The sequence below is a fragment of the Phocoena sinus genome, chromosome 2, assembly GCF_008692025.1.
Source record: "Phocoena sinus isolate mPhoSin1 chromosome 2, mPhoSin1.pri, whole genome shotgun sequence".
In the NCBI taxonomy this organism is placed as follows: Eukaryota; Metazoa; Chordata; class Mammalia; order Artiodactyla; family Phocoenidae; genus Phocoena; species Phocoena sinus.
This window is the reverse complement of record NC_045764.1, coordinates 1,896,067-1,968,155: the sequence shown is the minus strand read 5'-3', so window position 1 is coordinate 1,968,155 and position 72,089 is coordinate 1,896,067. Positions and strand designations below refer to the sequence as shown.

Below are 72,089 nucleotides of genomic sequence, written 5' to 3'. Positions count from 1 at the left end.
ATTTTACATCTCTGTTCATAAAAGATGTTGGTCTGTAACTTTCTTTACTTATAATGACTTTGATTTTGGTATCAGGGTAATGCTGGTTGTATAAAATGAATGCGAAGTGTTCTCTTTTCTGGAATAGGATGCATAGAAATGGTATTATTTCTTAAATGTTTGAAAGAATTCATCAGTTAAGCAATTTTGACCTGGAATTTTCTTTGTTGGGAGGTTTTAAACTATGAATTCAACTTCTTTGATAGGACATTCAGGTTATCTATTTCTTCTCCAGTAAGTTTTATTAGATTGTGTCTTTCAAGGAATCGGTCCATTTCATCTAAATTGTCAAAATTGTGGGCATAAAGTTGTCAGTAGAATTCCCTTATTAGGATGCAAATGTCTCTTCTTTCATTCATGATATTGGTGATTTGTGTCTTCTATCCTTCTTTCCTGGTACCAAGTTTAATGATCTTTTTAAGGAATCGCATTTTTTAAAAAGTGTTTTATGAGGTATATGGCTTTGAGTTAGCAGGCTTTTTCTTCTTTCAGCACTTTAAAAATACCACGCAATTGTCTTCTAGCTTAGGTGATGATAAGTCCTGTGATTCATAGCACTGGTTCTCTGTACTGTTGCATGTTTTTTTCTCTAGCTGCCTTCAAGATTTTATCTTTGTCTCTGGTTTTCAGCAGTTTGAATAGGAAATCAGTTGGGGGCTGGGTGTGCTTTGGTTTTATCCTGCGTGATGTTCTCCAAGCTTCTCTATCTGGTATTTGTGTCTAACATTAATTTTAGAAAATTCTCAACCAAGTATTTCTTCTGCCCTATTCTTTCTCTTCTCTTTCTTGGGTTCCAATTACACATATGTTACACTATTTGTTATTGTCCCACAGCTCTTGAATGCTTTATTTCCCACTCTTTTTGCTTCAGTTTGAGTACTTTCTATTTTTTATTGAAGTATAGTTGATTTACAATATTATTAGTTTCAGGTGTATGGCATAGTGACTTAGAATTTTGCAGATTATACTCCATTATAGGTTATTACAAAATAATGGCTATAGTTTGGATAATTTCTATCAACCTGTCTTCAAGTTCACTAACTCCTTCCCTAGCTACATAAGTCTATGGATGAGCCCACTGAAGAATATCTTCTTCATCTCTGTTACTGTGGTTATTTTACCTTTAGCATTTTCACTTGATTCTTTTTTATTGTACCCATCTGTGCTGAAATTGTCCATCTGGTCTTGCATGGTGCTAATCTTTTCCTATGAACCATTAGCATATTAATTATGGTTATTTTAAATTATCTGTCTGCTGATGCCAACATCTGTGTCATATCTGAATCTGGTCTATTGTTTGCTTTTTTTTTTTTATTGACAGTGTGTTGTTTTTCTTATTTTTTCATATGCCTTGTAGTTTTTTCTAGCATTAGTCAGTAGTGACTCAGGTAAATTGTTTTCATGCCTGGAGGTGGACATCCTTTTCCTTCTACTAGAATTTTAGTATGGGGCTTTGAGTCAATCAATAGGGTTGAGCTGGGTTTAGGATTTGTTGTACACCCGTCTTCAAATTCTTCTATAAATACTTGTGTTTAGGGTGGGGCTCATTTACCAGAGGATTTTTCTCAGTGTCTGCTCCTCCTTCAACTTTAGGCTATCCTTTTCTGCTATACCTCTTGATTCACGTTCCTACAATTCTTGCAAGCAATGTTCCACTGTTACTTGTTACCTGACACAGTCATGTGGCAGAGGTCTAAGGGGAAGCACCCACTGTCGTTCTGATTAAGCGTCAGTCTAAATCAGGCCTTGTGTCCCTGAGTCTAAGGATGTGGTCCTCTTAGTGCTTCTGTTCCCACAGTTCTGGGCCCTCCATGTATTGCTATCCTTCCTCAGGGAAGAGGGTTTTTTTTCCTTTTCCCTTTCTTCAGCTGCAGTGGTGTTTTATCAGTGCCCTCAGAATAAGCATTTGTTACCCTTTCCTCTGCAGCTTAAGGTTTTTAAGGGGGAAAGGATCTGGGTAGGGTTTCATACCTTTCCCTCCAGGCTGGCACAATGAGAGACCATTTCTCAGAATTTTCATGTATCATTTCTGTGGACACCTGGTGAGGTTTGTGAAGAAAAGTATACACCTGGATGTAATTTTCCCTTGTATCTGCAGTCCCCACAGGCTCCAAATTCTGTCACCAATCCAACTTGGCTTTTACCTATTTTCTAAGAATCCTAGCTAAATTCTTCTTCCTGATGTTCAGCTGCATCTTTCCCAGGTAAGCGTGCATCTTGTCTCTCCCTGCATGTGCTTGCCTCTCCTTAGATTTGGGGCTAGCTTGTAGCACTTCAACCTCTGCTCTCTGATGAGGTCAAGAAAGTTGTGAACTTGAGGTTTGCTCAAGTTTCTTCTTCTTGTGGTTGTAATGGTGAGAGTGATGATCATCCCAGCTCACTGCGTCCTCAGTGGAAGCTGGTCCTAGATTAAGCATGTTTAGCCTTAGTAAATACTGCTAACTAGATTCCCAAAATGGCTACAGTGTATCGTTTTACATTCAAACCAACAAAGTATGAGAATTTTAGTTGCTCTACCTCCTTGTAAACACATGGTAATATCAGTCATTTTTAGGCAGCATCTGATAACCTCTTTCTGCTTTCTGTCTCTATAAATTTGCCTATTTTAGATACCTCATATAGGTGGAATCATACAATATTTGATTTTCCGTGTCTGGTTTATATCACTTAGCATGTTTTTTAAGACTCATCCACATTGTAGCATGGATCAGAATTTCCTTCCTTTTTAAGGCTGAGTAATACTTCATTTTATTTATAAACCATATTTGGTTTATTCATTTAGCTCTTCACCTGGATCATTTCCACCTTTGTACTATTGTGAATAATGCTTCTATGAACATTGGTATACAAGTATCTGTTTGAGTCTCTGCTTTCAATTCTTTTGTGTATTTCCCAAAGAATGGAATTGCTGATCATATGGTTTGATCATTCTATGTTTACTTTTTGAGGGACCACTAAATGTTTTCCACAGTGTGCTGCTCCTTTTTACATTCCCACCAACACTGTACCAGGGTTCCCATTTCTCCACATTTTTGCCAATGTGTGTTATTTTCCATTGTTTTAATATAATAGCCATCTTAATTAGGGTTTGAGGTGGTATCTTACTGTGGTTTTGATTTGCACTTCTCTAATGACTAATGATGTTGAGCATCTTTTTAGGTACCTATTGGCCATTTGTATAGCTTCTTTGGAGAAATGTCTATTCAACTCTTTTGTCTATTATATTAACTGCGTTGTCTTTTTGTTGTTGAGCTGTAGGAGTTCTTTACACATTCTGCATATTAATTCTTTATGGGCTATATGGTTGGCAAATATTTTCTCCCATTTTGTGAGTTGCCTTTTTATTCTGATACTGTCCTATGATGCATAAAAGTTTTTTTAAAATTTTTATAAAGTCCAATTTATCTATTGTTTCTTTTTTTGCCTATTCTTTTGGTGTCTTCCCTGAGATCATTAGTAAATCTAGAGTTATGAAGCTTTTCACCTATGTTTTCTTCTCAGAGTTTTATAATTGTGGTCTTACATTTAGGTCTTTATTCATTTTGAGTTAATGTTTATTGTAAGGGTTCAACTTCATTCTTTTGCATGAAAAGACTGTCCTTTTATTGTTGACTAGTCTTGGCACTCTTGTCAAAAAGAGACAATATTTATGTGAGGATTTATTTTCAGATTCTTTATTTTATTCCATTGCTGTGTATGTCTGTCTTTATGCCACTGTTTTAAGTATTGTAGCTTTGTAATAAGTTTTTGAAATCAGGAGGTGTGAATTCCCCAATTTTGTTCTTATTTTTTAAGACGTTTTGTCTACTCAGGGTCACTTGAGATTTCCTATGATACTGAAGACCTAACCCTCAGGGTGACAGTATTTGGATATAGGGTCTTTAGGCAGGTAACTAAGGTTAAATGATGTCATAAGGGTGGGACCCTAATCTGAAATGATTGTTTTGGTTTTTCGTTTGTTTGCTTGTTTTTTTGGCCATGCTGCACAGCTTGCAGAATCTTACTTTCCCGACCAGAGATTGAACCTGGGCCCCCTGCAGTAGAAGTGCCGAGTCCTAACCATTGGACCACCAGGGAATTCCCAATACTGTTGTTCTTAAAAGAAGAGGAAGAAACACCAGTGATCTCTCTCTTCACAATGTGAGGACCCAGTGAGAAAGCAGCCTTCTACAAGCTAGGAAGTGAACTCTCACCAGAGACCAGCCCTGGTGGCAACTTGATCTTGGACTTCAGAACTGTGAGAAAATAGATTTCTGTTGTCTAAGCCACCTGGTATGTGGTATTTTGTTATGGCAGCCCTCGCACACCACTACCCAAGTAGTGTGTGTAAATGGAGAGGGGAAAATCAATACTGGAAGTGAGAACAGTTAGGAGTGACAGCAGCTTGAGCTAGGGCGTTTATAGTGGAGATGGTGGAAAGCAGACACAGCTGGGCTATGCTCTGGAGAGTAGCCCACAGGACATGCCAATGGACTGGAACCTGAGGATGTGGGAAACAAAGGTATCAAATTCCAGATATATAGGGAGGTAAATAAATCAGGCCAACTTTCCATTTTTTGTTTGGACTTTAAGAAGAACCATTTGGCTAAAAATGAGAAATAAGCTTGAAGATGAATCAGAAGATATTTTCAGACAGAAAGAACAGTGAAGTTGTATAGGTCCTAATTATCATTTTATAGTATGGTGCAATTTATGTTTTTTTCATATAACAGGCTCCTGCAATCTGAGTAGATGGAGGCAACACCATCTGAGAGACACATAAACCACTTCCCCCAACTCATCTACACTTCTCCCACACAGTAACGAATGACTTCTTCCCTCAGTGGAGGAAGAATATACATTATGACAAAGGTCTATATTGCTCCCAAATTATCTGGGCACATATGAGAATAAATATCATCTTAATTCTGGAAATCTCTGGGAAGCCACTACTTTGGAGCCAAGTTGCAGCCTTCATTTTGCTTTCACATTTCCAGAGAGCACCAGCCCTTTTAAGAATAGGGTTTCCAGTCCACAACAGCAGCACGCTGCTTTAGTAGCAGAGAAAACTGGAAGTAATTCGTTTTTAATACACAAATATTTTCTTGTTACCAAAAGTTTGCTTTTGTTTTTTTGGTCCTCTTCAATAGCTTTTGTAATGTGACGCCACACCACTAACCCTCCAGAGTAGCTGACCCGCCTTCTCTACCCAGAATGTGTTCTTCTGAGTATAGTTCCTCCTGGATACGAGGAATAAAGAAGAGACAGGAGAGTACTGGGGGCAGAGACGTGCGAGGATCCTCTTAAATGAAGCAAACTGCCATTCTTTGTTACATGTCTGATTTGCCCCGTTCTAAAGCCACCCAATCAGAATTGGAATAATAGCTTTAATTTATCCAGCGCTGACATTGTGATTCTGGTCTACTGACCAGTATCCAGCCTTACTGCCAGCCACGATGGTAAGCTGTCACAAGCACAAAATACCACTTCTCTGCTGCATGGAAACGCTACGTGGCGACTCTTATTAGCAAAATTACTATTAAATTCATTTCTAAAGTTTTTCCTATCCAAGACTAACTATGGAATTTTCTCTTAGTCACAGCTATAAACTCCTTGAAGATTAATATTTATGTTAAGAAACACGCATCATAATGAATATTATATCCAAAAAGGTATTATGGCTTATTGATGCATTTCAGGACCAAGTATTATTACTGTATGTTTGAAGGATTATTTTTTCTGGCGTTACATCTAGAGTATATATAATCTTGGTATTCATCACTTGTTAACTACAACTTGTACTGGCAAAATTAAAACAATATCCATCACTATTCTTGTATTCTTTTTTCATATCAATGTGAGTCATGAAACTTCTACTTTTTCATCACTTAAGGCTAAATTCCCCTTTCATTTAAATGAGCAGGGCGTTCTAATCTAAAGCAGCTTTCAGAGGAAGAGACCAAACACAGACACAGACTCACAAAATTATTTTCATTAAACCTAAAAAAAAGATACAAATATACAAATTTAGGAGTTTCTTGCTATCTAAATTAATGTTTTTAGATCAAAAGGCATTATTTCTTAAAGAAAACTTAGAACCACATTTCCAGTTGTTCTGTTTCCAGATCAGTAATTAGAATGCCTACTCAAACTTTCTTTCTTTACCCCTGTAACTGCTGTAATTAATATAAGTCCACAATGACCTAGTGCATAAAATAACTATTTTCCTGAGACTTGAAAAATAGCTTACTGGCAATGGATACTTGTCAACACATTCAAAATTTATGTTTTTTCCTCTTACTCTAAGGGGGGAAGAAAAGCCAAAAGATTAAGATCAGTATAAAGCACTTTTATAGTATGCTTAAAAGAAACTAGGATGCTTTTTTGAATTAACATATTTATCATCATTAAAATGATTTTTAAAAGGCCAAAGAAATACCTTTTTAATGGATAATTGTAAGGTTATCAATGTAAATCTAGTTTACAGAGTAATTGGTAAAACCAAAGTTTACTAATAAAATCCAAGTTTAAAGGGCTAAAAAATTATAACCCCCAAAACTTTTATAGATTAAAAAAATTAATCAATACTGTCTTCTGCTTCCGGCCAAGATGGAGTAACTAGATTTACTATCCCACTTAAAACAACTAAAATGTTAAACTACGAAAAAACAGCTTTCATGACTTTGGACATAAAGGAAAAAGAAGTGAGCCCTGAGAGAGGGTTTTCCCAGCTCACTGTCTTGAGTTTCCCAGACGCAGCCCTGGGAAGGGGACACAGGAAGAGGCAAGAGGACTTCCTGAATCAAGAGGATGGAGACCAAGGCACTACAGTTTGCAATGCAGAACATTGGAGAGGAGAGAGGGGCACAAACAGTGTACAGTTGGATCTTGTTTTTTAATCCTTTCTGCCATCTCTGCCTTTTAGTTGGAGAGTTTAATCTATTTTCATTTAAAGCAATTGCTGGTAAATGTCTTACTTCTGCCTTTTTGCTATTTGCTTTTTTATATATCATAGTTTTGGGTTCCTCAATTCCTCCATTACTGTCTTGTTTAGCGTTTATTTGTTCTAGGATACTATTATGATTCTCTAATTTACATTTCTGTATTTTTTTTATTTATAGGGATTAACATTAACATCTTAAATCTATAACAATCTAGTTTGAATACCAATTTAGCTTCAATAGTGTAAAAAATCTCTGCTTTTACACAGCTCTGTCCCCCCTTTATGTTGTAATTGTCACAAAGTACATCTTTATACATTGTGTGTCCATTACATAGATTTATAATCACTGTTTTATGCATTTGTCCCTTAAATCATATACAAAGTAAAAATTACCAGAAAAATACAGTAATGCTGGCTTTTCTATTTACCTACATAGTTGACCTCATTCTTGTACTTCATTCTTTCGTATGGTTTTGAGTTATGTCTAATGCCCTTCATTTAAGCCTGAAGGTTCCCTTTAGCATTTCCTGTAGGGCATGTCTCCAGCTGACTGGCTGCCTCAGCTTTTGTTCATCCAGCAAAATCCTATTCTCCTTCAGTTTTGAAGGATAATTTTGCCAGATACAGTATTCTTGTTTGACAGGTTTTTTCCTTCCAGACTTTCAATATATTATCCACTCTCTGGCATCCATGATTTCTGGTAAGAAATTGGCTGTTAATCTTATTCAGGATTTCCTGTACATGATGGGTCACTTTCAAGCCTCTCTCTGGCTTTGACGGTTTAATTATAATGTGTCTTGGTGTGAATCTCTTTGAATTTATCCTGAGGTTCTTGCATTTGTAGATTCACATCTTTCACCAAATTTGGTGAAGGTCATTAATTTTTCAAATATTCCTTCTGCCCTTTTCTTTCTCCTCTCTGCTTGGGTTTCCATTATGCATATGTTGTAAGCTTGATCAGGTCCCACAAGTCTGTGGGTTCTGTCCATTTTTCTTCATTTTCTTTTCTGCTCTCTAGACTGGATCTCAACTCACCTACCTTCAAGCTCACTGATCCTTCCTTCTACCTACTCAAATCTATTGTTATATTTTTCCAAAGAATTTTTTAATTGTTATAAGTTTCAAAACTTCTATTTGGCTCCTTTTAATGGTTTGTGTCTCTTTATTGATATGCTCTACTTGGTGAGACATTATTCCCCTATTTCCTTTACTTCTTTGTTTATGATATCCTTGATCTCTTGGCATATATTTTTTTTTTTTTTTTCTCGGTACGCGGGCCTCTCACTGTTGTGGCCTCTCCCGCTGCGGAGCACAGGCTCCGGACGCACAGGCTCAGCGGCCATGGCTCACGGGTCCAGCCGCTCCGCGGCATGTGGGATCTTCCCGGACCAGGGCACGAACCTGTGTCCCCTGCATCGGCAGGCGGACTCTCAACCACTGCGCCACCAGGGAAGCCCTCTCTTGGCATATTTAAGATGTTCTAAAGTCTTTGTCTAGTAAGTCCAATGTCTCTGCTTCCTCTGGGACAGTTACTGTTATTTTTTTCCCAAATAATGAGCCATACTTTGTTTCTTTGCATGCAACATAATATTTTTTGAAACCTGGACACTTTGAATATTATAATGTGGCAACTCTGGGTTTGTTGTTGCTACTTTGAGGGAGGTTGTAGTTGCTTGTTAGCAGCTTTTCTAAAATAAATTTGTAAGGACAGTATTCTTTGTCATTAATGGCCACTGAAATCTCTGTTATTTAAGCTTATTGGTCAGCTAGTGATTTAACAGAGATTTCCTTAAACGACTTGATCTAATCATCACTGTCATCACTGTCATCATTGTCACCTCCCAGTCTTTGCAGATTGGCTCTGTGTATAAGCACTCCAGTGCTTAGTCAAGCTGTTTATGACTGGAATTCCTGATTCTCTGGAGCCTCCATGTCAGTTGGAGGTGAAAGCTTAGGATCTTCTCAGATCTTTAATGAGCACACCTCCAGTCCTGTGCATGTGTGTGGCCTTCTAGATTCCCTGTATACCTGAGAGCTTTTCGAAGCCCTTATATCCTTATGCATTTCCTTTCCCAGTCTCCTTTCCTGGAATTTTTCAGTGTGTCTACTGCTTGTCCCAATTGTTATCTCTTACCCCCAGGCAGCTATAGCAAGTGTATTTGTCACTAAATGCTTTGGACAAATGTTTCCCGGGAATCTCATGTGTCTCTGAGAAGGTTCTGAGGCAGATGAAAGAAAGCCAAGCCCTTGAGTTGATTCCTCAGGGAGTCACCAAATGGATCAAGACACATAACCACAATTATTTGAGAATTGGGTCCATATTACTCCCTCTGCACCAGGAAGCTAACTAAGTATATGGGTTGCTATCTTCATAGTCACTGCCGAGCATAGGAGTAATAAATGGCAAACAGGTGAATTAAAAGGCCACACAGCCCTCCCTGAAATTCAGCAGCTTCCTTTTTCATTATGCATCCTCCCATTAAGTTTTTTTTTTGTTAGATTTCAAACTTCAAGAAAAGTTGATTCTGAAGGACTTTGCCAGCTTAATCCTTGTTTCAGGGGAGGGATGGCATTTCAGAGTTCCCTACCCTACCATGTTCAATGATGACTCTCATGGACAATGGCACAAAGTCAATTTGATGGATAACTGCATGCAAAACAAGGTACTCAATCCATACTCTACACCACATATAAAAATTACCTCAGAATGAAACATAAATTAAATTTAAAATATAAAACATCTGCAAGATGTAAAATGTAAAAATGTAAAACATCTAAAAGAAAACAAATGAGAAAATCTGTTGCCTTGGATTAGGCAAAAATTAGATGTGACTCCAAAAGCATGATCCATAAAAGAAGAAATGTATAAACTGAACTTCATCAAAATCTAAAACTTCGGCCCTTTAAAAGATACTGTTAAAATAATGCAAAGATAAGCTACAAATTGAAAGAAAATATACCTGATAAAGAACCTGTATCCAAAGTATATAAATAATATTCAAACCTCAATTAGAAAACAACTCACTTTTGTAATTATGAAAGATTTGAAGAAACACCTCAATAAAGAACATATATAAATATTGAGACTTTCAAGATGGCGGAGGAGTAAGACATAGAGATCACCTTCCTCCCCACGAATATATCAGAAATACATCTACACGGGGTACAACTCCTACAGAACACCTACTGAACGCTGGCAGAAGACCTCAGACCTCCCAAAAGGCAAGAAACTCCCCACGTACCTGGGTAGGGCAAAAGAAAAAAGAAAAAACAGAGACAAAAGAATAGGGACAGGACTTGCACCTCAGGGAGGGAGCTGTGAAGGAGGAAAGGTGTCCACACACTAGGAAGCCCCTTCACTGGCAGAGATGGGGTGTGGGCAGGGGGGGCGCTTTGGAGCCACGGAGGAGCACGCAGCAACAGGGGTGCAGAGGGCAAAGCAGAGAGATTCCCGCACAGAGGATCGGTGCCGACCAGCACTCACCAGCCCGTGATGCTTGTCTGCTCACCTGCTGGGGTGGGCAGGGGCTGGGAGCTGAGGCTCTGGTTTCGGAGGTCAAACCCCAGGGAGAGGACTGGGGTTGGCTGCGTGAACACAGCCTGAAGGGGGCTAGTGCGCCACAGCTAGCTGGGAGGGAGTCCAGGAAAAAGTCTGGACCTGCCTAAGAGGCAAGAGACCATCGTTTCAGGGTGTACAAGGAGAGGGGATTCAGAGCACCACCTAAACAAGCTCCAGAGACAGGCACGAGCTGCGGCCATCAGCGCAGACCCCAGAGAAGGGCATGAAACGCTAAGGCTGCTGCTGCAGTCACCAAGAAGCCTGTGTGCGAGCACAGGTCACGATCCGCACCTCCCCTCCGGGGAGCCTGTGTAGCCCGCCACTGCCAGGGTCCCGGGATCCAGGGACAACTTCCCCAGGAGAACACATGGTGCGCTAAGGCTGGAGCAACGTCACACTGGCCTCTGGCGCCGCAGGCGCACCCCGCATTCAGAGCCCCCTAATCAGCTGCTACTTTAATCCCGTTCTGTCTGAGAGAAGAACAGACGCCCTCAGGTGACTTACACGCAGAGGCGGAGCCAAATCTAAAGCTGAACCCCAGGAGCTGTGTGAACAAAGAAAGGAAAATCTCTGTGCGGCCTCAGGAGTAGCAGATTATATCTCAACAATCAACTTGATGTACCTGCATCTGTGGAATACCTGAATAGACAACGATCAACCCGAAATTGAGGCAGTGGACTTTGGGAGCAACTGTAGACTTGGGGTTTGCTTTCTGCATCTAATTTGTTTCTGGTTTTATGTTTATCTTAGTTTAGTATTCAGGGTTTATTATCATTGGTACATTTGTTTATTGATTTGGTTGCTCTCTTTTTATTTTTTATATATATATATTTTTTTCCCTTTTTCTCTTTTTTGTGAGTGTGTGCATGCTTCTTTGTGTGATTTTTGTCTGTATAGCTTTGCTTTTACCATTTGTCCTAGGGTTCTGTCTGTCCGTGTTTTTTTTTTTTTCTTTAGTATAGTTTTTAGCGCTTTTGATCATTGGTGGATTTGTTTTTTGGTTTGGTTGCTCTCTTCATTCTTTTTTATTACGTTTTAATTTTTTAATAATTTAAAAAAATTTATTTTAATTTTTTTTCCTTTCTTTCTTTCATGTCCTTCTCCCTTTTCTTCTGAACGGTGTGGCTGACAGGGTCTTGGTGCTCCAGCCTGGTGTCAGGCTTGTGCCTCTGAGGTGGGAGAGCCGAGTTCAGGACATTGGTCCACCAGAGACCTCCTGGCACCACATAATATCAAATGGTGAGAGCTCTCCCAGAGATCTCCATCTTACCACTAAGACCCAGCTCCACTCAACAACCAGCAAGCTACAGTGCTGGACACCCCATGCCAAACAACTAGCAAGACAGGAAAACAAACCCACTCATTAGGAGACAGGCTGCCTAAAATCATAATAAGATCAACAGACACCCCAAAACACACCACCAGAGGTGGTCCTGCCCATTAGAAAGACAAGATCCAGCCTCATCCACCAGAACACAGGCACCAGTCCCCTCCACCAGGAAGCCTACACAATCCACTGAATCAACCTTACCCACTGGGGGCAGACACCAAAAACGACGGGAAATAAGAACATGCAGCCTGTGAAAAGGAGACCTCAAACACAGTAAATGAATTAAAATGAGAAGACAGAGGGACACACAGCAGATAAAGGAGCAAGGTAAAAACCCACCAGACCAAACAAATGAAGAGGAAATAGGCAGTCTACCTGAAAAAGAATTCAGAGTGATAATAGTAAAGATGATCCAAAATCTTGGAAATAGAATGGAGAAAATACAAGAAACGTTTAACAAGGACCCAGAAGAACTAAAGAGCAAACAAACAATGATGAACAACACAATAAATGAAATTAAATATTCTCTAGAAGGAATCAATAGCAGAATAACTGAGGCAGAAGAACGGATAAGTGACCTGGAAGATAAAATAGTGGAAATAACTACCACAGAGCAGAATAAAGAAAAAAGAATGAAAAGAATTGAGGACAGTCTCAGAGACCTCTGGGACAACAAATGCACCAACATTTGAATTATAGGGGATCCCAGAAGAAGAAGAGAAAAAGAAAGGGACTGAGAAAATATTTGAAGAGATTGTAGTTGAAAACTTCCTTAGGATAGGAAAGGAAATAGTCAGTGAAGTCCAGGAAGCACAGAGAGTCTCATACAGGATAAATCCAAGGAGAAACATTCCAAGAAACATATTAATCAAACTATCAAAAATTAAATACAAAGAAAAAATATTAAAAGCAGCAAGGGAAAAACAACAAATAACATACAAGGGAATCCCCATGAGGTTATCAGCTGATCTTTCAGCAGAAACTCTGCAAGCCAGAAGGGAGTAGCAGGACATATTTAAAGTGATGAAGGGGAAAAACCTACAACCAAGATTACTCTACCCAGCAAGGATCTCATTCAGATTTGATGGAGAAATTAAAACCTTTACAGACAAGCAAAAGCTAAGAGAAGTCAGCACCACCAAACCAGCTTTACAACAAATGCTAAAGGAACTTCTCTAGGCAGGAAACACAAAAGAAGGAAAAGATCTACAATAACAAACCCAAAACAATTAAGAAAATGGTAATAGGAACATACATATAATTACCTTAAATGTAAATGGATTAAATGCTCCAACCAAAAGACATAGACTGGCTGAATGGATACAAAAACAAGACCCGTATATACACTGTCTACAAGAGACCCACTTCAAACTTAGGGATATATACAGACTGAAAGTGAGGGGATGGAAAAAGATATTCCATACAAATGGAAATCAAACGAAAGCTGGAGTAGCAATTCTCATATCAGACAAAATAGATTTTAAAATAAAGACTATTACAAGAGACAAAGAAGAACACTAAATAATGATCAAGGGATCAATCCAAGAAGAAGATATAACAATTTTAAATATTTATGCACCCAACATAGGAGCACCTCAATACATAAGGCAAATACTAACAGCCATAAAAGGGGAAATCAACAGTAACACAATCATAGTAGGGGACTTTAACACCCACTTTTACCAATGGATAGATCATCCAAAATGAAAATAAATAAGGAAACACAAGCTTTAAATGATACATTAAACAAGATGGACTTAATTGATATTTATAGGACATTCCATCCAAAAGCAACAGAATACATTTTCTTCTCAAGTGCTCATGGAACATTCTCCAGGATAGACCATATCTTGGGTCACAAACCAAGCCTTGGTAAATTTTAAAAAATTGAAATCATATCAAGTATCTTTTTTGACCACAATGCTATGAGACTAGATATCAATTACAGGAAAAAATCTGTAAAAAAATACAAACACAGGAAGGATAAACAATACACTACTAAATAACCAAGAGATCACTGAAGAAATTAAAGAGGAAATAAAAAAATACCTAGAAACAAATGACAATGAAAACACGATGACCCAAAACCTATAGGATGCAGCAAAAGCAGTTCTAAGAGGGAAGTTTATAGCAATACAATCCTACCTCACGAAACAAGAAACATCTCAAATGAACAATCTAACCGTACACCTAAAGCAATTAGAAAAAGAAGAACAAAAACAAGCCGAAGTTAGCAGAAGGAAAGAAATCATAAAGATCAGATCAGAAATAAAGGGAAAAAATGAATGAAACAATAGCAAAATCAATAAAATTAAAAGCTGGTTCTTTGAGAAAATAAACAAAATTGATAAACCATTAGCCAGACACATCAAGAAAAAAAAGGAGAAGACTCATATCAACAGAATTAGAAATGAAAAAGAAGTAACAACTGAAGCTGCAGAAATACAAAGAATCATTAGAGATTACTACAAGCAACTATATGCCAATAAAATGGACAACCTGGAAGAAATGGACAAATTCTTAGAAAAGCACAACCTTCTGAGACTGAACCAGGAAGAAATAGAAAATATAAACAGACCAATTACAAGCACTGAAATTGAAACTGTGATTAAAAATCTTCCAACAAACAAAAGCCCAGGACCAGATGGCTTCACAGGCGAATTCTATCAAACTTTTAGAGAAGAACTAACATCTATCCTTCTGAAACTTTTCCAAAATATAACAGAGGGAGGAACACTCCCAAACTCATTCTAGGAGGCCACCATCACCCTGATACCAAAACCAAAGATGTCACAAAGAAAGAAAACTACAGGCCAATATCACTGATGAACATAGATGTAAAAATCCTCAACAAAATACTAGCAAACAGAATCCAACAGCACATTAAAAGTATCATACACCATGATTAAGTGGGGTTTATCCCCAGAACGCAAGGATTCTTCAGTATAGGCAAATCAATCAATGTGATAAACCATATTAACAAATTGAAGGAGAAAAACCATATGATCATCTCAATAGATGCAGAAAAAGCTTCTGAAAAAATTCAACACCCATTTATGATAAAAACCCTCCAGAAAGTAGACATAGAGGGAAACTACCTCAACATAATAAAGGCCATATATGACAAACCCACAGCCAACATTGTTGTCAATTGTGAAAAACTGAAACCACTCCCTCTACGATCAGGAACAAGACAAGGATATCCACTTTCACCACTGTTATTCAACATAGTTTTGTAAGTTTTAGCCACAGCAATCAGAGAAGAAAAAGAAATAAAAGGAATCCAAATCTGAAAAGAAGTAAGCTGTCACTGTTTGCAGATAACATGATACTATACATAGAGAATACTAAAGATGCTACCAGAAAACTACTAAAGCTAATCAATGAATTTGGTAAAATAGCAGGATACAAAATTAATTCACAGAAATCTCTTGCATTCCTATACAGTAATGATGAAAAATCTGAAAGAGAAATTAAAGAAACATTTCCATTTATGACTGCAACAAAAAGAATAAAATACCTAGGAATAAACCTACCTAAGGAGACAAAAGACCTGTATGCAGAAAACTATAAGACACTGATGAAAGAAATTAAAGATGGTACAAACAGATGGAGAGATATACCATGTTCTCGGATTGGAAGAATCAACATTGTGAAAATGACTATACTACCCAAAGCAATCTACAGATTCAATGCAATCTCTATCAAACTACCACTGGCATTTTTCATAGAACTAGAACAAAAAAATTTCACAATTTATATGGAAACACAAAAGACCCCAAATAGCCAGAGCAATCTTGAGAAAGAAAAATGGAGTTGGAGGAATCAGGTTCCCGGACTTCAGACTATACTACAAAGCTAAATAATCAAGACAGTATGGTACTGACACAAAAACAGAAATACAGATCAATGCAACAGGATAGAAAGCCCAGAGATAAATCCACACACCTATGGTCACCTTATTTATTTTTTTTTTTTTTGTGGTATGCAGGCCTCTCACTGTTGTGGCTGCTCCCGTTGCGGAGCACAGCCTCTGGATGCACAGGCCAAGCGGCCACAGCTCACAGGCCTACCCGCTCCACGACATGTGGGATCTTCCCAGACCGGGGCATGAACCCGTGTCCCCTGAATCAGCAGGCGGACTCTCAACCACTGCGCCACCAGAGAAGCCCCTGGTCACCTTATTTTTGATAAATGAGGCAAGAATATACAATGGAGAAAAGACAGCCTCTTCAATAAGTGGTGCTGGGAAAACTGGACAGCTACATATAAAAGAATGAAATTAGAACACTCTCTAACACCATACACAAAAATAAACTCAAAATGGGATTAAAGACCTAAATGTAAGACCAGACACTATAAAACTCTTATTAGAGGAAAACATAGGAAAAACACTCTCTGACATAAATCACAGCAAGATCCTTTTAGACCCACCTCCTAGAGAAATGAAAATAAAAACAAAAATAAACAAATGGGACCTAATGAAACTTAAAAGCTTTTGCACAGCAAAGGAAAATATAAACAAGACGAAAAGACAACCGTCAGAATGGGAGAAACTATTTACAAATGAAGCAACTGACAAAGGATTAATCTCCAAAATTTACAAGCAGCTCATGCAGCTCAATATCAAAAAAAACAAACAACCCAATCCAAAACTGGGCAGAAGACCTAATTAGACATTTCTCCAAAGAAGATATACAGATTGCCAACAAACACATGAAAGGATGCTCAACATCACTAATCATTAGAGAAATGCAAATCAAAACTACAATGAGGGCTTCCCTGGTGGCGCAGTGGTTGAGAGTCTGCCTGCCGATGCAGGGGACGCAGGTTCGCGCCCCGGTCTGGGAAGGTCCCATATGCCGCGTAGCGGCTGGGCCCATGAGCCATGGCTGCTGAGCCTGCGCGTCCGCAGCCTGTGCTCCACAGTGGGAGAGGTCACAACAGTGAGAGGCCCGCATACCGCAAAAAAAAAAAAAAAAAAAAAAAGATAAAAAAAAAAAAACTACAATGAGGTATCACCTGACACCAGTCAGAATGGCCATCATCAAAAACTCTACAAAGAATAAATACTGGAGAGGGTGTGGAGAAAAGGGAACCCTCTTGCACTGTTGGTGGGAATGGAAATTGATACAGCCACTATGGAGAACATTATGGAGGTTCCTTTAAAAAATCTAAAAATAGAACTACCATATGACCAAGCAATCCCACTACTGGGCATACTCCCTGAGAAAACCATAATTCAAAAAGAGTCATGTACCACAATGTTCATTGCAGCTCTATTTACAATAGCCAGGACATGGAAGCAACCTATGTGTCCATCGACAGATGAATGGATAAAGAAGAATGTGGCACATATATACAATGGAATATTACTCAGCCATAAAATGAAATGAAATTGAGTTATTTGTAGTGAGGTGGATGGACCTAGAGTCTGTCATACAGAGTGAAGTAAGTCAGAAAGAGAAAAACAAATACCATATGCTAACACATATATATGGAATCCAAAAAAAAAAAGGTTCTGAAGAACCTAGCAGCAGGACATGAATAAAGACGCAGACATTGAGAATGGAGTTGAGGACACAGGGAGGGGAAAGGTAAGCTGGGAGAAAGTGAGAGAGTGGCAATGGACATATATACACCACCAAATGTAAAATAGATAGCTAGTGTGAAGCAGCCACGTAGCACAGGGAGATCACCTCGGTGTTTTGTGACCATCTAGAGGGGTGGGATAGGGAAGGTGGGAGGGAGACACAAGAGGGAGGGGATACGGGGATATATGTATATGTATAGCTGATTCACTTTGTTATATAGCAGAAACTAACACACCATTGTACTCCAATAAAGATGTTAAAAAAAATGTTAGCAAACTAGAAATAACAGGGAAATTCCTTGAAGAAACATTTGCATTTGATATGATTATCTACGTAAGCAAATTAAGAGACCATCTAGGCAAGCTATTTGTTTTTTTTTAAATTATGGATACAAAGTCAAATAAAATTAGTGTATTTGAACACCACGAACAATAAGTTAGGAAATGTAGTTTTAATGTCTTACTCCAAGTAGCTAACAAAAAATAACATTCCATAGAATAAATCTAACAAAAGATCTGTAAATGCTTTATGAGAACAAATTTCATACTTTATTGAAGGATATAAAGGAAGACCAGTTGGAGAGGTATACCACGTTCATGGATGGGAAAATGCACTATAATAAAGATGCAAATGTTGAAGGTTAATCTATACAATCAATATAATTTCAAAGATTTTTGTTCACAAAACTTGACAAACAGACCCTGATATTCACAAAGAAATGTTGAAGCCCAGAATAGGCAAGACAATTTTGAATAAGAACAGGGATGAAACACCTATAAGATGTGAAGACTGGTTATAAAACTTAATAAAAAAGTTGATTTGGTGAAGAAAGAGATAATTAGAAAAATGTAAAAAATAATTACAAAACCAATCCAGAATATGACAGACAATATTCACAATGAATAAAGCTAGAATACATAAAAACCTCTTAAATTAATAGGGAAAATACAAAACTGAGTAGAAAAATGGCAACAGCAATTTACACTAGAGGGAACACAAAATAACTATAAATATTTGGAAAATGTGCTTAGGGAACGGCAGGTTTTTTTTTTTTTTTTTAAGCCGTATCATCAAACTCTCTAAGTTTTTGTAGCGATGTGGAAATTTTGAATTTTTGTATTTCTGGTAGGAGGGAAAGTTTTTACAATCACTTGGCAAAGGAATTTGGAGGTATCTGCTGCATTGCATTGAATCTAAGATGCTTCTCCCTGATCTCCACCCCCTACCCCCATACACACACATTTTAACATTTCTGAAATGCAGATCCATTTTACAATTGTTGGTGTCTTAAGATTTCGAATGATAGCATTTTGGGTACAACTTACATTAAATGTCCTCTCAGTTTTAATAAAATATGTAATAAAGTTGAAAAAAAGGATATATAAGTATATAAAGCTATAAGTAGATAATAAGAATGTAATGAAGAAGATATTCACAAGACATTAGCAAGATGGCAGACTAGGAGGTCTCAATACTAGAACCCCCAAAAAACTACTAAAGTTTTTATCTTTGAGGTGTTCTTCATCCTGTATAGCTTGTGTCCTACGAATCACTGTTTTGCTTTCTTCGATGTAACAGGCTTCTCTCAGCTATCTTGTGTACTATTTTCCTACTGCTGCACGAATTACCACAAAGGTAGTGGCTTAAGACACCACAGATGTCTTAACTTACAGTTCCATCGTCAAAGACAGCAGTGCAGTATCTTCAAGTACTTCTCCACCTGACCTCTGAATCCCTCATCACATCTTCTTTCCTCCTACTGACCCTTATGATTATATTGCGGCCACTTGGAAAATCCAGAATAATCTCCCCATCTCAGGGCCTTTAACTTAATCACACCCACAAAGCCCCTTTAGCCATGTAAAGTGACATGCTCAGTTTCCGGGATTAGAACGTAGACATAGTCGGGGCCTTTACTCCGACCACAGCTGTAACCTTTGATTGTTACTGATGAGGATGAGTACTCGTATCCATCTTCATCCTTTGACTGCCAGTCCTGAACAAAGATACTTACACTGTAAAGTGAATAAACAATAATTTAACTTTCACAAGGGAGGTTTTCCCTAATGTATTGATTTTCTATTACTGCATAACAAACTCCCACGAACTTAGCAGCTTAAAACAATATACATTGAGTTTCTCAGTTTCTGTGGCTTGAGTCAGAAATCGATTTAACTGGTCTTAGAGCGCTAAAATCAATGTGTTGGCCAAGGTGTCATCTCACCTAAAAAGCCCCTACATTTGTTTATTATCTCAGTTTCCTTGTGGCTGGGACCAAGGCCCCTGACTGCTTGTTGGCTGTTGGTGGGGATTGCTCTCAGCTCTCAGAAGCCACCCTCAGGTCCCAGCCACGTGGCCATGCACAATGAGGCAGCTTACTTCTCCGAAGCCAGCAGAAATTTCTCTCTCCAGTCTGCTAGGAGTCATATCAGGTAATAATCACAGAATGATTCAACCATCACCTTCGCCATGTAACACAACCCAATCAAGGGAGTGACTCACAGGTCTGATCACACTCAAGGAGAGGGGGTTACACAGGGGTGTCCTCCAGAGGGTGGGAATCTTGGGGCCATCATAGAACCCTGCCTACAACACCATGCATTAATTTTGGACCCTTCTTTTAGAAAAAGAAGTTTAAAATTTTTAAATGGAAGCTGAGCTCTTAAATTTTTCCTAGTACTATTTTTATTTCTTAATACCTTTAAAATCATGGGCTAAGAATGGGGGTGGGATAAGGGAAAGAAAGCAATGTTTATCGATTACCAAATATGTGCCAGGCACTGTGCCAGGTCCTATACTTACTCCATATCAGAGAAAAGAACTGCACTGAAACCGATGTAAGAAATGTGACCAAATCAAGTATTAAGAGTGTTCTTAAGGCTTTTTTTTTTTTTTTTTTGCGGTACGCGGGCCTCTCACTGTTGTGGCCTCTCCCGTTGCGGAGCACAGGCTCCAGACGCACAGGCTCAGCGGCCATGGCACACGCGCCCAGCCGCTCCGCGGCATGTGGGATCTTCCTGGACTGGGGCACGAACCCGTGTCCCCTGCATCGGCAGGCGGACTCTCAACCACTGCACCACCAGGGAAGCTCTCTTAAGGCTTTTAAGTACGGATAAGAAAATCAGACAATCATAACAAATGCCATTAAATTGATAGGCTAAAACTAGTATTTCAAAATTTTCCTAAATATGTGACCGGGTATGCTTTTGATGGTCTTGGATAACAAATACTCCACATTTTCCAGTGCAATGAACTTTTTATTTTTAAAGCAAAACAGATTTCATTGCACAGAATTTAAAACATACCATAGCTTATGTAACTAAATTTAATGGCCTAAAATATTTTCTCCTAAATCACGCTTCACATATTTTACTAATCTATGAATAAAATTTATTCCAGGATGGTACTGTACATATTTAATCACAGTCAAATCTTTCTTCATCTACAAGATCAAATATAGCTAATATTGCTTAGAAAACGGAAACTACAGAGGGCTTTAGAATTAAGAAACATTTTAAACCACATTTAAATTCAAATACTACTTAACACAATTTTCACCCTGAAGCATCGAGAAGTTTGAAGTACTGGCTTTGTTCAGAGCAACCAAGATAAAAACACCAAATTATTTTGGTTTTCAAAATGATTGTATTAAATATTTAGAGACTTGAATTAAGGTTTCTGGCAATATGGCAATGTTAGAATACAAGTATCAAATTATAAGTTGAAAACTAACTCAAAATTATGATAGCTATTTTTAATTGCTACCTCTCTGTTACCTAAACAAATATAGGCTGATAATAAAGCCGAAAAACTACAAATATGAAATAGCTAAATATTAGAAAAATAACTTATAATATAGAAAAGAAACACGAGTTATTTCACTGATGTAAAAATGCACTAAAATCTTACGTTCATAAATAAGATACTCTAACAACATATGCCTAAAATTCAAAAGGGAACTCTATTATAAATCATAAAATTTCCAAGGAGCTTTTTGGCCTAAAATGCTTTCATTCTTGGTCTCAGCCCAGATAAATATTTTGGAAAACTGGAAGAAAAATTGTATTTCACAGTTGTTTGAGGTGTCTGAACATGGTTGGAGAAAGAAGATATTTTCCCCATTCTTATTTGGGCACTTTGCCACTCATTCACACATGGCATAAATTTAAACTTTCAATTGGCATGGACAAAATCCTCTATGAGGAAATCACAATCCAGAAGTAAAAGCTGGAAATTTCTGATTTCTGAAGCCGAGCACAGAACAACACCTGCAGAACCTTGTTTCCTCAAGGGTGAACTAGGCTTTCACTTCAGCCAGGTGTCCGCACTGCTAGGTAAAGCCCAACTCAAGGATTTTCGGCAACTGAGACATCATGTGAAAGCCCCTTAGAAGGAAGTAAACTAAATGAACAGTATACATCATTCCTATAAAATTAAAAATTAAAAAAAAATATATATATACACACACATATGGGATCAGAAGCTGGAATCAAAAAGAACTCAGTGGCTTCCAGTAATGGCAGTCCAGGCAGTACATACCAACTCTCTCTCTCTCTCAGCCGTCTCTGCAGCTGGGCAAGACAAAAAGCAGTTGCTTGAAAGCATCCAAACGCTATCAAGGCAGTGAAAACCTACAGGATTGCAGAGACGTAGACCTACACTAGGTGAGCCTAGCACGTGGGACTGCTTTCCCCACAGGGACGCCTGCGGATGAGGCAATCAGAGCTGAGCAGGGCTTTCAGAAGGATCGCAGGGAAAGGGAGCTCAGGACCTAACGAGGAGAAGGGGCCCCGCTGAGCCCTCCTGGCTTTGGGTGAGGCTAGAATCTGGAACTGAATCCAATTTCAAAATCTCAAGCCCCTTCTGGACCACAGTGATCCAGGATCCTAAGTATTCCCACCCACCTTCCAGAAGCAAAAATAAATCCATTCTGAAGGGAAATCAACATCACCCTCCCTCAAGTAATCTTTTCCACATACAATGTCAACACACAAAACACCACCAGTCAGGCATCCTAGAATAGAAGTCAGCATCACGAAACACAGAAGCAGACCAGATAATCAATCAACTTATTGGACAGACTTTATAAGAAAATCAAAGACGAGACTCAGAATTCTGTCAGAAAATCAGAAAAAATAATTTCAAATACCAGATAGAAATCCTAGAACTGAAAAAAAAACAAAAATAAAAACCCTACTGGAATTGAGAATTGAATGAATGGGTTTAAAAAATTAGATACCTCTAAAGAAAAAAATTGATAAGCTGTAATACAGATTAGAAATACCCACAATGAAGAGACAAAGATAGGAAAAAAACAGGAAAGAACATGACTGAAAGCTTTCTAAAACTGATAAATATTCTTATGTCATTAATGTTGAACAACTCCACAGCACAGAATCATATGCGCCAACAAAATCAGCACCATCCATGCTGTGGGAAACTCCCTAAGACAGATAACCCCATATCTTCAATATATCGCAAAAGAAAAAAAGAGATGAAGTGTAAACCTAAGAATTCAAGAGACTTCAGAAACAGGTCAACCAATCACAACATGGGGACCGTAACTGGCTCACAATTCAAACAGTCTTGGGAAAAAACAACTGTGACATCCATAAGACAACTGGAAACTTGAACTCTAAGCAGATATGAAGATACTAGAGAATTATTGTTTTGTTTGTTCTTCTTAGGTTTAATAATGATTTGTGATTGTTAGAAAAAAGCTCTTATCTTTTGGCAGTAATTGACATATTTACAGATAAAATGATAGAATGACTGAAATATACTTCAAATAATACAGATTGGGTAAGTAAATGGGTTATATATTAAAGCAAATTTGCCACGAGTTAATTATTGAAACAGGTGATGGATTTATGCAAGTTCATTACACTTTTCAGTTTACTTTTGCCAGGGTTCAAAATTCTCCATAATAATAATGTTTTATATAATTATCTGTAAGCTTGACCATCTTTATTGTTTACCTGTCCTTTTTAACTGCTTCTATGATATAGCTTTGTTCTGCCTATTTCTCATACATTTGTGGAGCTCATTATTAGAAAAATTGGCCCTTTTTCCATTAGTATCAGAATTTTGGTTATGGCTGTTTTGTGGCATAGCTTTCCATTTTAAAGTAGTCAAATTTATCAATATATTCTTTCATAAATGCATGTCATACTTGAAAAGGCACCCTTCCCTATCCCAAGTTCATAATATTCATCCAGGGTTTCTTTAGTACTTTATGATTTCGCTTTCTTCCCCTCCACATTTAAATTCCAACCCACCTGCAGTTTATTTGGGTATTAGAGTGAGACTAGGATCAAACTAATTTTTTTCCAATAGCTACCAGCTGTCCCAACACTATTTATTGAATAATCCATCTTTCTATTGATTTGAAATGTTGCCCTTTATCGTATCACTGTAAATTCCCTTATATATCTTGAGTATATTTCTGTTACTGTTCCATTGGTTTGTCTATCTCAAACCAATAGTATTATTTTAATTACCGTGCCTTATATTTTAATGTTATTTGTTGAATTTTTTTTTTAACATCTTTATTGGGGTATAATTGCTTTACAATGGTGTGTTAGTTTCTGCTTTATAACAAAGTGAATCAGCTATACATATACATATGCTCCCATGTGTCTTCCCTCTTGCGTCTCCCTCCCTCCCACTCTCCCCAACCCACCCCTCCAGGCTGTCCCAAAGCCCCGAGCTAATATCCCTGTGCCTTGCGGCTGCTTCCCCCTAGCTATCTACCTTAGTACGTTTGTTAGTGTGTATATGTCCATGACTCTCTCTCGCCCTGTCAAAACTCACCCTTCCCCCTCCCCATATCCTCAAGTCCGTTTTCCAGTAGGTCTGCGCCTCTATTCCTGTCTTATCCCTAGGTTCTTCATGACATTTTTTTCCCTTAAATTCCATATATATGTGTTAGCATACGGTATTTGTCTTTTTCTTTCTGACTTACTTCACTCTGTATGACAGACTCTAGGTCTATCCATCTCATTACAAATAACTCAATTTCATTTCTTTTTAAGGCTGAGTAATATTCCATTGTATATATGTGCCACATCTTCTTTATCCATTCGTCTGATGATGGGCCCTTAGGTTCTTTCCATCTCTGGGCTATTGTAAATAGAGCTGCAATGAACATTTTGGTACATGACTCTTTTTGAATTTTGGTTTTCTCAGGGTATATGCCCAGTAGTGGGATTGCTGGGTCATATGGTAATTCTATTTGTAGTTTTTTAAGGAACCTCCATACTGTTCTCCATAGTGGCTGAACCAATTCACATTCCCACCAGCAGTGCAAGAGTGTCCCCTTTTCTCCACACCCTCTCCGGCATTTATTGTTTCTAGATTTTTTGATGATGGCCATTCTGACTGGTGTGAGATGATATCTCATTGTAGTTTTGATTTGCATTTCTCTAATGATTAATGATGTTGAGCATTCTTTCATGTGTTTGTTGGCATTCTGTATATCTTCTTTGGAGAAAGGTCTGTTTAGGTCTTCTGCCCATTTTTGGATGGGGTTGTTTGTTTTTTTGTTATTGAGCTGCATGAGCTGCTTGTAAATTTTGGAGATTAATCCTTTGTTAGTTGCTTCATTTGCAAATGTTTTCTCCCATTCTGAGGGTTGTCTTTTGGTCTTGATTATGATTTCCTTTGCTGTGCAAAAGCTTTGAAGTTTCATTAGGTCCCATTTATTTTTGTTTTTATTTCCATTACTCTAGGAGGTGGGTCAGAAAGGATCTTGCTGTGATTTATGTCATAGAGTGTTCTGCCTATGTTTTCCTCTAAGAGTTTGATAGTTTCTGGCCTTACATTTAGGTCTTTAATCCATTTTGAGCTTATTTTTGTGTATGGTGTTAGGGAGTGATCTAATCTCATACTTTTACATGTACCTGTCCAGTTTTCCCAGCACCATTTATTGAAGAGGCTGTCCTTTCTCCACTGTACATTCCTGCCTCCTTTATCAAAGATAAGGTGACCATACCTGCGTGGGTTTATCTCTGGGCTTTCTATCCTGTTCCACTGATCTATCTTTCTGTTTTTGTGCCAGTACCATACTGTCTTGATTACTGTTGCTTTGTAGTATAGTCTGAAGTCAGGGAGCCTGATTCCTCCAGCTCCTTTTTTCGTTCTCAAGATTGCTTTGGCTATTCGGGGTCTTTTGTGTTTCCATACAAATTGCGAAATTTTTTGTTCTAGTTCTGTGAAGAATGCCAGTGGTAGTTTGATAGGGATTGCATTGAATCTGTAGATTGCTTTGGGTAGTAGAGTCATTTGTTGAATTTTTAAAATTTTTTTCTCCTATCTTTGTATGTTTATTCTTCCTCATACACTTCCAATGACTTTCAAGTTTCTTTAAAAAATTCTTATAGAATTTTAATTGACTGCATCATCATTAATTGATACGTAGGCAAAACTGTTACCCTTACACTAAGCCTTTCTATCCAAGAACAAAAATCATTTTTCTGGCAATTCAAACCTTCCGTCTCTTGGTATGTCTCAATTTAGAGGGTCTGGTACATAGCAATCATGGGTAAATGTTTACTGAATGAATGACTCTGTTGTACCAGTATTTGGGGGATTAAGTGTCATTAGTAGAGAAGATTGAAAACTTTCAGAAGTCAGTGGAGTTTATAAACAGAAGACTTTGACGTTACAGAAAAAAATCCAGTGCTTTGTACTAATTAGAACCTTCAGTTGGTATATGTTTTGTACACCTGATATTTAGAATGATCTCAAAGCTCTGTACAGTTCCAAGATATCTTTAGAATTGCAATAAACACATATAATTTAATGTTAATTTACCATAAAAGGTACTTTGACTCCTATTCCTTTGAAAATTGATGGTTTACATGGGTACACAGAAGAGGGAAAACAGTGGGTTGGGAAACTAGCTAATACGTTATTGTATTAAATTAGAAGAGAGGTAATGACATTAAACTAAGCTAATGGCAACAGAAATAGAGAGAGTAATTAAACAAGGTGAAAAAAAAAGGAGTCTAAAAGGATCCCAGAGTCTGAGCTATGGTGGCAGAGAATAATGATACCAACAACAGAAATGAGCCAATTATGAGGTTAGCCAGTTTTGAGGAAGAAAATAATTTTAATTTAAAACAGGTTGAGGGACTTTCCAGGTGGTCCAGTGGTTAAGAATCCGCCTTCCAATGCAGGGGACATGCGTTCGATCCCTGGCTGGGGAACTAAGATCCCACACGCCACGGAGCAACTAAGCCTGCGCGCTCTGGAGCCCGCACATCTCAACTACTGAGCCCGTGCAGCACAACTAGAGAGAATCCTGCAACGAACAGCCTGCGTGCCACAATGAAGACCCAGCACAGCCTAAATAAATAATAATAATAAAAAAACAGGTTGAATTGGAAGTAAAGCACAAAGTCCAGTGCACAATAGTGAGGAAGTTCTAGAGGTGGGACTAAAACAATCATCTGACAGTCCTGTGTCCAGAGATGAGGATGAAGCTCTGGAAATCAGCGTTATATGAAAAATGTGTTCATTTGAACCCATCTTACCACTTAACAACAGGTAAGTGAAGTACCACTGCTCACTGTTATTCTAGTCATCACTTTTTTTAAAAAGAAAGATATCAAAATATAAAAATATTCTGATCAAATAAAAAATATACGAAAAATGCTGTAATCCTCTGTTTTAAAGACTCAATGATATAAAGCTGAAGAAGACCACTCAGTCCTAATAACTGAGCTTTGCAACCAGTGATGCCAAGAATCAAGCAGGGAAATGCCAAAGATACTTGCTTTAGGTTTGATTAGAGAACTGGGGGGAAAGGGGACATTATCACATAAATCATAAACAAACAAACAATCCTTCTAAAATCACCAAAATTAACTGCTCAAGAAGAAAAACGAGGTGAAGCTTGTGCTACTTTTATACTGACAGGCGTATCTATAGAATTATAATACACATCTCACATGAAGTAAAAAAAAAAAAAAAAAAATCAGGCTTTGAGTTTCAAATTCCACCGCAAGACACCAGCTAGCTTCATAATCCACCTTTTACTCAGTTTTTGAGACAAAGAGATGTTAATGTTATTTCACACCACTCTCCGAGCCCATGTGTAAGTTTAGCAAAGATTAATTAAAACTCTAACCATTAGGCTCCATTAATCTAAGCCAAACACCAGTAACTCTGTAATAAGAAGCTTCAAAATGTATGACTTCCATTGTGCCTGACACGTTAATGGATTTGGTGACACAGAACATAACACAAACCTAATCTGTAATCTTTCATTAACTTGCTCCATTTTATTTGACGGCATCCATTGTAGTAAGTTTTCAATGTGTCATACTTCAAAATAAACCCAGAAAATATCATTTATAATTTATATTTTTCATTATGTTGGACTTGCTCTACTCCAAATTAGGTATTTTACCATACTATGTATTCTTCACAGTGTAACATTTACTGTTTCAAATCCCATCTTTTCAATACCCTCTTTAAAACATCTCAGCATCCCATCCTAAAAGATTAGAAACTTTGCCGTGAAAAAAAAAAAAAGTTTAAATGTATTCATCTGAAAGTAGACAGAAAAAGTGAATACTGACTATAATCTAGTTTTGACTCCACTGAGCACTTAGAGCTGGGTGGATACACATACACACAGATAACACGAGGGATCACATTGGAAATATAAACAGTGTATTTTCAAAATAGTTTGTGGTGATTTATATATCCTGTATCATAGATATTTCTGATTAAAGATTCCACCTAAAACAGACATTTTCTGGGAGTTGCTCCATGGGAATTCCAGAGGAACATTGTAATGTTTATATTCGTTGGAATATGTATCCACAAGAAATTGAACTCAGCATGGAAACTAAAATAAGCCTTTCAAGTATTTAAAATAAAATTTCCAACATCATCCCAAGGTGAAAAGTGACTTCTGATCATGTTTTCATTCCTGTCCAAGTATATACTGCAAAGAATTTCTCATTAGGAAGGCTTTACATAAAATTACATACCATGACCTGATGGTATTTCCTGATGATGGCTTTAAGCCACTTAAACTTTGCCTTCTTGTTAAATACTCTTGTGAGGTATATGAGAGTCAGCTCCTGGACCTGTGTGGAAAATTTAACAGCCAAAGTTCATCGAACCCAGTGATGGAACCTAAGGTACTCAAATTTGCTAAGAAAAAAGCAGCGGCGCTTGCTAACTACTTGGTATCAACAGATTAATCATCTAAAGCACTGCTTTAACTTTTATTACTCTCGTACACAAAAACCTTCAATGCTTTACCGCTGAAGATATACTCAACCTCCTTAACTCGCTGTCCTTCACCATCTCGCTCAACCTCGACTCTCTGAGTATCACAGCAAAAACCCCACCCCAGCCGGTCAGGCGGCCCGCACTCCAAACGCGCTTCGTGTTCCTGACTCCCATTTACACTGCCTTCTGCTCCCAGAATGATAATCCCTATGGCCCCTTCCTTTGGCCTAGGGGGATTACAGTTCCTTCAAGGCCTACCCGATTCTATTTGATGAGCATCGGCCTCTTCTATCTCCGGTAGAAACAGTTTCTTCCTTGCTACAGCGTTTTGAATGTTCCCCTCCCACAACAGCTCCTGAACGGGCTGAACCGAGACACTAGGACAGCTACTCACCAACTGAATACCAAACTCTGGAGAGTGGACGAGAGAGCTGCTACCCGGACGTGCTGCCACTGCTCGGTGGCTCCTTCTGCTGGTTTTGCTGCGGACATTCTCTGTGCAGGTTTAAATTAGACACGTAAATGTGGCGTTTGCCTACTGTGGCAGTAGCAGGCTGTAACGAATTGAATAGAGCTGTATGTCTAAGGCCAAGTGATTTCTAGGAACATGAGGTGACTTACAACAGTCTAATTCTGGTCTCACCCTAGAGCAAAACAAAGAGCTAAGTAGTGAATGACTGCAGGAAGAAAGTCCAACTGCAACTGTTTTTATCCTCTCTTCTTCTCTATGATGACTGAAGGTTTGTGAATGAGACAGATTATACGTTGTTTTCCTAGAATGTCTGGACAATTCTCTGATTTCCTAAAAACGGATAACTCCACGAATTAGCCTAGTGGGCTATAAAATCAGGAATGTTGTATAATGAGATCCATCTGATTCAGGTAGGCTCACATCAAAGTTAGTTTTGCACAGAGAATAAAACTTATTGTTCATGAGAGTTAGTGGATGAAAGCCTCATAATAGCTAGTAACTGCTGATTATCCCCTAAGATGTAATAAAAACTATCTTTTAAAAATTTGGTAAGTGATACAATGAACTTATGAGAAAACGTGATACATTTGTTTGTAGTCATATGCAGTTTACTGGAATGAAAACTTCATGCTAAAAGATTAGTGTAGGGACTTCCCTGGTGGCACAGTGGTTAAGAATTCGCCTGCCAATGCAGGTGACACAGGTTCAATCCCTGGTTCGGTAAGATCCCACATGCCGCGGAGCAACTAAGCCCGTGCGCTTCAACTACTGAGCCTGCGCTCTAGAGCCTGTGCTCCGCAACAAGAGAAGCCACCGCAATGAGAAGCCTGCACACCGCAACGAAGAGTAGCCCCCACTCGCCGCAACTAGAGAAAGCCCATGCGCAGCAATGAAGACCAAACACAGCCAAAAATAAATTAAAAAAATAAAAAAAAGATCAGTGTAGATTAAAACATCCTATAATTAAACCTCATCCTGAAAAGTAAAACAGACCTAGAGTGTCAAAGTTATTCTATAAATTACAAAAAAGAAAAGAAGTGCTAACACATATACATACTTTATGTGCTTAAATGACCATTTTAGACTTAACACCAACCAAAAAATGAAAATGTCCAATCAAATATCTGTGAACAGAAAAAAAAAAATCATTTCATTTAGAAACTCTTAAATATTTACGCTTTTTAAACCTCTTTTTAACTCTCAATACAGATTTCCGGCCCAACAGAATTAACCTAATTAAAAAACAAATGAAAAACGGCTTTTAATTTAAGGACACCGCCTGTACAGAAGAACACTGATGCCTGTTTGTTGGTTTCAGATGTGAAATCAAATAGCACGGCACACGGGCACAGAACTTACTTGCTTCATGACAATTCTATTAATGAGTTTCCCATAACGCCCCAAGCAGAGCTCATTATCGTTTCTGACCTAAAATTTAGATGGGAAACTATTTTGAAAACCAGTACAAATGCTACATCTGTATTCTGAGTAGCAAGAATAATAATTATATACCACAAACATTACAAACATGTGCTAAGTGCCAGGCCCATGACCTTGCACTCTCCTATGGGCCTCACCTAACCTTCACAGCCATCTGGTGAAGGAGGCACCATTATCATGCCCATTTAACAGAAGAGAAAACTGGGGCCCAAAGCGGCTGAGTAATTCACCGTGAAGTCAGCTGGCTCGAGTGTGTATTTTCCAGCTCTGTATCTGCTGCATAAACTGAAAGCTACTCCACAGGGAATGTAATGGAAATAGTATTGCAATACATACCTATTCCCCACAGGGAGAAAGGAATTCTTAAAAGAGAAGTGAAGGAATATTGGCAATACCACATACTAGTAGAAAAAGGATTTTATTGTTGAAAACAGAAAAATTAACTACGTACTATTTTTAAATCGTGTACTAGTATTTTCATATATTTGGCTTAGAATACCTAGAATGTAGTAACTGAAGTGTCTGCATTCATCTGTTTTAAAAACACGAACATTTTTGGAAATCAGTACCCATCTGCTTTTATTTATATGTGAGTACGAGTACTTTGAAGAATACAAAAATAAAGCGTACTATCGAGTCCTGCAGCTCCATTGTATTCACTGCCTGCGTACGTACATACCTAGAAGTCCTTCTAAATGATTCCCACCCAGAGACTGACACAGATTTCAACAACGGTCTGATTACTAAGCTGATCTTCTCCACTTGCTTCGTATATTTTAACTGAAGTGTATTCCAATCTTCTTTCACCTGTTCCCATGGCTTTCAGACTGAAAACATCGCAGAATGTCAGACCCGTTTAAGGGGCCCAATGAAAACAGAGGCATCGATGAAAGTGTGATCGGCCAGAATTTTCACACCGTTCTTCCAGGCAGTCCAGCGATTACCTTACAGGATAAAACCAGTTCTGAAAGCGAAGGAGCAGCCGTCATGCCTGAGTACCAACTGCTCTTTACCCATTGGTGGCTGTGGAATTTTCGGTACTGCTACTTTTTATGGATTCCAACAAGTTTTTAATTCTTTCACTTGCAGGCTTCTTTTTCTTCTTGGCAAGAGACATATTATTTGCTACAGAAGGTAGCAGCAGGGCTGCCAGCCCCCAGGGCTGATGATTTGATGGCGAAAGGCGATCTTTATCTTCCTGATGTAAAATCCAGGCACTTTCTCTGGCCAGATCTACAAATTTTTGCAGCTGACTTTGACTTACATTTTTGCTAATGTTGAGAGAAGTTTCAAAAGGATTCTGAATGTGCAGTGGAGAAGATTCAGGTTTGTTTTGTTCCCTTCCCTACAGATAATTACAAGGAAGAAAAAGATGTATAAATATATGAAGGGCTCAGATATAAAAACTGTTTGGTTTAATAAAATGTCAAAAATGCATAAAATACCAGCATTAACTTTACAGAGTAAAGAGTTTCTTCCCCAAGGGGAGCGGGTATATATGCATGTTATGAGTTAGTGTATATGTGTGTGTGTACTTCTGACTGATTTTTTCCACTGTAGTTTTATGAAGATTCTTTAGAGAAAAATAAATTAGGTTTATGAGCTATGGATGATGATGTCACTGCTCTGATGAGAGGTATCTGGGCTGAGTCAACCAATAAAAGTATTTTTAAAATAACATAATATTTACCTAACAGAATAGAGCTGGGAAAGAAAAAAATTACGAAAAAGAAAAATGGCAGAAAACAAGATACAGTTATGTTTGAAACTTGCCAAAAACATACTTATTACAGTGGGAATAGAAGCACACAAAATCAGAAGCCTTAAATTAAATATAGTAATTAATGCTGCACAAGTATGAAATGAGAAAGGAAGAGAAGGAACAAAGGATCATTCATTTAAAAACACTAGACGTTTCCCATCTACATTCCTAAAGATCCAACTTAAATAAGGCTCTGCCAGGTAAGACACAGAAATAAAAAGAAAAGCTAGAGCTCGAGTCACACAAACATCAGTGATCCACTAGCCTATATAATCTTTTCCTCTTGCAAATGACACCACATATATGACTCAGACACTGCAAAACCAGCAGTCAGGTCTCCAACGCGAGCAGCCCGTTAATTCCCTAACTCCTCTCAAGCCGCTGCCCAGCAGGGTCCTGCCTGACCATCATCCCCGAACCTTAAGGGGTAAGGGTGCAGAAAGGGTGAAGAACTCCCTATGCTCCGTGCCCTTTTCCTTCTAGACTGCAGTCCAGAGCGCTGTGCCTCTACCCTCTCCCAACCCCACGCTTTCTTTCTTTTTTATTTGTTAAAAACAAGATCTCCATGAGCAGGATAAGGGTTAGGGAAGAATGAAAAAAGGAGAGTTGAAGAAACAAAAACAGAATATCTGAGTATGTGTTTTATGAAGCAAGTCTTCTAAGGGCTGTAACCAGATACCCACATGCTGAGGAGAACAGACCCGGAGCGCCATCTCAAGTACTTCCCACGTGCAAACAAGTTTTGCTCAGGGTTTACTCTGATAGATCCTCTTTAGGGAAAATGTCTGTCATTCCAGCTACTCGGATGAACCCAAATCATAATTCACTTGCCTAAGTAATTTAAACCCTAAGGGTTCAAATTGAGGGAATCACTCACATCTATCTTTGGGACTAGGTATTCTGTTTCTTTCACAGAAACCCAAATCCAGTTTAAAGAGAACTATACGTAAAATCATGCTTTCTAAAAAATTTTCAGAATATAGTCCACATTTTGAAGGACACAGTATTAGTAGTAAGTGACACAAAGTTACTTGGCCAAGTGACAAAGGCAGAAGTTGAAAAGAGCTGGCCTTTGCTCCTCCAGACTGATCTTAGCCAAGTCACGTAGCTCCACGAGAAAGACAGCTTTCTCATTACCGTCTATCACCACAGAGGTGACATGCAGTGACATTTGTTACAGTGCTTTGAAAACTAAACTCATTAAATATTAGTGCAGTAGAAGACCATGTACCTAATACCCAAACATTGAAACAGTATTTACCTGTCGAATATTAATGGAATTTTTATTGAATGCGAAATTTCCAAAATATTCAAAAAATTCTTTCAGTAGTAATTCTGTAAGAAAATAAAACAAGGAAAATAATAAAAAAGTCTGTTTCAGTCCAAAAGGAACAAAGAACAAGAAAACACCTACCTATAACACACCACTGTAAAGCAATTATACCCCAATAAAGATGTTTAAAAAAAAAAAAAAAAAAAACACCTACCTAGTGTTTCTGCGTTTCCTGAAGGTTTAATTCTATTGAAGTCGCGAACAAATGTACAGTTGTGGCCTTCTATTATACACTTATCTTCTGCATCTTAAATAAACAGAAATGAAAAATATTTAACATTCTATTTCAAAGATATTCCCTATTTCAGAAATCTATAATCACATAAATCAAAGTTACAGATAAATGTGCCCTACTATTAGTCAGTGTTTTTTATATATAGTATAGACGGTTAGTAGGATTAAAACTCGATTCAAAAAGATTTGAGAGCAATTTTACTTCGGTAAAATTAACTTCACATGTACTTTAGCAAACTAGAATTGTCTATCAACACTCGATGATTCCTAATCTATCTTTTGAGGTCATCAGTTTTCTAGCTGAAAATGTAGACAGTTCCCATCTTTCACCAACTTAAATCCTGGCACTATCTTTGATCAATAATATTTAATTTCCATTTTCATTCTTATCACCCTTTTGTACGTTTACTTTCAACAATTCATCCACGATACATACAAATTGACTGTTCTAAGAATTTTGAAAACCCTCCGGTAATTTCTAAGATGCAGGCCTCTAGAGTGACTGTGATTCAGTACCACACATTTAACAGCACAGTGGACTTAAACATTCACCTTTCCTAACAGTGTATACATCTTCAGAGGTAATCATTTCCCTAGTTATCAATAAATATACAGCTACCATGAAATCCTGCAACCATTTTAACCTACCTTCCACTGTATAACATGCAGGCAAACTCCCACTCTGAAAAGTCTAATGAGTGGCCACCTAAAAACGGCTTTCGCCTTCCCTAACTCCAAGCTGGCGCTCCAGCCTTTCTGTCCCGTGCTCCATCGGCACTTGCCCGACTGCGCTATGACTGCGTGCATGCTGTCTGCTCCCTTACCCCAGTCTGGGGCTACAGAGGCCACTGTCCAATCAAGGCAGTGATGACCTTCCCTCCCCCCTCCCATCCAGTCCACAACAAAAGAGTCCAGCACAACCAAGAATCTGAATGATGGCTGATATCTGACTCTGAGTGCTTATCTATAACAGCCAGAAAGAAATTTAGAAAGAGATAAACAAGATTCCTTCCAACTTCTGTCTCCCCTTTTTTATGATTTTGGTTATTTTTTGGTTAAGACCTGAGTTACTGACTTAAGTTGTCAAAAAGCATTCCAGATTCTACCATTAATTCTAGATTCTAAAATTAATTGCTATTAATTTTAGTAGCAAATTTTACGTACTCTACTATACAAATGAAGAACTTATATACAGTTCCACTTACATCTACTTTTTATGGGACCTGGGCATATGTTTTATTATTTCAAATTATCAACAGTTTATATTTTTTGTGACACAGGCCAGTCACATATACTGATGCTCTTTTAGCTGCTATGTCCTTTTTTTCTCCCAGAAATATAATTCTAATAGAAAAATGAGATCCACATTAAAGTATTTCTAGGAATGTACAGTGATGAAAAACAGACTGTCTATGACTGCTGGTCTTCACTAAAAGAGTTTTTAACAAAGTAGTAAAACTTAAAGGACAAAAATTATCCTCTGATTTAAGATAGGGACATTTTTGTTTTTTCAAAATCCCCAAGGCATTCAAACCTAAGAAACAACTCAGCTGTTAAAGTCTTCCCCTTTTTTCTCTCCCCCGTTTTTCTGCTATTAAACTATCACCCAAACAACAGCTACACAGTCCAATATAACAGCCACTAGACACGTGCGGCCATTAAAATTAAAAAGTCAGTTCCTCAGTCACACTAACCATATTTCAAGTGCCTGGAATGCCACAGATAACAAGTGGCTGCCCTGATGTACAACATGACCACAGAAAGTTCCACTGGACAGCGCTGCCACAGAGAAACGATGCTCAACCTACTCAGACGTAAGATACTCTTCGTTAATTCCCGCGGCAATGACTTTCTTCTTAAATGTACTGTATGAAACATTGGCAAAAATTCTTAACTAAATACGAACTTTCTCAGCTGTGGACAAAATAGCCACGCAAGCACCTTAATTAACTCAGAATAGAGTCCTTCCTCTTAAGTGAGCTTCAAAACTACATGAAAACAATTAGGTTTATGTATTTACTAAATTTGATTTTCTTGCTTCCTTTGGAAATCTTTAGATTTTCAATGATTGGTACAGCAATTACTGTTTTTCAACATGATACATATGACAAATGAAATTCACTGAATAACATTCTCACAGACATATCCAGATTGATAAACGTACCCACACTTCTCAGGGAACTAATATTGAACTACCATAACTCACAGTCTCCCAGAGAGATCACAACTGGCAAGAGTTGGTATATATTGATAGATTACTAGGGGCTGCAGTAGAGATAATCGTATCTATGGGGTTATATAATTATTTAGGTTCATCTTTCTGTTCGAAAGAGCCAAAATCAACACTGCACCAGCCACATGCATTTCTAACAAACAACCCGAAGTGGACAGGCATCTAAATAAGGGACATAACAACAGGCATCAAGTTTATATGAAAGCTGATTAATTTTTCTTTGGTAACAAATCCTTTATAACGTCCTACTCTTATAAGAAGAGTTTACTGGAATTAAACGTGAATAGCTACAATTATATAACTAACTACATTCCGCTTCTATTGTAACTATTAACAGCGCCAAGCCTTCCGGTATGCCATGGGTCAGCAGTAACTGAGAGACGCCAGCAGGTGGCAGGGGACTCCGCCCCACTCACTTGTGAGGCTAACTCTTTAATATCTGGGGGTGGGGCGGGGGTAAACACACTCGGGCAGTTGCCGTTTTGCTTCCTTCTAGTCCACCAGCCAGTGATTTTTGAAAATGCACATCCAAGGGATCGCCTCTCAAGTACCTGGATCTAACTCTGTGAAGACTCTGAGTGTCATGGGTATATCCCCCCTTGAAAGCAGCTCTCATACCTCGTAGCTCACTCGACTCCAGAATAATTCACACTTAGATGCTGTTCCTCACACATGTGCATCTGTAACGCAGACTACTCACTGCTAATCACCCGTGCTAATCTACAGACAAGGCCAAGTCCTTCTACGCGCCGCCCCCCCCCATCACTCTGCGTGCTCCAGTGACACTCAGCCCCTCTGGGGTAAACATGGCAAAATAAACTCGGGCATCTACCTTTACCCCCTCCCAAAGCACCACTGAAATGACAGTAAAATGACATAAAATCTTAAAGGTGGAGAAAAGAAGAGCCAAGAGCAACCAAAATTTTTAAGATGAAGAACAGATGCACAAGCAGCAATGACTCAGGCAATGGGAAAACGCCGGGTCCTAAATCAGCAGTAAAGAAAGCCAAGAGGAAACCAGATGTCCAGGCAGAGCTCCCAACGGCTCGGGAGCTGAAGCGCCAGGTCCAGCCTGGATGCCTGACGGTGACAGAAGCACTGAGACCCTCCCCCGACCCCAGGTCTCTTCCTGACGGAAAATGTCGCATTTACCCTGGAGACAGCAGAAGAAAGAACCTCTAGACTGGGAGATGCAAGACACAGCGGACGGTGGGAAAACTGTTCTAAATGCAATAAATGGCATAATAAATGCCAAAGTTTCAGCATGCCAGTAGCCAGGCCTTTTCTGCCAGAGAAAAAGATCGAAAGAGTCCTTTCTGGGGAGGCTGCAGCCCCAGAGGAATGACCTGGATATGGGGACTCTAAAGCCCCAGAGAACAGCCAGCTGGGCCCTATATTGTGTGTCACAGCCAGCAAGCTCCACCCGGGCTCAGAGACTCAGATTAGCTTTTTAGTTTCTAATTCAAACATGAGCTGAAATTCAAAGATTACCAGACACCTGAGGAAGGCCTCTAACATGAGACTAAACAAAATAAAATGAAAAACTATTTTTAAAAAACAGAGGCTAGGTAAAGAATTAATTAACAGAATATTTGATGCTTCTATTTTGAGAAAAGATTTATTGAGATAACTCGTGGCAAGTTTGAGATTCAATTAATGTTAAGTACATGAAAAACTAAGCAAACAAAAATAAATAAGGAATATTAAAAACTATTAACTCGGGCTTCCCTGGTGGCGCAGTGGTTGAGAGTCCGCCTGCCGATGCAGGGGACACGGGTTCGTGCCCCGGTCCGGGAGGATCCCGCATGCCGCGGAGCGGCTGTGCCCGTGATCCATGGCCGCTGAGCCTGCGCGTCCGGAGCCTGTGCTCTGCAACGGGAGAGGCCCCAACAGTGAGAGGCCCGCGTACCGCCAAAAAAATAAGCAAATAATAAATAACTCTAATGCCGGATAGAAAGGAATGTGAGCCACAAGATAGGTACAAAAAAAAAAAAAAAAAAAAAAAAAAAAAAAAAAAAAAAATTAACTCCAAAAAATATAAAAAGTTGGGCAGGAAAGGAAATTAATTTTAGTTTACTGCATGGATCAGATATGAAAAGTGCTTCCATAATCACAACAGTGTCAAGAGTGCACAGCAAGATCATGCCGTAGCTCTAGTCACAATACGAGGGATGGAAAATACGTGTGTATGTGTGAGGGCCCTACAGGAGGAAGAGTAATTCCTCCTCTTCCATAAAGGGAAGTCACAGACGGTGCCGAATGCTAAAAAAAAAAAAGGAAAATCAAGAAACAGCAACTCAGGATTTTATTTTGGAAATATGGTTTAAAATATTAAACAGATCAGGTAAAAGAGTTAAAAGTCGTTGCCTACAGTGAGAGACTAAAGGAGTAGAAGGCACAGGCCCAGAGGGCAAGTTAAAGTCACAAAGTCCGCAATAAACATACGCATCTGTAACTGATAGAACTGAACTTTAAAAGCCACAGTCCTTTTCATCAGACACTATCAAGGGAGTGAAAGGAACCAGTGTGCACATATCTGAGATACACAGATACGCATATACATACAGAACACGTGACCAATGACCCATACGCAGAATATGCAAAGAATTCCAACGAATGAATTAGAAAATGACAGATAATCCAACAGAAAAATAAGTGAAAGACTTACAGAAACTTCACAAGAGATACCCAAATGGCTAATACATATATGAAAAGGTGCTCAATGTTATTAGTCACCGGGGAAAAGAAAATCAAAACGAACCGCGATGCCATGACACATGCAATTAGAAGAACTACCATAAAAAAAGACAATCCCAGGTGTTGGCAAAGCCAACAGCATTTACAACTTGTATACTGGGCCCGTGGGAGTTCACACTTTGGAAAACTGCTTGCCAGTGTCTCTACCAAAGCTCAATATACCCGAAGCCTGAGACTCAGAATCTCTACTCCTCAGATACACTGGACAGAAATGAGTACCTGTGTTCAGTTCTCACCAAAAGAAATGTGCCAGAACAGTCACACTAGCACTACCTGTCATAGTTCCAGACTACAAATTACCCAAATGTCCACCAAAAATAGAATTTAAAAAAACTTTTGGAATATTCATATAACAGAATACTACATAGCAATGGAAATGAATGGTTCACAAATGCACTAATAAGATGAGTGAATCTCCTAAACACAATGTTGAGAGGGAAAAGCCAGACAGAGAAGAATATGTACTCTGTGATACCTTTTACATAAGAGACACGAACAGGTAAGATTCATCTACGCTGTCAGAAAAGACTGGGCTGGGGGAAGGTGTACAGTGACCAGAAAGGAGCACAGCTGGTACTTCTAGGTGCTTTATCCAATCTGGGTGGCGGTTACAGAGGTGTGTTCAGTTTGCGAAAATCTACACACACACACACACACACACACACATATGCACTTTGATGTGTATTATATTTCAGTTGGAAAAAAAAGTGTAAGCTCTGAAAAGTGCTTGCATTTGAATTCTGGCTCTAGCATGTTCTAACTATGTGAACTTAGGAAACTGAGATGATGCATAAAATTTTTTAGCCAAGTGCCTGGTACTCAATAAATTGTTACTGGGTCCCAGAAAGCTAGCAAATAAAGCTCTCTTCTGTGCTGGGTTCTCCGCATCAAATTTGCTGAAAACACTACCCAGTCGTTTCTTCCTCAAACCTTTAATTCGTCATAGGAATTAAAGGAAAAGCAGGAATCCTAAACAAAAGAACTCTAATCAAACAACTGATTATAAGAGGAAGATGCTATATTAAACACAGAAGTAAATATAACAAAGGTAGCAAAGCCAAAAAAAGGGCAGAAAATGCACGAAAATAGGACACATGGGGGAAAGTAGTAGCGACTAAGAAAAGATAAAGAAACAAAAATTCAAGAATCACCAAAATACAAAACTTGCCATCATGCTCAGTACAAAACAACCTTCAACTTTAAAATGTTCATCCAATCATTTCAACCTATTTACTGAACTTCTCTAGGCCAGGAGCAGAAAATGCAGAGACGAATCAGACAGCCTGCCCTAGAAAAGCCTGGTCAAGGCAGGCAGGTAAAAGAACGACAGCAGTCTACCCGCTGTTACCAGCCAGGTGCGCTCCAGGTACTTGGGAGCCGACAAGGCACTGCCTCCTGGGAGGCAGGGGGGAGAGACAAGCCAGGTAAGAGCTAACAAACAAGTCTGTGGACTGGGCATGTCCTCTCTGCCTTGATGATGAGGAGGTCCTCCAGGCAAGAAGAGGAGGCAGGAGGAAAAGGCCATCTCAGGTGAAGGCACAGAGATGTGCACAAGTGCAGAAGGGCTGCAGCTCCCGATCTACACACAAGAGGGAAGGTACAAGAGGAGGAGGAAAACGAAGACCACGAAGGACCCGAAACACAAGGATAAGAAGTTTGGACTTCCACTTCTGGATTTCAAACAGCGGTTGACAAAGTCCTAGAAGTGCTAACAGGCGCCCCAGAAATTGACGCTGCCTTCTACTAACAAACAAGCCAGCAGGCAGGCATGCAGGTAGGCAATCGAGTCGACAGGGTCTCACTGTCTTCTTTGTGAAACAACACAAACGACAGCCTCTACTTGAATATCCAATGAGAGGCGCAGTTTAGAAGACAAGGACTGTAACAGGACACAAGTCCCTCAGCTGCTTAATTATGGAGTGCTCAAGATGGCTTTGATTATTTCACGATTTAACACTGTTTTTATTCTTAGCCATATACTGTTGAATGTACATCAGTATGGGACCACTGGTTAAAATCAGAAAGTATAAAAAACATGGATTCTGAAAAATACTTAAATGAGTAGGAAAAAAGTATTTTGACAAATTCTCCTCAAAATCATCTTCACCACATCCTTCATATACATTCATCCACAAAAAATTATTTTACAAGTTCAAGATTTCACTAGAACTTCAAAAACCAAAGATAAAAAAGTAGCAACATCAAATTCGCTTTACATTTATTGGCAATTCGCACCTATAATGTGCTATGTGGAAAGAAGCAACTGAAGTGGTCCCAAAGTTTCTCTGACCATGTTTAAAATCTAACATGAAGAATTTTTAACAACTAATTTGGTGTTTTTAAGTAGAAAATGAAGGAATTCACAAACTAATTTTGTCGGTTTTGATGCCTTAAGATGTGAATAAATTTAAATTTGGTTTAAAATACATTTGGAATAAAAACTCAACATGTCTTTTTTTTTTTTTTTTCGGTACGCGGGCCTCTCACCGTTGTGGCCTCTCCCGTTGCGGAGCACAGGCTCCGGACGCGCAGGCTCAGCGGCCATGGCCCACGGGCCCAGCCGCTCCGCGGCACGCGGGATCTTCCCGGACCGGGGCGCGAACCCGCGTCCCCCGCATCGGCAGGCGGACTCGCAACCACTGCGCCACCAGGGAAGCCCAACGTGTCATTTTAATTCATTCACAAATCATATTCTTTTTCTGAAACAATTAGTGAAAAATTAAAAAAAAAGATACTAGGAAATTACTGAAGGATTTCAAGAGAGAGAATACCACAATCAGACATGAATTTCTGAAAATCACTGTTAAGAATGGAGCAGTGGGAAGGAGAGAAGCAGCATAAACCTCCCCGGGCAGGGAGGCGAGGGGCCTGAGCGTGGCAGGGTGGCAGCGCTTGTCAGACTGGAAGAGAACAATCACGATGTTAGCAGCAGTCAGCCCCCAACATAAACCTGCCTCAATTCCTCCCCTTTTTCAGCTTCTACTCTTTCTTAGCTTCTGAACTCCAAGATTCCATGATATTTCCCCAAAGTGGTTTCTAGGAGAGCAGTCAGAAGCGTCAGGGCACACAGCAGGGACTGAGCAGGAAGTGCTATTTCCAAGCACCAAGTCCTTACTGGTGAGATCTACCCATGTTTTCTGTTTGTTTCTTACCTCTTTACTAGACTGAGTTACCTGAGAACATTGTCTGTGCCAAAAATCACACCTGACACATAGTAAGTCACCAACAGATCTTTAGTGAATGAATGACACCAAACGATGAGATGAGCACCGGCGCGGACGATGCCCTTTATCCCAACCTCAAAGATGAGACACAGGCTCACCACTCCATCTCCCTGAAAACTTGCTACTTTCCATTAACCTGCCACATGGAGCTTTTTTTTTGTTTTTTTGTTTGTTTGTTTTTTTTTGGTACGCGGGCCTCTCACTGTTGTGGCCTCTCCCGTGGCGGAGCACAGGCTCCGGACGCGCAGGCTCAGCGGCCATGGCGCACGGGCCCAGCCGCTCTGCGGCATGTGGGATCTTCCCTGACTGGGGCACGAACCCGTGTCCCCTGCATTGGCAGGCGGACTCTCAACCACTGCGCCACCAGGGAAGCCCCGGAGCTTTTTTTAAAGCTTACTTTCAAGCTGTACCACCACTTACAGTGTTCACAGGAAAGAAGAGATTACTTCTAATTTGAATAATAAGGAAAAGTGGCATGGAAGGGAACTTAAAAGAACTTAGAGAAGAAAAGGCACATTCTAGGAAGAAAAACACACAGCATAAATGAAAGAGCTAAGAGGAAATGTTATGAACGTGATATTGGCTGAAACGTGGGAACACATGAAGAAAAATGGTGGGAGAAGAGGTTGGAAAAATTGGATGTGGCTACAGGTGAAAATCTTAAACACCAAGCTAAGTCAACTGCTTGACGTTTATTCTATAGGGAATAAAATTCCTTTGAGGTGATTTTAAACAGGGACGATTCAGGGATGTACTTTAAAAGAACTATTTGGCAGCAATATATAGGAGGGGCAGAAGATGGAGTGCGTATACACTTTGAGTAAATCCCTGAATTATCTTCCTTTTAGAATTTAGGACTGTAATACTTTAGTATCTCATCCAGCAGTCTAGCAAAATTTCAATTTATTTAAGATATAAATTAAATAGTATACTAATTTTAAAACCATTTACCTACGATTCCTTATAAGCTTTAACAAAAAAAAAAATTTAGGATCTCTGTAAAGCAATTATGATCCAATAAAGATGCTAAAACGAAAACAACAAAAAAACATCATGAAACAGTTTTTAGCATCTCTAAGAGAAATCTGGAAATAGCTTCAGACTTGGAAAGCCATCTCTGAAGCTGGGATCCTATCGGAAGCTGCATCTGGGATATATTTTTTTCCAAGGTCGTTCCAAGATTGGTAAACCAAGGGAGAGGTTCCAACTGGCTCAGGAGATTGTAAACAACATTGCCAACTGACACAAGACAGAACTCTCAAAAAATTCTAAAGGCCTCAGCTTCACAAATCATCTGCTCTCATGACCTCTGCTGGACATTAAGAAAATTAAAAGCTCTTACATTTTAGATTCATAAGGCTTTGAAAATACATGACCACCAAACACACACACATGGTTTTGAAAACACATGGTAATTCTATCCATTCAAATGTCAGAGAGAAAATAGATGCTTCTAGTCTCACCTGCAAGGGTTTTTAGGTAGTCTAGTGTTGGAAGAATAGGGGGTGATCTCCTCTGGAGAAAAAAGATGACCATCACGGTAAGGGAGAAATTTGTAATCCAAGCACCAGGAATACTACTCGTTAACGAATGTGCTCGAGCCCAGCATCGGATACTGAACACCAAGGCTCTCACTCGGGAGTCCAGGGCACCATACATATAAAGGAGTTCAGAACTCTTCAAGGCAATCCTTCAAAAGAGAAAAATAACAGGAATTTTCAAACCCCCGAATTATGATCCCAGAGTAGAATAAAACACATACCTGGGGACGTATCTAAATATCTTACTCTACCTGAACATATTCAGAATAAGAACAGGTCATCAAAAGCAGTATGTATTTGCAATATAAAATTTAACGTGAGTGGTTACACTTTCGTCACCCTTAGAACATTCTTTTAACTGATGCAGTTCTAAAGCTTAAAATTTTAAAATCAAAGTTCCTAAACATGACATAATAAGTGAAATACTACCTAAGCACTCTTCATTAACTATCAGTAAAGACACCAGCACATCTGTAAATAAGACGCTTCACACTTCAGTTGCACACCTGGATTATCTAGTCCTTTTTTTCTTTTTTTTTGAGCTATCAGTTCACGTGTTTATTTGTTGCACCCATTGCTTTTCCAGTGTTTTTAGGGGGCATTTAAGAACTCCTGTGGTAAGTTGTCCAGGTATGAGTCTAGAAATTTAGATCAGATAAGATACAGACAGAATGAACAAAGTCAGCACCAGAATGCATTCGGGCTGTAGGCATTCCAGCCTGATGGTTTTGCAGATTAATCAAAATTTGAGCTGCAAGTTTATTTCTGATCTTCCCTCCAGAAGTAGCTAGAAATGAAATGCTGTCATTTGTAGGATTTACACTGGCCACAAGGAGAAACACGATAATTCTTCCAGGGTAAAGATTTCCTGATAACTGAATTTCAAAAACAATTTGATCTCATTGTAGATTATAGGTGAAATAACCTTATACTTTCTCATCTAAATCAGGACACTTTAGAATGGGAAAGGGGGGTTATCTAGTCCTTTGACAGACAAGGAAAACATTCTACTTATTTTATCAAGAAAGTATAAATGTCTTAAAATTCAGCCCAAATTACTTAAGTTTATTATTTATAAAAACCACAATCCATGAAGATAAAATGTCTATTAAGAAATTAATCTTCAGAGCCTGTTTTCAATAAGTTTTCTAGTCATAATGTTACAGTGCAAAGAATTATAAGAATTATTTTTAAATTAATCTCCTACTGATCAAGACATGTTTTTTAATTACTCAAAGAGATGAGAGAGGGCACAGCATCATTTCACAGTATCAACTCCAAACTGTCTACCAAGTACCACCATGGATGGCATTTACCTCCTGAGTTTAAGGAAAAGAGGAGAAATGTCAAATTAGAAATTCATGGTGATTAAATGTTTTATCCATGTAAATGAAGGTAAATTAAGCTGAAAAATAAATATCAAATAGTGCAAGGTATCTGATATAAAAAAACAATGAGAGTATAAAAACCTGAAGCATATTAAAACAAAATTTTTAAAACTATACCAACAAGACCATGAAAATAACACTATTTCAAAGATAAATGTCCTTTTAGAGACACAGATGTAGAGAACAAACATATGGACACCAAGGGGGGAAAACCGCGGGGTGGTGGTGGGATGAATTGTGCGATTGGGATTAACATGTATACACTGATGTGTATAAAACTATGACTAATAAGAACCTGCTGTATAAAAAAACAAACAAAAAAACAACTAGTACTAAACTTTCTTTGGGTTATTTGTATGGAAATATGTTAATATAAATGTTTCAGACGTTACATGAAATTTCGAAAAATCTTATATGTCCTGGTATAATGTTATAAGTCATAATTCTAGTTATTACTTTAAAATGTGTATCTCAGAAATAACTAAATTTCCTTGTCAACTGCATTATTATAAACTTTTATCAAATCTTAAACCGTGGTCATTTTTAAGTCTTTTGTCATTTACAGACAGTTCTGGGTGTACTCTGATGCTCTTGCAAAAATGTTCCTATAAGAGGGTTTCATCTTCAAGGAATTCATGGAAAAGACTCTGACAAGTACAGGTTTCTGGTAACTGACTATCCTGCTGAACTGAATGAATAAGCATTTTCAGAACTCTAATGGAAAACTGATGAATTCATACAAGTGCTAACAAAAGATCAAGATGAAAAGAATTAATCACATGGGACTGAGTGAACTGATGAGGGTGATTATAATTTTTGACTTTCTATTTGAATAAAAAAAAAATCCCACAAAGACTCAGAAGCAAAATATATACAAATCAATTTTCACTGCAAAGTAAAGGAGCTGTTACAGTGGAGGATTCCTGGACTGAATGTCACTATTATGACATAGTGTGAGTGGGTTTCGTAATTGCAGTCATTGTTGCTTTTGTTGTGGTCAACCATTTACAATGCTTGGTGTCAGTCTATCTCTTGTAAAAATAAAATACAGCGTGTATGTGTGAAAAAAAAATTTCAATAGTTTAAAAACTATTCTGATTGTATGGATTTATATAAAGGTGTTTCTTGCTAAAAAAAAAAAATTAATGATGTAATCTTTCACCTCTAAAAAAAAAAGTCACTTTATTCTATTTATATACTATAAAGAAAATATAAGAATGATAGAAATACAGTATATATTTTTATTATTCAAAAGTACTTAGCACTGACTTGTTAGTGAACACTTGAGTTTAATCAAAACTGCTCTAGATTGGATTTTCTGAATCTATTTGTACTTCTGATTATGTATCTAGCAGATAGTACAGTGAAACCAAACACATGTAATGAGCATACTAGAGTATAAAGAAACAAACTCCTCAGCTGAGAACCAAAGAAAAGTCGTCAGAGTATAAAAGAAGTTGTCATTCTCATCCCGTGTGTTTTAAAGCAAACAGGTTGATAATAAAATGAAAACATGCTGAAGAAAAACTACACAGTCTCATTAGGCTGCTCAGACCACCGTCTGACTTAAGCAAATGCTACCTGTGTTTGGACACACAGTCGACTGCATCTGGAAGCAGCTGAGAGCACAAACCCAAGGTACTGCTTTATTTTCCAAGTGCGCTAGAAGGCTATATACTTCGGAATTTCTGAGTTGTTATCAGGCTACGTAAGTAAGAACAATGAAACACAAGTCTTCTCAGAGGATGTTAGTTAGGTATGTTAACATTTTAATAATTGAAAACCCTACTTTTCAATTCAAGTGTTCAAATTTTTAAAAAATTATTATTAAAGCATATCAAAGAGTCGAAAGCCATTGTTTCTGTACCAGAAAAACTATCCTAATACCTTATAACATTCACATTTAAGATAATAAATAAGAGACCATACCTATTGTTAGTAGTCAAATCACACTGAAATCCAGAGGCCTGGTGTGAGAACCGGACAAGGGGGCACCGAGCATTTAGTATTTTCTGCACTCCCACACAGCCCGGGCCAAAGTGGTCAAGGCATTCTCCTACCACAGACAGGATCTTCTGTGTTGCAATTCTTTCCGAAGGAACATTTTTCACTTGAAATTCCATCAGAAAATTTCCTGAGGCCTGAAAAATAAAAACATTTGCAAATAGGAGCTTTTCATAAAAAGGAATTTCTTAAAAAAACTTTTCTAAAAGGATGCTCTAAGTCATTTCCGACCAAAACACACACACACACACACACACACACACACCAAAACCCAAAACAAACAAACAAAATCAATAAACACACACACAAAAAATTCTTCATGCAATCACAGCCAAAAGTAGACCAAAAATCTTCAGCTCTCAAAACAGACAAACTACAGACTAGGAGAAAATATTTGCAAACGATGTGACCGACAAGGGCTTAATTTCCAATATATACAACAGTTCATACAACTCAATAACAAAAAAGCAAACAACCCAATCAAAAAATGGGCAGAAGACCTAAATAGACATTTCTCCAAAGAAGACATACAGATGGCCAAGAGGCACATGAAAAGATGCTCAACATCACTAATCATTAGAGAAATGCAAATCAAAGCTACAATGAGGTTATCACCTCACACCCATCAGAATGGCCATCATTAAAAAGTCGACAAATAGGGCTTCCCTGGTGGCGCAGTGGTTGAGAGTCCGCCTGCCGATGCAGGGCACATGGGTTCATGCCCCGGTCTGGGAAGATCCCACATGCTGCAGAGTGGCTGGGCCCGTGAGCCATGGCCGCTGAGCCTGCGCGTCCGGAGCCTGTGCTCCGCAACGGCAGAGGCCACAACAGCGAGAGGCCAGCGTACCGCAAAAAAAAAAAAAAAAGGTCGACAAATAATAAATGCTGCAGAGGGTGTGGAGAAAAGGGAACCTTCCTACTCTGTTGGTGGGAATGGAAATGGATACAGCCACTATGGAGAACAGTATGGAGGTTCCTTAAAAAACTAAAAATAGAACTACTATACAACCCAGCAATTCCACTACTGGGCACCTGAGAAAACCATAATTCAAAAAGAGTCATGTACCACAATGTTCACTGCAGCTCTATTTACAATAGCCAGGACATGAAAGCAACCTAAGTGTCCATCGACAGATGAATGGATAAAAACAATGTGACACCCCCCACACACACACACAATGGAATACTACTCAGCCATTAAAAAGAACGAAATAGTGCCATCTGCAGCAACATGGATGGACCCAGAGATTATCATACTAAGTGAGGTCAGAAAGAGAAAGACAAATATGTGATACCTCTTGTGTGTGGAATCTAACATATGATACAAATGAACTTATTTATAAAACAGAAACAGACTCAGAAGACATAGAAGACCAACTTATGGTTACCCAAGGGGGTGGGGGAGGGATAAATTAGGAGTTTAGGATTAGCAGATACAAACTATTGATACTATACATAAAATAAACAACAAGGTCCTGCTGTACAGCACAGGGAACTGTATTCAATATCCTGTGATAAACCATCATGGAAAAGAATATGAAAAAGAATAAATGTATGTATAACTGAATCACTTTGCTGGACACCAGAAATCAACACAACATTGTAAACCAACTATATTTCAATAAAAATACTTTCAAAAAATCTTCAGTTTTCTTTTGCTTCTCTAGAGTAAAAATACTAACCTGAAAAATCAGTGGCTTTTTATAATTAACTTACGTACCACAGTATATATCATAAAGAAATACTACAGTAGAACCATAGATTCTATAAATTCTGTGAACATACATGTGCCTTTCCAAGTTAGCCTTTCCATTTTAGTAAGATCTGTAAACCCACAGTAGTTATAACAGGAAATATATGCACGAGGACAGTAGATCAATAGAAGAAAACAGTACAAACAGACCTAACTACAGAAATTTAATAGTTAATAAAATGAACTCTGCAAATTACTGCAGGAAAATTGCTATTGAAACAACGAGCCAAGTGGCCATTAAAAAAATACACTAGACTAGTCCAAAACCAAAGTAAATTCAACACAGACCAAAGACTTAAACATAAAAGGTTTTAATCAATAAAGTACCAGAACACAATGGGTGAAAGTTTCTACAATCTTGGAGTGAAGGATTCTCTAAGCATGACATGAAATTCCAGAACACACAAAATAATACTGATGAATAAAAATTAAAACCATCTTCAGGCCAAGCATATATTCATTACTAGATAAAAGACAAATGAAGACAATAATACGTATCATATAAAGGGCTAACTTCCCTAATTTATGAAGGGTTTGTACAAATGGAAGGGAGGAAAGCCCACCCAATTCTAAAAATGGACAAAGACACTTGAATAAGAAACTAACAGAAGAAATAAAAATGAGTAAGAAACATAGAAAGAGCTGTTCTTGTTGTCCAGAAACTAAGAAGAAATTAAAATAACAATGAGATTTTTCATTTATCAGTCTGGCAAAGACAAAAAGGGTGACAGGACCAGTGTTGGTGGGTGAGGGGAAACACATACATCCCGTCAGTGGGAGTGTAAACCGGGACATACTTTGGGGACAACTTTAGTATTGAAATAGCAAAATTTTAAATACATATCAATAAGATTTTGATTAGCTATTAAAATCCTAGGAAATCACCCCAAAGGAATGCTCATACAGATAAGCTGATTTGCAAAGCTGTTTCCTCATTGCAGCATTATTTGTGTGGTAGATACTTTTTTTAAGAGCTCTGTCTAGCTTAATAAAGCCTCCTACCCCTCTTTGAGAACTCAGTCCCCCTGAAAGGATCAAGGCCCTGACAACACACGTGGACCAGGCAGGGCGGCTGATGTGAGCACTGTAGGGGCACGCCCTCATCCAGCCAGCCGTCTCCACCAGGAACTGCAGCTGAGGTTCCGAGGCAACCACGTGGTTGAAATATAACTGGGAAGCTTCGGGGCAGGCAGAGTCTACACCATGAGGATGAAAATGTAAAGAAAATCGAAGCGGGTGGGGAGAGGGGAGTGAAGGGAAGGAGGATATTAAGTAAATCAAATCCGTGGAGCAGAAACAGAACCCTTCGTGGACTCTTGGTTGCTGTCCTTTCCTAAGACTCACCCACATTCCTGACCCTGGGTTCTGGGATGCTTCCTCTACTTCTTTTGTTTGCTTGTTTAAGCTGCTTTGGGTTGGTTTCTGTTATGAACCACCTAAGGATATTACCTAATATAGTTGGCAATAAGGTGGGGAAGAAAGATACCGTCCCCTGTCTAACAAATAAAGCACCGGTTAAGTAAATTACGGTACATTCGTTCAAAAGAACATTCTGCATCCATTGAAAAGGATGCAGTAGACCGAGATGCTGAGACACTATTAAGTGGGGGAGAAAAATCACGTTAAAAGCTGTACAGATTATATTATAATCTCTTCCTAACTGCCCTCAACTCAGGCTGAAGAATAAAACAAGCCCAGAGAACCACAAACCAAGGGGGAGTGCTGGGACACACGGAGCACCAAGAGGTGAGAGGGAGAGGCTCACAACTGCATACACTGCTCAGGAAGCTGCTTTATGGAGGGTGAGTTTGAAAGTGCTCCTGGTTTTTTAAAATCTATTCTTATTTATTTAAAAATAAAAAATAAATAAAAGTGTTCCTGTTTTTCATGTTTCATTTTTAAAATGTTTCTATTAGCAAAGCTATTATAATCTTAAACAAGCATATATTTCAGAGTATATGTTTATAACAACACTGCATAAGTTAAACCTACATACGAAATAATGTTAAATTGTTTAGTGAGACTGGAGCACTGTCTTTTAAAATATCTTTTCCTAACAGCTCTCTATTTCAGAAATCTAAGATCCAACTAAGTTTCCAACTCCTTCCTCTACTTCCAACAGAAAAAAATGTATATATTACTATCTAGCAATCCTCTCAAACACCCCATGAGCTGGCATTATAGCACTATCTCAATTTTATGGCTAGGAAAATCGAGGCACAGAGAAGGTAAATAACTTTCCCAGGGTCATACAGCTGGTAAGTAAAAGAACTATTATTCTGCACTCCCAAGCCCGAGCTTTCACCATTACGACACATTACAATGCACTTTAATTATTTGGCAAGGTCTTTTATTTAATATAAAAATAGCCTACCATAATTTAAGTGTCCCTGCCAGGAATTTAATACAATTTCAAGTACATGTTAGTCTTAATCAGACTGACCTGTTTCACTTTCATGTGTTTCGTATTTCTTGGCCAGTTTCAACTATGTAATTACATGCTGAGCAGATAAAGTATGGCGGGCACTGTGTGGGATGAGAAAATGAACAGACACGGAGCCTGCCCTGCCCACGCTTAGGATACAGTGAGAGACACAGATCAACCACGAACTAAACGTAACACAGAAGGAATCTGGAGACAGAAGTATGAGCTACACTACAAGAACGGAGTGATTAATTTTGACTGGAGCAGAGGAAAAAATCAAGTATGGTTTAAGACGGTGGAGTCAGAACGAGGCCTTGAAACCCGTGTAGGAATGGTAGCCAGGAGTGGAAGGGAAGCGCACTCCTCAGTGAAGACACAGGACGACGGTTCAGTGGCCATTCATATCCTAAAAGTGCCCCACAACTGGTAATTAAATGATGTGATTGGAAAACTGGGTGTGTGAAGATAGGGAAAGACAAACGATTACTGAAATCAATTATGAGACAGATCATTTCAATTCTGTGTTAAAACGAAGAACTGTTCTAAGCTTGTGGATGATCCAATCTGTGTTTTAAGATAACTCCAGCAGAGACTGAGGGCTAGAATACCAAGGCATGACATGAGAAGCACGTGGAAAGCAGGAGGCTGCTACCACCATCTAAGTGAGAATTTATAAGGGACCGTGTCACTATAGCTTTGAGTATGTAAATGAAGAGGCAGACCTGAAAGATTAGCTTAGATATCTTCGCTTAGAGGACAGCAAATGTCAGGAAAGCTAAAATGCCACCGATTAACATGTGACACATAGCTAAGAACTTTTATAAAAACTTATAAAGAATATTTACAAGGAGATGAAGATAAAGTTTTGTTTTCAAAATGACAAGTTTGAAGTTTCAACTGGACATCTACACAGAGATGATTACTAGTTTGAAATACATAAGAAAGCACAGTCCTAAAAACCTAAGATTTTACAAAAACACAGAAGCCTTTTCAAATCAAAGTTGTAATGAAATTAAAGCACTTCATATTGTTTGGGATGATGACAGACACACTGATTAAGTTTACTCTGTCAGACACGCATGCTAATAACAACATAAATGGGATATACAATTTCTAAACTCTAACAGGAAGGGAGGAAAGGGCAGACTAAAGAAAGAATCCAACAGGAAGAGGAAAGGAAAGGAATGAAAAGCAAAGGAAAAGCATAGAAAATAGGAAATAAAAAATAAGAAAGTAGAAATAAATCCAAAAATTACCAGTAATAATAAATAAAAAGACTCACAGTTTGGAGTAAAAGCATAAAATTCAGTGATCTGCTATTTATAATCAAAACGTAACAACATATGTGAAGGCTGGAAATACTGATGCAGGAGGAGAAGGTACGTGAGACAAGTAACGAGCAGCCATCTTAACCAACAAAAAAGAATTTAAAGAAAAGGCATTTAGAGATGATGGACAAAATTTAATGATAAATGAACAACCCAATAGAAAGGTATAATAATCATATACCTATATGTAGCTAGCATAGTCTTTGAATAAAACAAAAATCAAAAGAATTCTGAGAAATGAAGAGAAACAAAAATCATGAGATGTAAAAAGCATTTCACTAACTAGATCACGCAGATGAAAAAATTAGTTAATACACACGTAATCTGAATAACATGGTAAGGAATCCTGGCCCACCCCCAAAAATTCTCAACCCTCAAAAAGAACAACCATTTTATTACATGTTTAAGATATTCACAAAAAAATGATAACATATTAGACCAATACAAAGAAAGACTTTACAATTCCAAAGAATCAGTATCAGACAGACCCTATTCTTTAACCATATTGCTTCTTAAGCTTAGAAATCAAGTTGTAATTTTATTAAATCCAAAGATTTCCTTTATTTTTTCTGACAACTTTGTGATTTAAAGAAATGTAATTACCTTGTGAGTACTAAATTTTTCAATTTCATCTAGATCCAAAAACATGTCCAAATCACATCCTAATTTTCCAAAACTGTTCACTGAAGAGCCAAAGGGTCTGACGGTGCAGTCCGGAAAATACGCAGCGGCTACATCTTCAATAAGAGAGCAGGTGAGATATCGGAGCTTGGTGTTCTCCTCTGTGAGCTGGAATTCCCTCAGGAGAGTGTTCAGCTGATCATCGACCTAGCTGGCCAGAACAAAAACAAGAGAATATAGAAAATGTTAAGGTCATGTAAAATAATTGTCATTTTACTTCCAGAAATTTGATGGCTCAGGAGGCCTACCTTAAAAATGTGCAGTCTTTTTACATGTAGCCTTAAAAGTGGATTTTACAAATGCCCTTTAAAAAGCACTAAGGAATGAGGACACCAGCAAAAACAAAAGTTGGCTAGAATTAAAACTACTATTTTTCTTAGGCCATGAGTATAAAGTATTGTTTTAGAAAATGCAAACAGTAAAATGCCCCAGTAGAGGAGGTCAAAGCAACCACAAAGCTGGACATTTAAATGAAGTTGGGGGCAGAGAAGAACCAATGTTAAAGGCAAGTAACACCAGAAATAAGCAAGGCTTCGAGGAATGCAGGCCCAAGGTCCCCCAGTTCCTCCGAACAGCAGTCCTGGATGTTCCCTAGAAGGCGGGTGATAGAACGATCACACACTGTGAAGGCGCATGCTGGAGCTGAATATTTAAAATGAAAACCACAGCCTTAAATGCCCACATTTGAAAATAATATTGAAAATAAGTGAACTAAACACTTACCTCAAGAAAAATAAATAACAGAAAGCAGAGGAAATACAAAAGGTTTTTTCTTTAAAAATTAGAAAATCAACCCCCAAAATAGTATTTTGATAACTAAAACCATGAACATGTTCTTGGAAAGGACTAGCTAAACCTTTGACAAGTCTGAGTAAGAAAAACCAAAACTACTATAAACATTACTAGAGCAGAAAAAAAGAGATAAAACCAGAAATAAGACATTTTAAAATTTATAAAAGAATGCCATGTACAGTTATATGCCATGTTGACAAGAGGAAGAAAGCCAGAATAATCCAAAGGCCCAAAACTTTGGAAGAATGTGGTTCCTTCTGAGGATTACAAAGATATGGTGGCAGGGAGTGGGGAAGGATTACTTTTACTTTTCACTCAGTATGAATATCTAATAATAAAAACTTACAATATACAAAACAAGTCAAACACACACACATATCAAGTCGGGGAAGTGTACCTATAAACTTACACTTTCTGCACAACACAGTAATTCAAAAAGCTTCTTGCTTGAAGGAGAAGACTGAGTCCTACATTGAACGCTTGGCTGTTCAGAAGTCTGGTTTAATGGAGTCTTCAACTTTAAATTAAAGTAGCGTGATCTGAATGGAATTGCAGCCTCTGTGCCCAGGCTTGGAGTACGAGTTACATTCTGCAGTGAAGCTACGCTTTCCTTCTGACTAAATTCTACGACAGCATAAAGACCCTATACCAAAAACATAAGAAGAACAGAACACATTTCAAAATTCTATTTTTAACATAGTATTTTAGTTCATATTTCAAAGCAATTATCGTAACAGGCAAAATACTAATTTTTAAAATTTACAATGATACACTTCTAACACGAGCAATGGTTTTAACCATTATAAGCAGATTAAGAAAAGGAACATTATAAAGTGGTATTAGTTAAGAGAAGCTGAAAATAATGCTGAAATAGAAAATTAAAAGGCAAAACAAAGATCTCCCACTGGCTTCTACACCTAAGGTAATGGAAAAATTTAAAGTATTCAAATTATGAAATGATTCAGGTATAATTATGCTTATAATTCTGTGATACTCCTATAAGGATTTCTACTCTCACATCAAAAAAAAATCTCACTGAAGAAATTAAGACAAAGATAGATGCAGGATATCAAAAAGAATCTAACTTTACCATATTGCAGAGGCAACAGAGCAAAAAATAACTTTAAAAAAAAGTATGAATGTTAAGTCAGATTGTTTTTCAAATACTTACAAAGCTTTCATAGAAGAAGTGGTTGTTAATAGATCCATGTTGGGATAAGTACTTGAGAAACTTCTTCTCGCTGATTTTATTTGGGCAGTGGATTAACACAGTCCGCTGGGCCTGTTCTCGTCTCTCTTTTTGCACCTCAGAGAATCTCTTTTTTGGAGTCCTGTCTTCAGAGCCTATGAATGAGACAAAGACATTCCCAACACACACACGTAAAACTCAAAGCATCTCTCGGTGTGGTATATAAAGATTTTACACCTGACCACAACCAACTTTATCCTCATTTCATCTGCTTTCTTCTCCTTTATAAGGGGGAAGCTATACTATTCCCAGTCTTCCTATTACCATTCTCTTGTGATTACCGTTAAACTGTCCACTCTGTTTTGACTGACTATACTCAATGCAGAGCGCTAAAAAGGGAGCACTCCACAAAATTTTAAAAGTAAAACCAATCCCACAAATACACACATACAAAGTCTGTATAAGCTGTAACATTCCAAAGCCTGAAAAAAAATGATTACAAGCCTGAGCGCAACGAGACAATGAGTTTAAAAGTTTAATGTATTAAAGGAAGTTATCAGTTTTCGGGACTTCCCTGGTGGTCCAGTGGGTAAGACTCTGCGCTCGAGATGCAGGGGGTCCGGGTTCGATCCCTCACTGGGGAACCAGATCCCACACGCCGCAGCTAAGAAGTCCGCATGCTGCAACTAAAAGATCCCACACACCACAATGAAGATCACACACTGTAACTAAGACCCGGCGCGGCCAAAATTAATTAATATTTAAAAAATAAAATAAGTTATTAGTTTTTCTCTGTGAAGGGTCTTGATCTGGCTCAAACAATTAACAATGAGTTACCAACTGTCATGTGCTACGCATCACAGGGAAACCTGCGGGCCCGAACCTTAGTTGCTGCCCATAAAGAGCTCACACTTTTTACTAAAGAAATAGACAGGTTTTTTTTTTTTTCCCATTAGAAACCATCCAGGGGTTAGGGACTTTACAATCACAGGAAATGAAGGCAAGAGCTGTGATAGGCAAGAAGTAAATAATCCACCGATCACAAAGGAAAGATCAACAAGTGAACTAAACACAAGGAAAAAGAAAATCATTCAAGTTCTAATTTCAAAGAGATTAAATGTAACCAATGCACAGAAATCAGCAAAAGCTTTCAGCCTCATCTTCTTTCAAAAGGTCACAAAACTGACGGATACTGGCAATACTGCACACACACTGAAGCTTCATTTCAGCAAACCCCAAGACATCCTCACGGACAAGACAGAGGAAGGCAGGCAGTAAGCGCCGGTGGGACCCTCCAGCCTGCTGGGCAGCATCCACCTAGAGGCAGGTCTCCGCAGAGCACTCTTGGCCCTGCCCTACTCCACATTTCTAACAACTGATCAAACATACTGTGCGTCTTCCCTACACTCACTGTAGAGATGCTAACATGCATCTCTTAAATACGCGTCCTCTTCTCTACTCCGGATGCCAATTCTTCAACATCAATCTCTCATTTCAGGCCTGGAACACAGCAGCCTGATTGCTAAACTGGTCTCATTCGCTCCAGTCTTGTCCTTCTCAAGCCACTCTCCACACTGCTGCCAAAGTCAGCTTTCTAAGGCAATCGTTTTTAGAGAGTCTTCTTCTTTGACTTCCCTGCTGCGTTCGTGATGAGGTCTGAGCCCCACAGCCCGGCTATGAAGCTGCCGGCATCTCGGCCCCCTCCTCAGCCACATCAACCTCAGCCCCACCTCCTCCACGATGCTCACGTACGCTGCTCTTCACTCGGCACCGCCACACACACTCTGAACTCTCCACGTCTTCTCCTCTCTGGCTGGAACGCCCACCTTCTCATTTTCTGCCCTGCAAACTCCCATTCATCCTCCAAACGGTGCTCAGCTCTGTGAAGAGCTGACCCTCCAAGGCAGAATTGCTTCCACCTCTGCACTACCTCACTTCAACATCTATGGAAGATGGTAAGTCACGGTGCTGTGTTTACGTAACAGCGCGGAAGAATGTCTGTCTTCCACGCTGAGGGCAGGGACTACTCTCACTCACTTGGACCTCAGTCTACTGACAGCCCTTCCAAATGGTCCTTCTTTTTCTTATGGTCCAGGCTTTCCTCACCCGCTTTTCCAGCTGGAATTACCACCTCTATCTTCTTGTCTCTGATATCTACTGAGTCTACACTGATGTCCAACTGCTTACTGTAAAAGTCAAGTCAAGCTGTAAACTATCAGAGAGTAAAAGTATAATCCTCCCCTTGTTCTCTCCAATACCCACTTATTAGGTGTGATATAAACATATACATTTGTATCTCTCCGGAGATAAACATTTTTCACACAATTACTGAAAATGTACTATACATTCTCTTCTGTAACATGCTTTTAAATATTTAATACATTGTTGATATCTTTTTGTGTCAGTAGATATATATTTACCTCATTTATAAAATAACCGCATAAACATTCTTAGGTGTTTATGGTAATTTAATCCATCTTCTGATAAACAGGGAGATGGTTTACCTTTTTCACTATCACAAACAATACTGCAATACCACTGATATACAGTGTTTTGCACTATTATGCAGGTATCCCTGCAGCTGGATTACTGGGGAAGAGCAGGACTGCATGCGACAGGGAGACAGAGAAGTCTGATGACAGATGGGGCGACAGGCTTGAACAGGACTGATGGCTCTAACCTTGAACAGCAGTAGGCACGACGGAGTAGACGGGACAAAGTCATGAAGGGGACAAAAAGTTCAGGTAGCGTAAGTACCTTGCGAAAGGCTTGTCAAATCTACAAACAACACAAAGTTGGGAGGAAAAACTAATAAGTGTTAGTATTTTAAGACAGACTCAAATTTGCAACGGTCTTGATAACAGAATCTGAAAAGCATAAGCACAGAACACACTGTCCTGCGTTTAGAATTAAAAACAACATAAAGACACAAGCACATAATGGAGGGGGAGGGGATTCAGCCAGCAGTAGATGGACAGAAGAAGACCAAGTTTGATATGATGAAGGCTCAAAATGAGCCGAGGGAATGTCTTAGCTTCCGGGGTGAGGAAAGGGAGAAGACAGACATAGATATCAAATCCAAACCCAAGGGGTAAGAGCACTTCCTTCCTATTTACTAGTCAGGCCAAACTTCTGGCAATGAGTTCTCACACTGAGTGAAAAACTGAACTGGAGATTTCTCAATTTCCTTCTAATTATAAAAGTATACGCTTCTAAGTGAGTTATATAATCACCTTCTTCTCTTTAAAAATGGAAGAGAAATTCAAATGAGGATTTTGTTACTTGTTATGCCTCACAAGAGTCCCTGGATAGTTAGCCAGTCATATTATCCTAATGATACAAAATGAAACACATTTCCTGAGAAAAACAACAAAGCTCTACTAAGTGAAGCCTTGGAATCAGAAGGGTTTATTCTCACCTTTGCTACTGAATAGCTAAGCATGATCCACTTACCAGCCACCTGTACCAGCCTGTTTCCACAGCTATAAAATGGAGTCATAATAATTCCTTCCAAACCTAGTTCACAGAGTTTTATATCTCAAAGAGCATATGAAAATACTCTAAAATTTAAACCACGATACACATGTTAAATCACAATAGCTCCTCTGGCAAAAGCCTTACTCACATTTTCAGTCACTTAAGCGTTTTTAACAGAAACAGCTTCTACTAAATACAGTCCAATCAGCATTTCAATGAACTGTGATGGTAAGTGATATTTCCAACGCTCGCTCTGTCAATATGAGTCTCTCATACAGTCTGATGAGGACAGCAACCCTATCATTTACTTTAGGGGAAAATGCCGTACTTGTTTAGCCTTCTTTAGAACTGTTTCCACAAGTAATCTCATACCTTAAAACTACAGCTCCAAGAAATGGTAGAAATCAACACCTTTTATTTAACAGCGGGGCTCGAGGTCTAAATTAACTCAGCGGCAAGTCCCTTGGCTCTCTGCGCCTCTGTCTCCATCTCCAAAATGGAGACCGTGATACAATCCTGCCAGACTGTTTTAAGAATAGTAAATAACATAAACGCAGCTCTTGGATCACAGGAAGGGGGACTGGGCTTCTCAACACACCAGCCTATAAACTTAGAACGCCTGCCTGTTCCAGCCCAAGCAAATCTGTTACCAAGCTGACTCTTGGTAGAATCAGAAGAACAAAGCAAACGTCAGTAAATGCAGAGGCACAGCCTCCACTGGAGGGCCAGAGGTCCCGGTTATTCATCAAGGCTTCACTCCGCTCGGCCTCCATCGGCAACTCGCGAGCATCAACCTCAGTTACATCCGCGAACGAAGAAGCGACTGGCTCAACTGTGGCATCACTACCGTAACTGGCAACAGCGTTTCGCCCAACTGTCAGACACTAGCAAACTCTGCTCCTGGCCTGCACTGCGGAGCTCTGAACCACTTCATCACTGGGCACGCAGTCCCCGAAAGAAGGAACGTCCCACACCGCGCCGCCGCCACGCCGCCGGAACCACGGCGGCAGCCCTAGGTTTCCCGAGCGAGGCCGGGACACCGCCGTGCGGTCCCCCCGCCGCTTCCACCGGCCCTGCGCCCGCCCGCGACCCCAGCCCCGGCGCCATACCTGTCTCCGCGCTCCCCGAGGACTGCTCTTCCCTCCCGAGGGCTGCGGCCACCGTTCCTGGGCAACTGAGAAGCCTGCAGAGAGGACGCTGGACTTGACTTCTCCGAGCACGGAGGGGCAAACTGGTCAACAGCCCCAAACCACGAGCCGCCATGGTCAGAGGTGCAAGAGCGCGGACGAAAGGGCGCTGGGCTTCCGCGCATGCGCACGGAGGAGGTGGGAAAGGATGGGAAGCGATGGGAAGCCTAGAGGGTCAAACTAGGCGAAGGACGCTCGCTTATACAAGAAAGCGAGTTGCGGCTTGAATGAGGCTTTCGCACGTGTCTGATTTCCCCTCTCCCACGGTTCTCTAAAAGAAGGCTCCCAGGAGAACGAGCAGGCCACCTACTTTTTCAAACTGAGTCATGAAAATAGAACCAGAGGGCAAGGGCGTGAGGAAGGAGCACTGACTTGCGAATCTATGCTTAGAAGATGATAAACGACACTTTTTCTTTACCAAACACTGTTCTAAGTGCTCTACGTGGGTTGACTTTTTTAGCGCTTACAACAAGCCTGTGACGTAGGAACTCTTATCTCCATTTATTTATGGGGAGGTTAAGGCATAGAGACGTTGAGTAACGTTCCTAAAGTTCTACAGCCAGGCAGGGGCAGAAATGGAAGTTAAACCTAGGTTTCCTTATACAGGGTTTGTTTCTCTCCCTCCTTTCCTCCCCTTCCTTCCTTACTCCCTCTCCCCCTCGCTCCCTCTTTCACACTTTCTGTAAGAGTTTGACTGAGATTTAAGTCATATACTACACAATTCACCCCTTTAGATGTACCGTTCAATGGTTTTTAGTATATTCATAGAGATGGGCCATAATCACGATCATGCTTAGAACGCTTCATCACCTCCAAAAGAAACCTTGTGCCGGCTAGCTACCACCCCTAATCACCACACTCCCCCCAGCCCTAAATAGCCACGTACCTATGTGTCTCCTCGGAACTGCCTTTCTGGACATTTCATACAAGTGGAATCATACAATGTGTGTTTTTTTGTGACTGGCTTCTTTCACTTGGTATAATGGTTTTATGGTTCGTCCATGTTGTAGCATCTATCAGTACCTTATTCCTTTCTATGGCTGAATAATACTCCATTGTAGGAATATGCCACAGGTGGTTATCCTGTCATCACTTAAGGGGCATTTGGGCTGTTTGTTTTGGGTTGTTTCCACCTTTTTGTGCTGCTTCGAATTTTCATGTACAAGTTTTTGTGTGAACATATGTTTTCACTTCTCTTGGGTGTATACCTAGGAGTAGAACTGCTGGGTCATATGTTTTAACTTTTTGAGGAACTGCAGGCTATTTTCCAAAGCTGCATCATTTTCATTCTCATCACTAGCGTATGAGTGTTCCAATTTCTGCACATTCTTGTCCAATACTTTTCATTTTCCATTGTGTTTACTTATTCCATTCTGTTTTTGCTCAGTAGAATTCTAATTATAAAAAGGTTTTATAATACGCATGTGTCAACATATCAATTTAGCCATTAAAAATTAAATATAGGGTTCTTGAAGGATAATGGTAGTGTTTTATTCTTTGAACTGTGTGGTGGGGCTACAGTGGCTCATTGTATTTGAATTCTTCTTACCACACACATGTTTATGAATACAATTTTGTATCTACTCAATAAAAAGTTACACTCATCTGATTCTTTTCTTGTTAATGACTGCTCCTTTGGAAAGGCCAGTGCAAATACATTCTGGTCCATAAGTTGGAGGTTCTGGTTAGCTGAGGTCAGTTCATTCAGGTTTCTCTATGTCCATCAGTAATTACCCGCATATTGCCAAGGAGGAGGGTGGATGGGGGAGAGATGGAATGGGAGGTTGGGACTGGCAGATGCAAACTATTATGTATAGAATGGATAAGCAACAAGGTCCTACTGTATAGCACAGGGAACTATATTCAATATCCTGTGATAAACTATAGTGGAAAAGAATATGAAAAAGAACATATATATATATATATATATATATATAACTGAATCACTTTGCTGTGCGATACAACATTGTAAATCAACTCGACTTCAATCAAAAAAAATTACCCCCATAGATTCTCTTAAACATGGGAAAAACAAACAAACTTCGAGGTATTACTGAATATTTGTTACAGATGGTAGCCTTAATTTATTGACTTATGATTTTACCTTCTATTATGGATTGAACTGTGCCCCCACCAAAAAAAGATATGTTGAAGCCCTAACCCCCAGGACCTCAGAATGTGACCTTATTTTGAAATAGGGTTATTACACATGTAATCAGTTAAGATGATGTCTACTGGAGTAGGGGAGGTGTAACTGGTGTCCTTATAAGAAGACAGCCATGTAAAGTCAGACACACAGGGAGAATACCAGGTGATAACAAGGCGGAGATTGGAGGGATGTAGCCAAAAAACAAAGAACACCAAAGTTGGCCAGCAAACCACAGAAGCTGGGAACAGACAAGAAAGAATTCTTCTGTAGGTTTCAGAGGGAACATAACCCTGCTAACACCTTCACTTTGGATTTCTATCTTTCAGAACGGTGAGACAATAAATGGGAAAGTAGGGGCTGAGGGGCATAGAAATGAGAGACTTTTAGCATCTCGGTGGTTTTTAAAGAAACAAACAGGTATTATTTTTATCATTAAAAAGAAAAAGGAATCCTATGCAGGTTGGAAAGCCAATAGAAAAAGAATTAGCGAATTCTTAAATTGTGTCTACATTTCATATGCCACTAAAATACTTTTTACACGGTAAGCTAGTCTTTGATAAAATGTGAACGTGTGTGATATAAGGCTCCAGAAACCATATATTCAGGTTGTGCCCATGTAATTACTAACTCCACACTCTTTCACTCTCAAAAGTGTTCCCATTCGGATGATAAATTGTCTGGCTACCTTACTAATGCCCTTTCAGATCCTGGTTTCCTGTTCAAGTCACCAAGAAGGATTTTCACATTCAAAGCTGAATATATCGACTGAGAACAAGTCAGCAAGCAGAGGTGCCAGGGAAAGCTTTACTAGCAAAGAAAAGCAAACTTATAGTCACTGGGATTTTGAAAGGAATGAGCTATCCAATCTTGCAATTTCTGTGAAATTATGTTTTTTATCTATAAAGCCATGAACATTTTGCATTCTCTACAATATTTATATTTTTCCTGCAGTAGAAAAATAGCACTTTTCCTCACTATAGAATTAAATTAGTCAGCCCTCCCTATCCACCGTTTCCACATCTGCAGGTTCAACCAATCACAGATGGAAAACATTTGAAAAATAAAATTCCAGAAAGTTCTAAAAAGCCAAACTTGAATTCTCCCCATGAAAGCAACTCTTTACATAGCATTTACAGTGTATTAGGTGTTATAAGTAATCTAGAGATGATTTAAAGTACAGTTGGCTCTGGAACAACACGGCTTTGAACTGCAGGAGTCTACTTAACATGTGAATTTTTTTCGATAAATATATCGGAAAGTTTTCTGGACATTTGTGACAATTTGAAAAAACTTACAGTTGAAACTCATAGCCTAGAAATATCAAGAAAAATAAGAAAAAGTTTACGTTATGAATTCATAAACTATATGTAGATACTAGTATATCCTTACATGGGCATAAGGTGAGTGATTTTTTTTTTAATTTATTTATTTTTGGCTCCCCTGGGTCTTTGTTGCTGTGTGTGGGCTTTCTCTAGTTGCCGCGAGTGGGGGCTACTCTTCATCGTGGTGCGCAGGCTTCTTATTGTGGCGGCTTCTCTTGTTGCGGAGCATGGGCTCTAGGCGTGCGGGCTTCAGTAGTTGTGGCACGTAGGCTCAGGCTCAGTAGTTGTGGCTCGCGGGCTTAGTTGCTCCGCGGCATGTGGAATCTTCCCGGACCAGGGCTCGAACCTGTGTCCTTTGCACTGGCAGGTGGATTCTTAACCACTGCGCCACCAGGGAAGCCCTAGAAGCTATCTACTTAAGAAACTAAAAGCTTCTTTTAAAATCATATTCTCTTTTAGTTAATCTTTATAAGTAGGTTGTAGAAACCAGGGAATTAAGGTTGGCATGGTGTTCTGTGACATACAATCGATGAAAATATGAAAATTGATCATCTGACAAGCCAGTTGTTAAATATATTCAATGTGCTCATTATATAAACTTCTGCTCCAGAAGTTCAAGCCAGGAGGCCTTTGGTGAATTATAGCTGCCCATCCCAAACACTCACTAAAATTCAGTCTTAGAATTCGTTGGGATTTATAATGGACAAATATGACTGCCAAAGTGATGTCTCATGGTTATATTATGCAGGGAGATCAACTGTTCCCATGCAGTTTCCACAGAAATTATGATAAACTGTTTCCCCAGTTCATTGGTATCTAGGAGGTCATCCCCTGTCAACCTTTAAAGCAATCGCTCAGGCCGTTCTATTCAGATCGGCGGAGCCCCTTATCCCTTCCCTGAGTCTGTCTATCTCAGGTTGTTCAAGAATCCCAGGCACTGGCTTCTGCCAGCGGACGGTCTGGTCAACAACACCGGGAGAAAGAACTGAGGGAATCTCATCAATTCTGACGACACAGGCCTCCTTTCCGCGGATGCTGTTTCTATTATGGCCACACGGGGTCACTGTTGGAAACTGGCGATTTCAAGCAGTGCAGCTCAGACCCCTTGGAAGCTGGCGTGAAGCCCTGCTTACTGTTGGGGTCTCAACAAAATAGCTCCCAGCAAAATAGCTTACATTCATTTTTAACTTACTCTGGGCCAGTATTGTATGCTGTCTAATTGCATCATTTAATTTAAACCTCACAATATGCCTGTGTTAAAAAAACAAAATTCCACCGAGTATATTTGAAGCTCTGATTAGTTTCATTCAAAGGTTCCTGAACAGGGCAGCACCCAACCTTGCAACTAAAAGGCACCCCAGGGGGGTTATACAAAATGGAGGGTTATTATAGAGAGACGGGCGGGACAAGGGAGCTATTAGCAAAAGAAAGGAAAGGATTATTTTCAGGCCAGGACACTTTTTTGGGGGGTCAGGGTGGGAAGGGAATAGCAGGGATTTTATCAAACAGCTGGCCTCTTCCTCTGCGGGGCCATGGGGGGAATGGACAGGGCCCACGTGATAGAGGATGTCACTGATGCTGACCAGGAAATTCCAGACTGGTTGATTAAGATTACATTTCCAGGGGAGGTTGAAACTGCAAATAGGTTAGGTATTAAGTCGAGGCTTGATATCTTGGGCTTTAGCCCAAGTGATGCCATTCTGGGCCTGTAGTTTTTCTCTGTAACACCCGTGGATTTTATTATTATCCCCATTTGATACCTGCAAAACTTGAGATGTAGAAAGATTACATAAAATGACTAAGATCCTTTGGTGATCCTAACCCAGGTTTGACTGACTTTAAGTCCATCCTTTCAATACGTCCTTGCTTTCTGACCCGGTAATTCCATTTCTAGGAATCTGTCCTAATTAGAGGTGCACTTAAAGGTTTACATACAAAGATATTTGATGCAGAATATAATGGTAGGAATAGTGGAGACAATCTAAAGGGCCACCAAGGAGGGACTAGTTAATTTATAATCCATCCATGGGTGAGAATATTAAGATTATATTTATCAAGTAATTAATTACTAGGGAGTCACAGTTCTAAGCATTTTGTTTTTTGACTCAGTTAACCCTCACAAAACCTTAGGATATCCATATTATTATCATATTTCATCTAACCTAAGACATCCTCATTATAAGACACTCCATTGTTTTATGCACCTCTAAGAAAAATCTGCCAATTAATGTAGGACACAGTGCTTTTTAAAAAATTATCAATGGTGAGGTGCACTCTGATTTCAGCGATATCAAAATATGGGGAAAATGTTCATCTTAGAATTGATAAAATAAACTATTATCATCCTCATTTTATGGGTGAGGAAACTGAAGCATAGATTAAATAATTTGCCCAAGGTAAAAAAAAAAAAAGGCTGTGAGTAAAGGTAGAATAGTAATTAGGGTAACCAACAGTCCCCGCTTGGTCAATATCTCTTTCTTTCTCAAGAAAAAGTATGATATTTTAACAGTACTTTTTAAAAACAACAACAGAAGACCCTTAAAGAAAGAGTAGTTCAGGCACCTCCAGACACATAGAGGGCTTTTGTACAAGCCTCAAATCACGGGAAATATTTCTATTAGGACCACAAGAATCTCTTCTATTAAGTGAAGTAAACAGAGCTCTGAGCTACAAAATTGCCTTAATTGAAAGTGTTTTGTATCTTCATTCCCCCTGAGATGCTTTATGTAAAGTAGTGGCACTGACAGTTTTTCTCTTTCTCCTGTGACTTTTTTTTTTAAGTGGTTGCTGCTGTTTGGGGAACATGAAGATGGAACATTAGGTTGAGAGTCCTGTACAAATGCTTATAATCGAATGTTTTAAAATGTGAACATAGGCTTTGGAAATGTGATACCAACGTTCCTGTAGTTTTACTTCGTATATTTCACACTAAGTGTTCTTTCTCTTTGGGGATGCTAGGATTTCTGAAGTTGGTCCAGGGACCTGATTCTTGCATCAGAAGCATTTGGTGAGCTTGCTAAAATAGAGAGTTCTGGGTTGTACCCCCAGACTTACTTAATCAGACTATCCAGGGGTGGGATTCAGGAATCTGCATTTTTTTACGAGCTGCTAGTGTTAGGTATGCTCAAACTTGAGAATCACTGCTCTGTGTGTGCTTCTGTGTGTGTGTGTGTGTGTGTGTGTGTGTGTGTGTGTGTAGAATCCCATGGAATTCTACACCTTTCTGAAGAAGTTGTTTATCCCATGAAAAAACACCTATCTAATCTAGTCATTGCTGGAGTTATTATGTACTTTTCTCCATGGAGATGCTTTTTGCCATATTTGTAATGCAGGGGAGGAAAACTTTTCGTCTTTCCTTCTAAGTTCTTTGGCTGATCTAATCATTAAATTGACACAAGACACACTGAACAGAAGAAAAACGAACTGAATTTTTGTATGGAAGGGAGTCCATAAAAATATGAGACTCAAAGAAGTGACTAAAGCAAAAGCAGTTTTTTTTGTTTTTTTTTTTCGCGCTACGCGGGCCTCTCACTGTTGCGGCCTCTCCCGTTGCGGAGCACAGGCTCCGGACGCGCAGGTTCAGCAGTTGTGGCTCACGGGCCCAGCCGCTCCGCGGCATGTGGGATCTTCCCATACCGGGGCACGAACCCGTGTCCCCTGCATCGGCAGGCGGACCCGCAACCACTGCGCCACCAGGGAAGCACAAGCAAACAGCTTTTATACCTTTTAGACAGAGAAACAGTAATTTGTGAAGAATCCACAACACGAAGAAGTGTGGGCTTGGGGCAGTAAATTAGCGAGCAAGTGAGATTTGTTTACACAGCCTTCTCAGCCTTGAATTCCCTGTCTCTGGTGATAAGGATGTCTTTCTACCCTCCTGGTACAGGGAGGATAACTTCACATGGGACACTTATTTCCTGCTTTCACGGGGAAAAGGAGGGTCAGTGTGTCTTGTACCAGCTGTTTTTCAAGTGAACTTAATTCAGAATAATCAATATACTAAACTGGTATATTTTGAGGTGGCGTATTTTACTTCCTCTTAATAGTAATAATAATAATGGCTATATTTGCCTATACTTTTTTTTTTTTTTCTGTGTTGGGTCTTCATTGCTGCGCACGGGCTTTCTCTAGTTGCAGCGAGCGGGGACTACTCTTCGTTGTGGTGCGCGGGCTTCTCACTGAGGTGGCTTCTCTTGTTGTGGAGCACGGGTTCTAGGCGTGCGGGCTTCAGTAGTTGTGGCACACAGGCTCAGTAGTTGTGGCTCACGGGATTAGTTGCTCCGCGGCATGTGGGATCTCCCCGGACCAGGGATGGAACCCGTGTCCCCTGCACTGGCAGGCGGATTCTTAACCACTGCACCACCAGGGAAGTCCATGCTTATGCTATTTTTTTTTTTTTACTTAGATTACAAAGAGTTCTACTGATTCACTTATAAGTGAGTTTTCATTGTGATCCTGTCTTTAATGTTGAGGTCCATGACCTTAGATGCCAACAAACCCATGAACTCAGACACATAGTCACCAGCACAGAAATATGCATTTTTATTCTTGCCACATTTAATGCTAACTCATATCTTATTTTCTTAAAAAACAAAAAAAAAGGAAAGGAAAGAAAGAAGAAAGAAAATTTCTTTGAAGAGGCAAGAGGGAAGTGAGATTGCGGTACCAGGTTTCTTTCCTCTGCAGGCCAGTGTCCCTTCTCTGGGCCATCTGTCACTGGCTGCATTGCCCGCACATCTGGAAATGTTGCTGCCAACAAGCCACAGTGAGAATGCTTTTTTCTGGGCAGAAATGCCTGCCAGGGGCTGCAAATCAGAGGAAAGCAGCCTTGAGTTGGAGGGGACTGGTATCTGCGAAGAGTGTGATTCCCATCCTTGGGATGGAGCCACATCTTCTCCCTGGATCAGACCACTACTGCTTGGTCTGTGGGATATCCCCAGCTGGGATAGGAAAAGAGCAGCCTGCTTGAGGAGCCTCAGAGCTAAAGGCTCAAACACATTAAAATTAGGTTTCTTCCTGTCTGTTTCAGTGTTCTAAAAAAATGAGCATTCCATGGAGATTTCTGAGACCTAAACATGGACCTCTAAATTGACCTTTCTAAAGAGATTCTTAAGATCTTCCTAACACCTCTGCAAACTCTGTAGAACAGTCGATTTTCTTAGTTGGGTATTTCCTTCAAAATGCCCTGGCTGTGATCAATTTCAGATAATTTTCCAAGAACCCCAGGGAGATTTGCAGAGGGATAATCCAGTTCACTGGTAAAAATGATACCACTACCACACAGCTGATGATGCAATAAATAAAGCAAGTGTTAGAAAACAGGCACCAAAGAAAACCGGAAGGTTTGGTTACTTAAAGAGAAAAACCACAGCGATACAGCTTCGAACTGCTGGATTGGTTACCAGGTTTCTCCACACACTGACCCAGGGTTTCTGTTACTAACCTGAGCCCTACTCAGTTGCAAGAAAAACCCAACCACTGGCAAGCTTGACTCTATTTCCCCTGTGTAGAAGATGTTAACTTTTATCATTCTATGTATGCTATATTTTCCCCTTATAACCTCTCACTATTTTCTCCATTTAAACATTGGAATAAAAACCACATTTATGATGCATCCTGGTTTCATAAGTAAGGACACTAAAGCCCAGAAGATTAAGTAGCTTTTCCAAATCACACAGCTAGGGAATGACAAGGAAGAAAGGAAGAAAGAAAAAAAAAAAAAGAAAAAGAAAAGGCATCCGGATGCTATGTAACTGACACTAAAACCCTTGTTCTTTCTTTCACCCCAGACTTTGCATCAGGGAAAAAAAAAAGATACCAGATACTATGTAATTGATTATATTTGATTACAGTGTATTTATGGGAACAATATAGAGCAACATTTCTTTATATTATGCTTCTCTAAAAGGAGACGCATGTTATAGTAATAATAGATGGGATTTGTGGGTGACAAAAGTTAGCTTCTAGACATATTTCTTCTCTTTGCTAGTAACGTGATTTTGGCTAAGTCGCCGCCCTGACATCATCTTTATCATTTATAAAGTGAAGGTGTTAAATTAAATCACCTCTAAGATCTTTGCTTACTTTGAGACTTGATCGACATCAGCTCATAACAAAATTGAAACATGGATTTAAGTGATTAACAGCTACACCTACATGGTGACTTCTGACCTATATCAGGCTGCTATCATCTACATCATCATCTTTATGTGAGGGGTACATTCTCAGAAAGGTCCTCTCTGAGCTTCGCAAGATCCAGTTCATAAGCATCTTTCACTTCCCTTTACTTCCTCCACCTTGTTCATTTCCATCATGGCGCTTGTCAGAAGTTGACCTCTTATATGTGTTTGTTTCTTCAGTGTTCTGCTGTCCCCAGGCTACAGGTTCCCTGCAGGCCACTGAGTTTGTCCACTGCTGTTTCCCAGCACCTGGAACTGTGCCTGCCGTACTGTGCTCACTCAAGTGTTGGGTGAATAAACAAATGAGTGAGCAAATTGCCTTCTAAATAGTGTGGCGGTTACTCTTTGCTTCTCACTTGCAAAGCTAATTTTAGAAGCAGTCGCCAGGGGTAAAGGCAACAAAATCTTAATTTCTGTGCATTACAAAAAAAAAAAAAAATCATTATGATGTTCCCTACAGTGTTGACAGTAGTTATGGCTGACCTGAGGATTGGGACAGGGGGCACATTCCATTATCTCTACTTACCAGAATGTCTTTACTGAACATAACTTGTTTTGCCATCAGATTTAAATTTTTACAAAGTACAGGTTCTCGGTGTGATCTCTAACTTGGAGTTCTTTGGGGGGCAGTTAAAGCTACAACCTGAGCACCGGGAACAGGGGCGCTTACATGTGGTGTGTCTGGAGCTTCTCCAACTTTAATGATCTACGGCTAAGAAGAGGCATCTTACTTTTCCAGTCCCTCTCAGACGTCTGTGCCCCGGAATATGCTCATGAATCTTGGATCTGGTGGGTGAAGCTCAGGTTGTTGACCCTCCTGCAGTTCAATTAGCTAGAACCACCCACAGTGGCAGGTTTCAAGCAACCAAGGTGGGGTTTGGGGGAGGCTGTCGTGGCCTCTGAGAGCAGGGCCGCAGGCAGAAGTAGGGAGGACTGGCCAGCGGCTTCACGGACAGTAAGTAGCAGCAGATGCACCGTGAGGTGTGTCCCTGGAGTCTATTGATGCCCTTAAGTGGCTCTTGAATGAATGACTTATAGCGCCCGCTATGTCAAAGAATATCATAGATCTAATGGCTGCATAGGTTTTTGGTTTTTTAATTTCCTTAGGTAGTTTTTAAATTTATTTTTAAATTTTTATTTTATATTGGAGTATAGTTGATGCAGCGTTTTGAAAGTAGCAAGTGTGGGTTAGAATTGTGGCTCTGTGTATTGTCTGAGTAATCTCAGGTAAATTACTTACTGTAAATTCCAGATTCCTCAAATGTCAAACAGGCCTAATGACAGTCACTTTCAAGGTTATTGTATGAATGATAAGAACTGACAAATATATGAAAGTATTGTGCTTTTCATAAGTATTTTAGTATAAAGACCCATAATAATGGATTTCACTTTGCTCCTGGTGTCAAAGCTGTGAGTTGTTGATAGCACTTGACGTTATTAAAGAAAAAAGGAAAGGAAAGTGTAAAAAGCAAAATGAAAACAAAGTAATTTTTATTTGTTTCCCTTTCTATAAATAAAGAAACTAAAGCTCCATGAATTTATTGATTTGCCTACAGTCACATGGACAGAAAGTGGTAAAGCACAGGTGTGAATGCAAGACATGTTCTTTTTGCTTGCTCCATACTCCCATTCTCTTGGAGCTTTCTGAAATTCATATCTCAGGGGCCCAAGCCCCTTTATACTGAACAAGAATTCCCCAGGGGATTCCTAAGAGGCAGTGGGCAACCCTGATCGTAAACCCAGCCAGCATCAGCTTGGCAGTTTAGATTATGAAGGAAAGTGTCCACTGCCACCGCTCCCGAGGGGTCAGCCCAGGCTGCAGCCTCGCTCTCAGGACAGACCCTCCATGCCCTTCTCCCCTTCCCATGGCTTTACTGTTAGAACAGAGATGAAGCTCCAGGAATGACAGAGAGATGGGGGCCCACGATCACCCTTCATTGTTGGAGATTTTGCTACTTGGGTAGAAATAAAAGTTATTCCGATGAATTATTGAGTGTTAGAAAAGGGAGGGTAGAGTACAAAAGCGAATAACCTAAAGTGTGCCAGAAGTACCTAAAAAGGGTGTCACAAGTACCTAAAAAGGGTGCCACAAGTACCTGGACGCAGTTCTGTGCAGGCAAACGTTTAACAGCCAGCTTTGTGAAAGCCCTGCCCTGGTTTGTAGCATTTGCTGGTTTCTGTGGTGTAAATACTCCCACGATGGCCTATTTTCAGTTGCTAACTCGAGGCCACCAAGTGCAGAGTTGGAAAGAGACGTACAGGAACCCCTCACGGTGTAGTATTTCCACCACGTGGATGTAATAGACATGAGTGAGAGCCTGGAAAGCAATAAAATGCAACAAAATAATCGGGAAGTGGTAAATTTTTCATATTTATTACATTGTCTTTACTATATATTTCATTTACTTGTAATTTTATATAATTTTATTTTTAGTCATGACTCTATTTAACAACCAGCTGTCACAGATCCTGAAGAGTTTATCACCGGCTCGGTGAGCTGATAGAAAGAGGCTCCATCCATCCTC

General features: G+C 39.2%; 1 protein-coding gene across 1 annotated transcript; it reads right to left on the bottom strand.

Annotated features, from left to right (window-relative positions):
* Window positions 1–31,005: 31,005 nt before the first annotated feature.
* On the bottom strand, window positions 31,006–60,045 carry MTPAP (mitochondrial poly(A) polymerase). Its single transcript, XM_032624003.1, has 9 exons — window positions 59,837–60,045; window positions 55,233–55,405; window positions 54,471–54,704; window positions 53,192–53,416; window positions 47,008–47,219; window positions 43,613–43,839; window positions 33,856–33,948; window positions 33,630–33,703; window positions 31,006–31,951 (listed from the first exon to the last, which is right to left on the bottom strand). The coding sequence occupies exons 1-9, from the start codon at window positions 59,988–59,990 to the stop codon at window positions 31,616–31,618; spliced, it is 1,728 nt and encodes a 575-aa protein (XP_032479894.1). The 5' UTR covers window positions 59,991–60,045; the 3' UTR covers window positions 31,006–31,615.
* Between the last annotated feature and the right edge of the window lie 12,044 nt (window positions 60,046–72,089).

What these genes read in the sequence shown, in the direction of transcription:
- MTPAP (XM_032624003.1), bottom strand. Translation starts at nt 59,990, where the DNA reads ATGGCGGCTCGTGGTTTGGGGCTGTTGACCAGTTTGCCCCTCCGTGCT. An exon ending in ACTTCTTCTATGAAAGCTTT is followed by an intron (nt 54,705 to 55,232) that starts GTAAGTATTTGA and finishes TTTTTGGTATAG; the next exon opens with GGTCTTTATGCTGTCGTAGA. An exon ending in ATTCCATTAATATTCGACAG is followed by an intron (nt 31,952 to 33,629) that starts GTAAATACTGTT and finishes AATTATCTGTAG; the next exon opens with GGAAGGGAACAAAACAAACC.